The 72,089-nt window shown below is 28.6% G+C and overlaps 5 protein-coding genes across 5 annotated transcripts; all 5 read right to left on the bottom strand.

The window, feature by feature from the left end:
• Positions 1–9,785: 9,785 nt before the first annotated feature.
• On the bottom strand, positions 9,786–12,191 carry LOC114162874 (WUSCHEL-related homeobox 11-like). Its single transcript, XM_028046863.2, has 3 exons — positions 11,454–12,191; positions 10,235–10,434; positions 9,786–10,045 (listed from the first exon to the last, which is right to left on the bottom strand). Exons 1-3 carry the CDS (start codon positions 12,091–12,093, stop codon positions 10,028–10,030), a joined length of 858 nt encoding a protein of 285 aa, XP_027902664.1. The 5' UTR covers positions 12,094–12,191; the 3' UTR covers positions 9,786–10,027.
• Positions 12,192–32,185: 19,994 nt separating this feature from the next.
• Positions 32,186–33,553, bottom strand: LOC114176739 (peroxidase 44-like). Its single transcript, XM_028061876.2, has 2 exons — positions 33,180–33,553; positions 32,186–33,045 (listed from the first exon to the last, which is right to left on the bottom strand). The coding sequence occupies exons 1-2, from the start codon at positions 33,372–33,374 to the stop codon at positions 32,317–32,319; spliced, it is 924 nt and encodes a 307-aa protein (XP_027917677.1). The 5' UTR covers positions 33,375–33,553; the 3' UTR covers positions 32,186–32,316.
• Positions 33,554–39,223: 5,670 nt separating this feature from the next.
• On the bottom strand, positions 39,224–40,882 carry LOC146888854 (uncharacterized). The gene is made up of 4 exons (XM_085669973.1): positions 40,808–40,882; positions 40,613–40,714; positions 39,388–39,756; positions 39,224–39,292 (listed from the first exon to the last, which is right to left on the bottom strand). The coding sequence occupies exons 1-4, from the start codon at positions 40,835–40,837 to the stop codon at positions 39,224–39,226; spliced, it is 570 nt and encodes a 189-aa protein (XP_085526099.1). The 5' UTR covers positions 40,838–40,882.
• Positions 40,883–49,153: 8,271 nt separating this feature from the next.
• LOC114192739 (peroxidase 44-like) lies at positions 49,154–51,727 on the bottom strand. The gene is made up of 2 exons (XM_028082541.2): positions 51,448–51,727; positions 49,154–50,073 (listed from the first exon to the last, which is right to left on the bottom strand). The coding sequence occupies exons 1-2, from the start codon at positions 51,646–51,648 to the stop codon at positions 49,327–49,329; spliced, it is 948 nt and encodes a 315-aa protein (XP_027938342.1). The 5' UTR covers positions 51,649–51,727; the 3' UTR covers positions 49,154–49,326.
• Positions 51,728–67,281: 15,554 nt separating this feature from the next.
• LOC114192723 (cyclic dof factor 1-like) lies at positions 67,282–70,364 on the bottom strand. The gene is made up of 3 exons (XM_028082522.2): positions 70,212–70,364; positions 69,717–70,042; positions 67,282–68,787 (listed from the first exon to the last, which is right to left on the bottom strand). The coding sequence occupies exons 2-3, from the start codon at positions 69,807–69,809 to the stop codon at positions 67,447–67,449; spliced, it is 1,434 nt and encodes a 477-aa protein (XP_027938323.1). The 5' UTR covers positions 69,810–70,042; positions 70,212–70,364; the 3' UTR covers positions 67,282–67,446.
• Between the last annotated feature and the right edge of the window lie 1,725 nt (positions 70,365–72,089).

Here is a 72,089-nt window from a genome sequence, read left to right as displayed (position 1 = left end):
CTCTATAACCTTTCATTCAATCAATAATATTCTTTGCTTTCATTCAATCAAAATAAAAGTTATTTAAATAAAATTAAAATGATTCCATATTCACTTTAGGGTTTGAGCCACTTTTATTGATAACCTAGAATTTTCTCATAGTTAGTTTTCTTACTTATTGTCTCATTAAGTAACTATAGTTAATCCAACTAAACCTACTTGCACCTCCCAATTCCTCTCATTGCAAAGAACAATCACGAAAAGAATTTTTTTGAATAATAACTAACTTTAGTGACAAAAAGTAATTAGTTACTATAATGACTAATTTAGATATCAATTTATAAACTTAAAATTATTGATAACTAAAATAATTTCAAAAAATTATAATTGGTCTCTAAATCGAAAACTAAAATAATTTCTATCATGATTTGGTATCTAAATTGGTCACTAACATTAGCTATCAACGTTTTGGCTATCAAAGAAAGTGATTTCTAAATTGATCTCTAGTTAGAAAATTAATCTCTAAACATATTTTTGATAATTAAAATTCTTCATTATTAAAGAATCATTATAAGTGATTAGTTTTGTTCAAGAACTTAGAAATTTTTGTCAAAGATGATATTTAATTAAGAATACAGAAAATAATTATTAACTAATGTATACAGTAAAAAGGTGAAAAATTAAAAAGATCAAAAGAAAGTTTTTAATATAAAAACAAGAACTTTGAGAAAATAAGATGAGAAAGATAGTAAAAAATATAATAATAAAAAAAATGTTTTGTTATCATTTAGTTTGAATCGAAAATTTTATGTTTGTTAAAAATTGGAAATTTTCATGTTTCTCTTATTTGAAATTCGTCTAAAAGGATTTTAGAGAAAAAAAAAAGGAGTGATGAATATAAAGAACGTTAATATTTTCTATGAATTCCAATAATGATTTTATTTAAAATCATTTATTTCATATAAATAATAATTATAATTACATATATATATATATATATATATATATATCAATATTTATCCTGTAGATTAGACAAATTAAAATATTAGTGAAATCTAATTATTAATATTTGGTGTGAGAATGGACACACGTGATATAATCATAGCTATTTATATCGTGAAAATCGTGTTATGAGTTCATTATGACTGTGAGGATGAACTCAAACAAAATATGTATGGATGCAATGTATTCTTGTCATCTGAAATGGCCGTGTTTTCAAATTGAAAAGAAAAAGAAAAATTAAATATATAAACAATATAAAATTGTAATTTTTTTTTTTTGAAATTTTGATATATTTTTACTTTTAATTTTAAAATCTTCGGTATAATTTTTTAATCCATTTATATGTTAAATTTTTTTATCATATCAAATGTAAGATTGTAATTTATTTTTTTTGAAATTGATATATTTTTATTTTTAATTTTAAAATCTTCGGTATAGTTTTTTTAATCCATTTATATGTTAAATTTTTTTATCATATCAAATGTGTTTTGTTGTTTAATTTTTCAGAAGACAATAATATTTTGACTACTGAGTTTTGACAACTTTTTTTATAATATATGTGTCATCTTTTAAGTGATTTTTGATTACTGTAAATGAGAAAAAAAAAACCACTTAAAAAATGACACCTAAGATTATAAGAAAAAGTTTTATTAAAAATTAATAGTCAAAAAATTATTTTTCTTTTTTAGATACGTTCCATTCCGTTTTAGTATTAGCTAGACCATGTTTGTCACGTCAAAACAATCTAGTTAACTAAAAAAAATGCTATTATCATGCTTTTCAATTTATTTTTAATGCATTTCTAAAATTTATTGAACATTATATAATTTTGTGGTGAATTCGTTCATAATTTAATATTTTATCACTTAACATTCTTATTTTATGAATTTTAATTTTTCTGATGCGTTTCGTTATCATATTTTTAAATTTTACTGCTTCTTTATATGCATAACATCCTGATGATATATCTTTAAAAACCACGATTAATCGACAAAGTTTAAAAAATAGTGTCATTTTGTTATTAATATGTTAATAAGATGCATGAAAAATAAAGATTAAATATGTTTTTAATTTTTAAATTTTAACACAGATTTAAAATTTATTGTTGTCTAAAGTTTTGATACATTTTAAAAATTTTAAATATATTAAAATTATTGAATGATAGAGCGTATAATTTGGCATAATTTTAAAGTTTTTAATAAATTTTAATGTAGAAGAAAATGTATCAAATGATAAGATTTGCCAAAATGATTTGAACCATTCTTTGGGCCAATATTTGGACTTTGAAGGAGTCCAATTGCAAGGAAATCAGTGGGCATTTACTATATGTACCTCTACATTTTTCTCCTACATCGCCAATTCTTTATATATCCATTTTGCTTATTGTGAATTATTGTAATCATCTTTCACCCTTTGAGATAAACTAAAGGAAATAAACTTTCGAATTCAAGAATAACAAAATCTGAAATGTATTTTCGAATTTTATATAATTCAGGTGTTAGAAAAATTTAATTTAATACGGTGCAACTTAAAATGTATTTTTAAATTTTACAATGAGGAAATAAAAATAATAATTTTGTATTATATAATTAAAATATATTTTCGGATTATGCAATCTCAAAGAAAAAAAATTAATTTTAAATTATTTAATATAAAATTATTTATTTAACTTTAAGATGCAATCCAAAACTCACCCAGTTTTTTAACTTTTAAATTGCATGATATAAATATTTGTAAATCATCCAACCCAAAATCTTCTCGATGGAGCTCCATGAAAGAATATTCTTAATATTTGTCATTGTATATTGGAGGTATAAGAAGGAAACATAGAGGTGTACCTATTCTTGTTAAAGTTAAAAATTTGTTGTTGCAAGATGTTTTCAAGGAAATTAATTTACTTAAAATATGTATAAGTGAAAATAAGGAGCATACCTCTTAGTTGTTATATATATAATACAATTTTAGTCCTCATACTATTTTCGTTCTTTTGAAATGTTCCACTATCATTGTAATGGTTTGATCATACATTCACAATAGTATTTCACATTTCTCTTTATTGCTCACTAGTTTTTTTTTTTTGTCTTTAGTTTGACATATTCACTGTATTTTCAAGGTTGTTTCGACATGCTCCTTTGATTGGTTTTTATATTCTCATTCTTTGGGAGCTTCAACACAATTCTTACTTGCTATATATCAAATTATATATATAAAGTTGCAAAATAACACAATAAGCTAGTTAAATATGAATGTTGTATAACTTTCTAATGTTCATTATTAGATCTAAAAGTTCTTCGTAAGTGATCGAAACATATGTAATACTTTCTTAATTAAAGGTCGTGGGAAGGGAGGGAAGGAAAGGTCGTAAGTTTGATCATTCCTGCTAATAATTTAGAGAAGTAAAGTTGATTTGATGGGATGCAAAAAAAAAGTTGGGAGAGGTTGTGAGTTCAACTTTCTCGTTAACAAAATCTAACAGCTAACCATTGCCAATAAAAAAAACTTTTTTAATTGAAACAATTGTTCGACTTGAAAAGAGAAATCAAGTTACACCTATTAAGGACAACAGGTTAATAGTATTAAGGACAACAGGTTAATAGTTTGGAATATGATGTTGATAATAATAATGTATTGTGTGTTTAAAATTTTCACTGTATGCGTAAATGAACGTGAGTCTTTATGGTCTCTAAAATGTTTGTGAATGGTTTTAATTCAATAATAATCAAGATATCAAATAATTGATTATATTATTCATGCTTTGTTTCTAGAAAAGAAAAATTAAAACAATATATTATCTAGTCCAATAATGATTTATTTGTCTGACATAATTGATTAGCTTTTAACATAATCTATTATTTCATGTTAGATTTATTTTGTTTTCACTGGACGTCTGTAATAATTGATTAAAAATAAAAATGATCGATTACTTAGTGGTATGTATTTTTCATCAATTTAATTGATTAAATAGTAACACAGTTTATTAAAATAGCATAATTTACTAAAATATTATTTATTTTGATAATAATTGATTTAACAATATAATAAAATCATTTAATATATCAAAATTCGTTTTTTCTTAATTTTTGAAATATATTTTGAGTGTGTCTAGCCCTTTTATTTTCATCTGGTGTTTTGTTTGACTTCTTATAGTGCTTCTCCCATATTTGTCTATTGCTTACATATTTTCATCTAATCCTTAAATCACTCGTCTAGTGCTTGAATAATATAATGACCGGTCTTTGAAGCTTGTCTTACTTATGTCATATAGACTTATATTTGTGTGTTTTACACTAATTAGTTCGATAAAATAAACCAAAACACTAATATTATTGCCATGATCAAAATCATGGGTTGTCAAGACTCTTAGAATTAGGTTATCATCTATTCATGTGAAAACTCATATATAGGTTTTAACATTTTAAATAGTAAAGATTCATGGACAGATGGAAGGGATACCTCTCTTATTTATGTTTAAGTTAAACATAATGTGATAAGGATAAATGGAAAGAAAATGTTTTTATAAGGTTTTCAACTACCAATCATGTTTTGATATCTTGATGGAATTTTAGTTCATTTCCTTCCTTTGAAAATGTTATATATGATTGTACATATCATAACTATTTTATTGATTTTTTGTCATTCATAGAGCATTGTAACAACCGAAATCATGATAGGATGGTGAACAAAAAATAAATATTTAAAAAATAAAGTTTGAAGTCGTTACCATAATTTATTCTAAAAATTTATGGAAGCTATAAAAATAAAGTAAGGTCTACAAAAACCGAATTTTGGGTCTAAGAGTCGATTACGTGTAGGAAATGTGTTAGCACCCTACAACGTCCGTCTAAAGATAATACCTTTAATCAAATATGTAAAAAGATGTGTGGTTTTCAAAATATTTAATTTTTCCTAAAATTAATAAAAAAATAATATAGATAAGAAAAAAAAATATTTTTTAGCTTTTAGGGGATCCGACAAGGATGAATCTTCGCTCCTACGTATCTCTATTTATAATAGAGAATTAGGGTTACATATATCTTTCTTAAAAAGGATTTGAGTGATAATTTTTTTTTTTTGAAAATATTATATTGTTTTGAATATTTTTTTGAGAAAATAGAAGGTACTAGGCTGAATTTGCCCAACGACTTGAACGGGCCTGAAAACCTGAACTTGCCCAACGACCCAGATAAGCACGAAAACCCAGATGGGCCCGACGACCCAGATGGGTTAGATGACCCGAATAGGCCTGACGATATAGACGGGCCTGACGGCCCAAACGGGTTCAAGACCAGAATGGGCTCGATGACACGAACGGGCCCGAAGAATCAAACCCGTTGACACGGACGGGTTTGACGACCCGGACAAGCTCGACTTTACGGACGGGCCCCTGTAGGTCATTTAGCCCGTCAAGGTCGTAGGGCCCGTCCGAATTGTCGGGACTGTCCTGATCGTTGGGCTCGTCTGACTCGTCAGTTCCGTTCTGGTCATTGAACTCGTCTGATTCGCCGGATCCGTCTGGGTTGTCGGTCACATTCGAGTTGTCACACTTGTTCGGATCGTTGGACCCGTCCAAATCATTGTCTAAGTACTTAGCATAGTCTATTGATGACCAAGTCTATTCAAGTCTTTTATGACTATATTTTACTTATTTCATGGGTTAAATTAGGACTTAAGTACTTGAATCATTCAAACTGATGTCTTTTATTTCATTATGAATTTTATTTTTATCAACATTAGCATCTAAGGAGGTTTGTAGCATCTAGTATAATAGTTTCTTCATAAATCTAGATAGAAGACAAAAAGTTAAAGAAAAAGTATTTTAGAGAGATAATGGTTATTTTGTAATGAAGTTTGAATATTAACCATTCTTATTTATAAGCTTTTTAACAAATATTTAATAAATATTTATACTTCATCTCAGATATATCACTTCTGCTCTTAAACAATTTTCTAAATCCTTACAATACCTCATTTAAGAATCACTATTAGCTCCTAACACTTATCATACCTAACAACAACTAGTTGTGCTTGAGACACTGTGCCAAGAAATTAAGCATGCAGTTGAAAGAGCTAATGGGACAACTACATGGTTACTTAAAGTGAATCAAATGTATACATTATTAATGGAAAGAATTTAGTCGATGTTGTAGAAATTACAAATCTCATAATAAGAATATTTACCGTGTATGTATAAAAAAAATCTACAAATTGTTTTTTTTTTTTTTAATAACTAGTGAAACTAGTAATGAGGTAATTCTTTTAAGATGGGATAGATAATGAGTAGACATTACTTGTGATTAATTAAGTTGAAAAAGTTAACTGAATTTCGTGGCTTGAATATCCGTTTCATTGACTCTATTTATCGGGTTCCACTGACTCTATTTATTGTTAACTTTCACAAATTAATGCAATAAATTTGCATTTATGAACGTATGGTTCATATATTATTTAGCGTATACATTACGTATATACGACGAAAACTTAGTTTATATATTATTTAACGTATATATGATGTATATACGACGAATATTTAGTTTATGTATTGTTTAACGTATATATGATGCATATATACGACGAAAATCTAATCTAGACTTAAGGAAAAATAGTAATTCCATTCAAAACAAGAAAAATATACAATAAAAGAAATTAGAAATAAAACAATTCAATATATATATATATATATATATATATATATATATATATATATATATATATATATATATATATCATGACTGAAAAAATATTTATATTTTCTGTCAATTCTTTTTTTGAATTTTTTTAAGAAACACTTACAGATTTTAAGAATAATGATTTGCAAAAATTTATTTCTATTTTTTTTAAATATTTTATACAAAATATTTTATTTAAAAAATTTTGTAAAACATATTTACGAATTTTTTATTAAAAAATATTTATAAGAAGAATAACAAAAAAAATCTTCCAAAATTTTATAATAAATTTACAAAAAAAATTTATAAAATATAAAAAATTCTAGTAATATATATATATAATATATATATATATATATATATATATATATATTAACTTGAGTATTTTAAATTGAAAATTCAAAGTATAATAATAAAAATTTTGCTTAAAATTAAAATTCTATTAAAATTAAGCTTAATATTTTTATTTTATAATGAGAAGTATTTTTATTAATAATTAATTTTAATTACAAAAATAATTAGTTATTATAATAAGTAATTTAGATATTAATGTATAAAATAAAGTTGTATATACAATTTTTTCGGATTCTAAATATCTTGTACATGGATATTTTTATACCATAAAGAAAGAAATATTTGCTTTTTAAAAGAATAAAAAAACATTTGCTTTAAATATTGGAAATTATTAATTATTAACAATTGTCCGTTTCGAGAACGTGAAATATGGAAAACGTTTTAAATGGTTGGCAATTCTTTTGTCAACAATTATAAAATTATTTTTAAATAAATATGCAAAATATTTTAAATATTAACGGATTTTTTTTTTCCCAATTAGGATAATTTTTCAGTGATTGTAAATTTTTCATAAAACATACAATAATGATACTAACTCTTGAAAAGATCAAATAGGCCAGCCTGGTTAAATATGTTGGGTTAACGGAATTTTTTTTTCTTAATAAACAATTGTTACAAAATATTACAACAAAATTATAAGAAACAATATTTTTAAGCATTTATATTTTTCTTACCTCTATAGCAGCAAATAAAATGTCTTTACCAATTTATTTTCATAACTTACGAATAAATCCCAACTGATTTTAACGATGATTTTACAGCTACATAAAACATATATAATATTTTTGGACCACAATTTTTAAGTGCTAAAATGTTCATCTGAATTATTTAATACATTTGAAAAAAAAAAGTATAATTGTATTTATAATAAAATAATTTTGAGAGTAAAAACAATAAAAATATTAAAATATTCATATTTTGTTATAGTTTATAGCACATTTTACTAATGAGAATATTTATTGAAATGTTTAATGCATTATTTGGTACACTAATTATAGTGGTATACAATGAAATAGATGTCTAATAATGAGATTAATGCACAACTAATTTGACTATACAACATGGTTTAAGCAGAACTAATAAACTCATTTTAAATAACTATAATAGGAAATATTTAAGAAATGTTTTTCTACTACCATGACAAAAGTCATAAATTGGTGCATAAGTTACAAATCTGGTTATTTGACACTATGGCCTAAAATGGAAAGAGACACCTATATACAATAGGTAATGACTACCTAAACATGTCTATTTTTAACAACCATTTTTTTAACTAGTATTAACCCTAAGTGGAAACCATCGAAGTAATATATATAAACATTGCAAAATCTACTTTTTATACCTATGAAAGTCTCTGTAAATGATAAATAAGATTATTTACATGGACATTCTATATTAATAATTGTTTTATTTTTTTCATTAAACAAAATGCTAAATTATTGGAGGCAATATCATAAGATAGACTATTTTTTAACTTGATATAAAATATGAAAAATTGAAAAAATTCTAGCAATACATTCTTCATTAGTTCTTTTGAATTATTTTGAATGTAGCATATGATAAAAGAAGCCTTTACACGCTTGGAATGGCCTTAAAATGTTGTTAGAATATTCTCTCTTAATAAATTAGTGCCTTTTAATTTTCAATGTCACGTGCACACCAAAAGCAATAGCAATTCTCTTGAAAGACAGTTCAGAATAATAAAATCATTCTCTTAATAAACTATTTAAAGATTTATCTCTTTAAGCAACAAACAAAATTTAAAATTAACCATGTTAATTCTGATAAACTTTCTCATCTAATAATTCTAGTATGTCTTCTCGAAAAAATCCATCAAAATTTTGTAACATAAAATTTGTGAAGCGAGCCAAGTTTTATGAATTGTTTTGAAGATGAAACGAACATGGAGCAGCACCATGTCTCGTCACTTTCCACTAGAAAGTGTAGAGTGTTGATGTTTGCATGAAAAGAAAAGAATATTGTAAACTGAAGCTGAATGAAATTCAATGAACATAGACTTTGTTGCTGTCTATGTGATCGTCAACAAACAATTATCTGAATTCCCCTCTTTTGCTCCTCAAGAAAGGAATAGATGGGAAAAAGATAGACAACACAAGTCAAACAAAGTTAGATATGTTTCCAACCGAGTACTAATGTTTCACTTTGGTTTGTTAATTCCCCACCGCCACTTCCCTGTCTCTGTTTCTATCACCATTTTAAGGATCAAAAGTAACATTCCATGTGCTCTTCATTATTTCTTCTTCCATTATTTTTCAATATATTTATCACACCGCCTCAGAAAATCCATTTTTATTTCAATCAACTTCTGATTAATTTCAACCTTGTTATTTTATATCACAAAAACGTACTCAGATGCATGCCAAAGAACTTTTTTTGAGAAATTCATGGAAGATGCATTAATGACATATGTGTTTCAGTCCAATCTGAAACGTAAGTATATATGGCGTCATATCCCTTCAACGGCAAAAACTTTTTTTTTTTATTTTCTGAGAAAATCATGTATGAAACGCAACTCTCGAATAAAACAAAAAGATAATGATACTATGATTTTTATTATTTATTTTTTAATATAATTTAATATGAATCATCGATTAATATATCACTATTTTTTTTTTTTAAAAGAATTAATAACCCACACTAAGTTATATAAAAAATAAAGCGTAAAGTCAAAGAATGAAATTTAAAATATAATTTTCCTAAACCAAATATGCGTTACATATATATAAAGTTTCTAAACGCATGTTTGTACTAAAACCAAGAAGGTACAGTATATATAAATATATAATATATGTTTATATGTTTTCTAAGGTACATATATAGATATATATAGATATATAGATATTGAATCCTATAATCACACAATAAATTATGTCTATTATTTGAGGAACATATATAAAATTACGACATTAACAAAAGTTTAAAGGAAACAAGAGGAGCAGTCCAGGCCAATCTGATAAACTCTAAAAGGAAGCTTCTGTTGCTGCTATGGCTGATGTTTTTCATACTTATGTTGACTTTGATACCTGTAGAAAATAAAAGTTTATGAATTAATAATTTGCATAATAAATAAAAGAAAAACAGGAAAAGGGTTTTTCAGATATATAAGAAAATCGAAAAATTAGTTTATCTGAGGTAAAAGAAAAAAACAAAAAATTAATTAAAAGTGAAAAATGATTTGGAAAAGAAGCAATTGATTTGAATATTCTGCCTACCAGAAAGTAGCTTTCTCCATGCTGAAGGTTGTGCATTAAGAATCCAAATTCATTGGTGAGAATTGGCACTCCAGAGGAATGAACCAGAATAACATCTTCTCCAAACACTGTCTTCATGTCTATTGGTCCCTTTGGAAGTTCTGTTGCCATCCCATTGATGAAAACTGTGATGAATGCTGAGATATTGGTGCCTCCATATCCTAGTCCACAAAATAAAACAAGGGTTATTAATATTTGAACCTCAACCATTAATTGATCACGTAAAATAAGGATATTTTAATTTTCAGATGGTAAAACAAAGCAAGATGATCCTACGAATGTTTCAGCAAACGCTTTGAACCTGAATACATTCCTCAAAATTTTAGGCGAATTATGAAAATTGAGGTGAAAAAAAGTCATTAAAACACAATATTATAAACTATATAAAAGATTACGCTTTGTCGGTAGTAATAGAAAAAGATAAAAAAAAAATATTTGTGTGTAATGATTTTGATAATTGATGCACACGGGAAATAGGGGAGAAATAAATGAGATGATATAAATGATGTAAATGAAAAAGATAAAGAAGAGTGAATATGATGAACATATTAGATTCCTTTGAACTAGTAACATGGCGTGAGAGATGCATATACAGGGAAGAAGAAACCAAATTAGCGAAAGGGGGAAAAGAAAGAGAGAAGATGAAAATGAGGGTAAAAAACAACAATCTAGGGTTTGGAAATCTTGGTACAGAAGTTTTGAAGAAACCAGAAAAAGAAGTGAGAGAATAAAAAGGAAGGAGCAGAAACTGCAACCGGAAAGTAGCCTCATGTTTTTCCGGAAAGTACAACTTTCATGCAATTCAAACACAGAACTGTCAAATCAGGGAAAAGGTTGCTACTTTATTCTGTAGCCCACCCCAAACCCAGTCAGCCGAAAAATAAGAACTTTTACAAACAAAACTCATTAAAATATACTGTTAAGGTAATAAACACTTCAATTAATTATAACTCCCATTTCACAGCACCCATTTTAAGCCTCCTGTTACACTTCAAAAAAAAAAAAAAGGGTTAATTTCTGGAAGCAAATCCCTGAAGGAAAATTTAAAATGCTCCCAAAAAAAAAAAACTTTAAATCTAAAAAATCCAGGAGTCGCAAACACCCACAGGGATGAGAATTAATCCAAACAAACAAAAAAAAATCTTAATAATGATATAAAAAAAGCATGCAATTTAATTACCAGTGTGGAAGCTCAAATTGGGATCAAAAGGAGGGAACAAAACCGATGGTGCAGGTGAGGTGTGATCAATCATTTCAGGAAAACACATTTGAGGAGAAGAACCAGAAAAGAAACAACCCATGCCTTGTTGTCCACCACCACTACAAGATGAAGAGGAACCACCTAGGAGATCATAAGAAACACAAGAACCAAGACCCATGTTTGGAGTAGCACTTTCACTTGCAACAAGGTTAACCTGATTATGATGATGATCATGCTGAATTGCACCAGAACCAACAAGACCATGATGCTGAACCTGAGGCTGAGGCTGAGGCTGCGGCTGCGGCTGAGGCAGAGGCTGGTTAACCGCAGCGGCGGTGGCAGCCGCCTGCTGCATCAACTGACGCTGGCGGCGGCGGGATCTGGAGCGGCGGTTCTGGAACCAGTAGAAGACGTTGGCGTCACCCACAGCACCGAATTTCTCAAGCAGCTTCCTTATTCTGACGGTTTCATCTTTGGGAGGGTTCACCATGCCACTGTTGAAGATGGATTCGAGTATGAGAATTTGTTCCGGCTTGGGAGTCCACCTTGACCGAACCGCTTCACTCTTCTCGGGGCCATGCCTTGGACTCTTTCCCTCTTTCTGCCTCTCATCTTCCATTCCAATGCACAACACACCAACAAATATCAAAATGATTCACGAACCTGAAACCTAGGTAAAATAATAATACTATTACACATATCCTCTCTCTGAGTCTGAGTGTGTGTGTGTATATATATATATATATATATATATATATATATATATATATATATATATATATATATAAATAAACCACACTCAACACAGTGAACTCCTTTAATGCACTCATATTTCTTTTTTGTTTTTTTACGTGGAAAAATAATTCTACAAATAATATTTATTCCTTTTGTTTTAATGTTTGATTGCTTAGAGTTAATTTTGACTGGTTGAACTAGCGTTTATTTGGACTTGGGACACGCGTTTGTAACGCAAGAAGATGTATTAAATTGGTCAAAAAATAAATACAGAAGCTATATGCAATTAATGAGCTTTGTTTATATGCAGAAATTCACGTCAAACATGCGTTTAGCCTCGTAACCAAACATGCTGGTGATGGGAATGTGTGTCCAATTGTAATATGTTGTGGGATTAGAATGTGTGTGAAAATGATTCCCAGTATAAAACAAACAGGGTCATAGTTTATGTAAGAGTTGAGGTGGTGAATGTTAAGGAGTGAAATTACCGTTATAGGATCCTTCAATCTATTTATTATAGTTCTACATAAACACCCTGCTTATAATAATGGCAAGTTAGCAAGACATTTTGAAGATGTGGATACTATTTTCATGATGCATATGAATCACACTCAAATGACTGCTGGTTAAACCATGAACTCCTTCTAGCAAAGTCATTAATACTTGGACATACTTTTTTTTTTTTTTACAAATAGAAATACAAAATGTTCACTTTTTTTTTTCATTATTTTACCCCTACCATCAATGTTAACCGAATGTTTTTCACAAGAGAGGAGTTAATCTTTACAAGTAAGAATTAATCCATTTAAAACAAAAATTTGAACTTCAACAAAATTAAGTATAATGCATTTTGAGTTAATTAGCAATTAAAAAATATATATTATATGACTTTTCAAGGTTTTTCATTGTTAGACGGTTCTATATTTACAATATAAGTAGGTTAAAATTAGGAAAATAAATATATTGTTTAATTGTAATTTGCACAATTGAATTTTATGTCTTCTAAAAGAAATTTTCAAATTTCTTTGGGACGCATGTAATGATAGTAATGATAGAGTGATGGTAGTCACCACTGTGATGGTTAATCTTAGATATAAATTTAGTGACTAATTCATAAATTAATTATAATTTGTTACTTATTATAAAAACTATTTTAGATACCAATAATATTTAATTTACAAATTTGTATCTAAATTGATTACTACGAAGACAAAATACTTTTTATCTTTAAGATTGATTGTTATTTATACATTTTTTTGTAGTATTCATATAAGTGAATAATCAATTAACTAAATTTTATTAAGTTTATTTGAAATTTCAAACGTGTTTCAAGACAGTTTCTTAGTTAACATTGAAACGAAAATGTGTCAAACAGTATAAGTAACTCAAATGCTATCATGAAACATTTTCAAAACATTAAATAAACTTAACAAAATTTGGTTAAAAATGACTAAATCCAAATATTTCTAGAGTTGGAGAATTAAATTGGGCCAAAGGTTCAAGTAAGAAGTAATTTCAATTTTAATTGAAAGTTAAAGGATAAAAACATATTTAAAAAAAATTCAAACGGTAAAGTTGATAAATAGTTACTTACAAATAAAGGTAAAATAAATAAAATAATATACACCAAACAACTTGATCTTCTATGTATAATAATTAGTGAAAGCACATGCGTATGTGTGTTTACTTTTTGTTACAATAGTAAAAAATAATAAAATTATTATTTTAATTATAAAATTAAATATAAATATTTTTTATAATTTTGTTATAAATAGTTTTTATTTATTTTATAGGTAATTTTATAATCAAAAATTGGTTAAGTCCAAAAAATGGTTAAATGGAAAAAACATTTAAATTTTAAAAAATATTAGTTAAAGGATAAATTTGTAAAATAATTATTTTAATTTTAAAAAATATTTAAAGGAAATTTTTTTATTTAAATGATTAAATTGAAAAATAAATATAGACAAAAAAGAGAAATTACATTCATATATACTGATGAAAATACATGCGTGTAAGCAAGTGTATTCACTTTTTGATTTTATTATAATAAAAAGTAATAAAATCATTATTAGTATTACTTTTGTTATTGTAAATTATTGAATGCAAATAATTTTTTTAAATTTTTATTTATTTTGACAGTAGTTTTATACTAAAAAAATAAATTGTTTAATTTTAAAAAACTGTTCAATTAAAAATAACTGTTAAATTTAAAGAATTTGTCTCTTAAAGAATAGAATTGACAAATAATAATTTTAATTAAATGTTTTTTTCATGGGTAAAAATGGTGAACAAATGTGGACTAATAAAGAGGATCTCTTTGTTTATAATACGTAAACATATGTGTTATCGTGGCCATGTATACATATTTTATAAATATGAATGATATTATGTTAGTAGATAATGATATTGTAATGTTATTAAGTTAATATATAAAATACATTTATATTTATCAAAACAAATTAAAATGAAGGGAGAAAAGATGAAAAATAACTGTTAATGAATAAGAAAAAAAATAAAAGATTGACATTTTTATAAAGATTATATAAAAGTATCGGTTAATTTTTAAAAATTTAGTAAATAATTATATTTTAAAAGATAAAATTAGAATTATAAAATATAAAACCAAATCAGAGAATTTCTTTATATATGTTATAAATATAAATATAATATAATATAGTGTGTTAAATTGTTTATATATAAATATAGTATAGTATGTGTGTTATATTTTTTAATGATAATAAAATTATTATTATTATTATTATATTGTTATTGTTATAATTATAAAATTAAATATAAATAACTTTTTTATTTTATTGTAAATAGTTTTTATTTATTTTGTAAGAAGTTTTATAATTTAAAAATGGTTAAATTTAGAAAAACAGTTAAATAGAAAACAATTAAATTTAAAAATAAAACGGTTACTTAAAAGTAATATTGATGAAATAATTCTCTTAATTTAAAAGAATATATATATATATATATATATATATATATATATATATATATATATATATATATATATATATATATATATATATATATATATATATATATATATCGGTTTAGCATGCATCCCAAAAAAAATTCTTTTAGAAGACATATAATTTAATTGTGCAAATTACACTTTTAGAAATTCTCGTATTACATGAAATATTTTTTTGTAAATTTATTAAAAAATTTTACAAGAAAAAATTTCTTTTTGCTATTTCTTCTAAGAATCTTAATTAACAGATATTTCTTTTTATTTTCCTAATTTTTATTAACCTAGCTATAAGATACTAATTAATTAATTATATATAATAATAATAATAATAATAATAATAATAATAATAATATGAAAACATTCTAAAAAAAGATAAACAATTTAATATTACTACATATTTTATTAATAAATGTTTATTTTATTTTTTTAATCACTACAAAAAAAAATCTCATTTAACAACTAATTTTAGTGACAAAAAGTTGTTAATCACTATAGATATCAATCAATAAAGAAAAAATTATTTGTAACTAAAATAGTCACTACTAAAATTATAATTTTTCTCTAAATTAATTTTTAAAATTTAACTATTAAGAATTTACCTACTAAAAGAAATTAACCATTAAAATTAACGATCAAGATGGCTTTTTTTACAAAAGAAAATAATTTCTATATTAATTTCTAATTGATAATTACCAATTTGACGATCAATTATAATTTTCTATTTTTTAATATTAATTATTTTAGTAATTAATAATTTTTTATTTTATAAATTAGGTACTTTTTTGTAGTAAATAATTATATTTACCTTTATTCATGTTTCCATATTCTTTATTAGTTTTGTGGCTCAATATTGGTTCTTTTTTAATTTATTTTCCAATTCCGTGAAAATGTTAAGGACATTCTCTCACAATATTTGAGATGATAAACCATCCATTAAAATGAAGTTTTTTTTTCCTTCTAGCTAGCTTGAATTTCACTCGTTGAATATCAGTTTTCCTCTTGTAGGAGTAATAAATAAAAATGATAATTTTAAAGATGGTAACGCAGAATTCCAGAAATTCCGTATTCAAAGCGAATTTCCGTAACATCATTAAGACAGTCTTCATAACAGGTCATAGACTCATTACTTTTGAGAAGGTCGAAACTTTCCCTTTTCATATGGAAGTCCTTCAAGGTACACTCTTTTTTATATGTTACACATTTTCTCACATAAAATATTTCAATATACTATTCCTTATTATTTAGGTATATGGTAAGAGAACTGCTTAGTTTAGGACAAAAAAACAAAAATGGACATTCATTTTAAGGTCATAGGAAAGTTTTCATAAATATGTTTTTATCTGTGAAATGTAACTTCTTATTAGTATTTCGTTTTACTCTTAAAAATAATAACTTTAAGATGAAAACAATTATATACGACGATATCTGATGGATATAGATGAACATATAACTCTTTTTCCTCAATTTGAGGGGTATATCCTAATATAAAGTATACTTGAAATTTAGGATGTGAATGGGCTGGTAGGATATGATAGTAGTTCTCCCGTACCTTATCCGTTACATAAATATTTGTCTCGGATCCGTATTCATATCCGTGTGGATATTTGTTATGTGGGTACCTGCATATATTTTTTATATTCACGGAGTATTTGCGAGTATTTATAAAAAAAAAATTTAATATTTAATAAAAAAAATTAACTCTAAATTCAAATAAAAATACAATGTATAACCTTTATAAATTTCAAACAAAATGAAAATAACTCATTTAAATAGTATTGAATAACAGTTTACAAATAAATAAAGATTTTTTAAAACAAATTGATAAAATAACTCATTTAAATAGTGTTGAATAACAGTTTACAAATAATAGAGATTTTTTAAAATAAATTGATAGAAAATAACCCATTCAAAATCAATGTGTTAATATTTTAGTAATTTATTTAATTTAAATGAGAGTATAGCGAGTACGAGTGTCCACGGGTATGGATACTATATAATTCCCGTACCCATGCCGATAACATGCGGGTATAAAAATACTCGTACATTTTACCCGCGAGTATCCATTTTCAATATCCATTTCTTATCCGTTACAGATTTTATCTACAGATGCTCGCAGATATGGATTTTTTTTAATTCACAATCACTTTAATTTTTTATTCATAATTGAGACTATTTTAAATACTAATAATTTTTAATTTAAAAGATTATGTCTAACTTAGTCAATATATATAGTGACTAATTATTTTGGTCTCTAAAATTGGTTGTTATTTAATAATTTTCTAGTAATAGTGTATTATGTTGCAGGTAACATCAATTGTCTCATGTCAGAGACTAAGTAGACTGGGTCACAGTTGAATCGTGACGCTTAGACGGTTACGCTCTTAAATAAAAAGAGTTGCGTCCTGACTAAAAGCTATAGTTTTTTGTCTAGTGATAAGTACTAACAATTGGTATCAAAGTTGTCCCGTGGGAGAGATCCAGTTTTACCAACATATTATAATATTATATTTCATTTTTGTGTTTATTTTCAGTCATACACTTTTACTCGTAATTTTAAATAGGTAATAATTACTATAAAACTAAGTGCTAAATCCATGTTTTATTTTTATTTTCTTTTATTACTTTTTAAGAAAATACAGTTCTCTTCCCCAAACACACATAAAAAATAACATTTGTACGGTTTTCATTTTTTTCCAAAGTTTTTTACAGTAAAGGAATAAGAAAAAAGATATAGAGAAAATCATATGAAACAGTTATTGTGATAGAAAGAGATAACCATATAATAGTAAAATATTATGCGTTACAAAAGCTGTAAAGAGAAATAAGGTGAAAAATGGTATAAAAGGTATTAGCTTCTATATGAACTAAAATATATACTGAAGAGTTATATGATAAGTTACTATAAATTAACTTGTGTTTTATAAGTTAATTTAAAATTTAGGAAACAAATAATTTTAATCTTCTATAATAACGTTTTAATGGTTTGTTTCTTATTTTCATGCATAATTCACTCTGTGTGAAAGATGTATAATTCTTATTACGAACGATCTTATATATTCTATAGGTCGTCAACAAACATAACTTCTACGTTTAATGGTAGTGCGTGTTTTTTTATCACACGTGAAGTTCATATGATATAATGTGAAGAAGTTCACTATTAATATAATTGTGGTAAAAACATAAACATGATTTGATACGAAACATAAATTTCCAACACTCGTTCCTCACAAGACAAACCCATTTAAATTTGAATGTTTGAATCTGGTTTAAATTGCATGCAACTTTATAAGATAAAACACAAATCCGGGAGTTATTTATGTATGAGAATGAACATGAATGTTTTGTCTAATAATATTCTTGTGAGACGGTAGATTTTTGGAAACTTGGCTTCTCATTATTCAGCATGATTGATGAAGATGCTTTATATGTGGGCTACGTGATAATTGATAATTGAAAAATGAAAAACAGAGTGCTTGTTTTCAGGAACACTATAATTAGGGAAGAAGAGAAAAAGGTGCATTTGACCATGTAACTCTTATTATTCTCCTCACCATCTTATAATGTTACTTCTGATCCAGACATACTTACCGTGTGCAAGTGTGGATCCTAGAAACATATATTCCGACCATGTTACTTCTTTTCTGACCATTTTTGATTCACCCAAATAATATAACCACTTCTTTTCTTATCTGCCACATGCATGCCCTAGCTACCTATAAATTTTCTTTACTCATCTTTGGTGGGTGGAACTTTGGTAAACTTTAATAATGTCAAATAGTAAAAGATGGGGTCATTTTGAATTACAATTTTACTGTAGGATTAGTTGAATTAAATACTTCAATCATTTTTAACCCCGCATGTTAAAAACTAATCTTTCTAAGTCCTTATTTTATTTCTAATAATGTGATTAGAATTGCTTTTTATCAACAACATTCAAATATTAAAACATTACAAAATACTATTGAAATTATAGATTGTTCTTCTAGGGTCTATACATAACAAAGATAAAACCGTAAAGTACATTGAACATTTTATGAATAGCCTGAGCAAGTATGCCCTAAAACTACAAATTAAAAAAAAAAGAAAAAAAGAAAATGGTAATGATCATAAAAGGGTGTGAATGCAACAAAATAAAGAAGCATGTGAAGGGGAAGCTAGGGTTTGTTTGTTTGGTAAGGAAGTGCATGTGATGATATGCATGGAAAGCTGGGTCGCAGTAAAGGATGAAGCAAAAATGATGTTAGAAAGTAATAAAAAAAGAGGGAACAATCCAAAGGGTAGGTGCAATAATTTATTAGTGGTGAACCTAAGCAAACACTTTCTCTGCAACCTTTTTATAATAAACGAAACGAGGGCAATGTTTCTCTCAGCCTTCCACCATTCTGCACTGTGCAACTTTTTTTCATCGTCTTCTGTGAACTCACACACAAACACAAAACACCATTTTCACCTCATCTTTTTCTTCACACACCCTCTTCGTAAAAATATATAACTTAGGGGTAAACATTTTTGTTCAAAATTAACATATTTCCATGTTTTAGTAAACCAGTTATAGAATGTTAAATTTATTTTACTTTTTGTTTACAAAAGGGTAGAAATTAATTGAATTGCCTGTATTTTTTATATATACATTGTTCAATAATACTTGCTTTAAGTATGGTTATATGTGTAATTATATTATATTAAGAAATAATTAAAGCTGAAGCTTATACGCTATAGGAAAATTATACACTACGAGCTTAAAAAAGAAAATCTAAGTAGAGTGAATTAAACGTATTTAATAAAATTGATGAATACACTAGTTGATAAATATAAATAATATAAAATAACATATTGTAGCTTTCTGAAACAAATTAAGTGTCAGATAAATTATAGTGAGGATAAAAAACGAAAAAAAAAACCAACTAGTAGTTTCTAAATTAGCTAGTTTTAGTAATTTAAGAAAATAAACAGAAAGTTACTTGAAACACAGCGCCTATAAGAAACAAACTTATTTCAGCAAAACTCATAGTCAAAGGATCTTACATGGTAAATTTTTTAAAAGATAAAAAAAAAAAGTTTTTGAAAAAGTAATCTGTCAATTATTTTAGTCTAAAATCCAAAAAGTCGTGTAACTTAAGTATGCATATTAACATGTGTTTGAAAAATAAAGTGATAAATAAATAAGCTTAGAGACTGATTATGTGATATTTTAGTGACTTCTTTTGAATTCTTTTAGATTTAAGGATTATGAAAAAAATTTATATTTTCGACGACCAACACATTGTTTTACCTTTTAAAATGTGGTTGACCAATCTAACTGCTGATTAAAGACGTAACTCCGCTTAATTAACCCGCTGGTTTATGTTGAAAGTAACTATAATAATATTAAAATATAATTAATTTACCAAAGTACATAAACTAAAATATTACAAAAGAATTCCTAAACAGTAATTAATTCAGTAACAATATAATTAGTCAATATAATGACTAATTTAGATACCAATTTATAAACTAAAATTTATTGGTGAGTAAACTAGTTTCTAAATTGGTATCTAAATTGATCATTATAATGAATTGATCCTTAAACTGGTCACTATTAAAGACCAATTCCTTTCATAGCCAAAACATTGGTAGCTAATGTTATTTAGAGACCAATTTTCTACAGTGACCAATTTATAAACTATTTTAATTACCAATAACTTTTAGTTTACAAATTGATATCTACATTAGTCACTATATTGATTTTTTTTTTGTCACTAAAATTGGTAATTCTTTAAAATTTTTCATGTAGTGAAATTATACTTGGAATGATAGAAAAATAATATACTTGGAATGATAGAAAAATAATAACTTTTCATATTGAATGAATTCCTTACTTTAGTTTGAACTAGATATGACATTAATAAATGTTTCTTTAGTGAGCTTATTTCTTTATTAAAATTATGTTAAGGGTCATTATAAACCTCAACATATGAGTTAGACTAGGCAGTAGCTCTCCTATACCCTATCTGCTAGATAAATATCTGTCCCGTACTCGTACCCATATCCGTGCAGGTATTCGTTATGCGGGTACCCGCATATTTTTTTAATATCCACGGATATCCACGGGTACTCGCAGGTATTTACAAAAAAAAAAATTAATATTTAAAAAAAAATTTAACCATAAATTTAAATAAAAATACAATGCATAACATTCATAAATTTCAAACAAAGTGAAAATAACTCATTCAAATGATGTTGAATGACAGTTTACAAATAGATAGAGATTTTTTAAAATCAATTGATAAAAAATAACTCATTCAAAATCAATGTGTTAATGTTTTAATATTTTTTTAATTTAAATTAGAGTATACCGGGTACGGATACTATGATACTCGTACTGCCCATTAACATGCAGGTATAAAATATATCCGTAGTCGTTACCGGCGAGTATCCATTTTTAATATTCATTTCCTACCCGTTGCGAGTTTTATTTGCGGATATCCGCAAATACAGATTTTTTTTACATCCCTAAGTTAGACTGATACTTCAAAATTCATTATTCATTTACTATTAAAAAAATAAAATACATGAGAGACAAACCAAAATTCATACTAGAAAAAATACAAAAACAAATTCCATCCAAATAGATTAAACAAAAATGAAAAGTTTGAAAATTGATATTTATTTTAAAAAAATAACGGTTAAATATGTTTTTGGTCCCTTAACTTTCATTGAATTTTGGAATTAGTCTATTTTGAAACTTTGGACCAATTTAGTCTTTCATCTTTCGAAATACATAGATTTAGTCATTTTAATCAAATTTTGTAAAATTTAGGTATAATTACTGATTTGGTATCCTAATTTTTTGGTAAAGTTCAATTTGGTCCCCAAACTTTTGGTTTGTTCAATTTAGTACCCCAATTATCTAAAAAGATTCAATTTGATCATCTCCGTTAAGTTGGAGTTAACATCGTGTCCGTACAGGACATGTGTCAAGCCATGAAATTTTTAATTTTTTTTTAATTTAAAAAAAATTGATTTAAAATTTTTTAATTTTTTCAAAAAAATTAAAAACTGCCACGTGTCAATTTATCATCGTGCCACGTGGCAGCTTAATCATGACACGTGACAGTGGTAATAGTTGTTTTCAATTTAGTACTCTATTTAAATTTTTTGTTCAATTTAGTACTCCAATTTTTTAAAATGATCTAGTTTCGTCTTGTTCAATTTGAAACCAAATTAGTAACTAAGTTTTATTATAACTTATATATACATGTTAAAATAATTGTTTTGAATTTATGTATCAAATCACTACACCTAAATATTCAAATTATTTTATTTTTTACAAGTGTAAAAAATTACAAAGGTAAAAAATGTAAAAAATAAAATAATTTAAGTATATACGTGAAATGATTTGATGTATATATTAGAAAAAGTTATTGTAACATGTATATACTTATAAACTTTATGTAATTGAGATATTACTTAATATGGGAGAGTTTCTTATACTAAAGAAAATTGACCTTTCAATTCTTAAACCATTGATAAACATATGGTTATACTTTTTGAGCTTAAAAATCCGTTTCAAGTGTTTTTGTTCTTCTTTTGTTATCAATGAAACAAGTACATAAAAGACGTACAAGAGGAGTTTTAAGTTTGGATGAGAAAGTTGATAAAATTTAAAAATATTTTAAGAAAATTATAAAAATAAAAAAATATTAAAAATATTTTAGATGTCTTTTTACTTTCATTATTTAAACTTTAATGAAATCTTTTTCTTTATACACTAATAAAAATTATAATACATCACTTGAATGAAACCACACAAAAAAGAATATTAAACTAATATTAATTGAAAGAAGATTCATGACAATGACACTAAATTATTATATTATAGTAAATGAAATTTTTTAATATAATTGTAGTGATAAAATTACTCTAATTATGAAAATAAGTCAGAAAATAAAGATAATTATATAAAAAATATCAAACAATATTCTACATGATAAAAATAAACAACAAATAAGACTATTAAAAGAAGTAAAAATAATCAAATATGTGTTATGGAAACAATTTGATGTACCATTGAATGAAATCAATGAATAATCAAGAATATGATAATATTAAAAATATCCTTAACACTACTAAAAATTATTATATTACATAGGATTTTTCTTGCAAATTTGTTAAAAAAAAATTGTCAGAAAATTCTTTTTCCTGCTATTTTTTCTAATAATCTTAATTGGCAGGTAATTCCTTTGTGGGTAATTATTTCCTACAAAATTATAAAATTCGTCAGTATTTCTTACAAAATTTGTTGTGAAAAGTGTTTTATACAAAATATTTTGCAAAAATTGACACCAATTTCCTATTTTTTTTTCATAAAAAAATTTATAAGTATTTTCTAGCAAAAAAATTCAAAACAAAGTTGACAGGAAATATGAGTCTTTTATAACCTATAAAAAAGCATTTTAGATATCAAACTAATGGAATAAAAAAAAGAGTTCTTTAAATGAAAAAAAAAAGAGAATAAAAAAGATAATTTTTTATATTACCTAGTTAATGACGAATTTATACTATTGAACACTTAAATTGAGAGTTAAACATTTTCATGTGAAAAAAATAGGAAAAAAATACGTTTTTCTTCCCTAAAGTATTACGTCAAATTGTAAATAGTACTTGGTCGAAACTTATATACCGTTTGGTTCCTATACTTTTCAAAGTATTGGTTTTGCTCCATATTTTCTCAACGACATTAAAGTTTATCCTACATGGCTAACGACATGGCACATGTTAGTTGATTTTGGTATGATTACTAATTTAGTCTCTAATTGTTTGGTTTGGTTCAATTTGGTCCCCTTATTATTTGTTGGTTCAATTTAACCATCCAATTATTTAAAAAAAAGGTTCAATTTGGTTATTTATGTTAAATTGGGGTTAACATCGTATTCTTACATGACACGTGTCAAGCCCTTAAATTTTCAATTTTTTTAAATTTTTTTTTAATTTTCTAATTTTTTTCTAAAAATATATAAACTGTCATGTTTCAGGTTACCGTTGTGTCACATGGCAGTTTACAGTCGTGACATGTGATAGTAGTAGTTGTTTTCAATTTAGTCCTCTATTTAAAATGATCAAATTTTGTCTTCTCCAATTTGAGACCAAATTAGTAAATAAACTTAATTATAACTTATATATACATATTATTTTTTTTTTAATTTATACATCAAATCACTACACCTAAATATTAAAATTATTTTATTTTTTACACCTGTACGAGATGGATCTTTACTTGTACGAGCCCATGGCGCCCCCCAAAATTTATAAGTTTATTTAAAATATATGTAGTATATATTATATATTAAATTAGATAGATTTTTTATTTTTTTATAAAGCATAATATTTAATGTTAATAAATAATAAATAATAAAATATAAAATTAAATATAATAAAAAATAAAAATATTTATTGAGATATACTTTTTGTTCTTGTTCATTCTCTTTTAAGTTTCTCATAATATTCATATTTCACTTTTGTATGTTTTTTTTTTCTTTCTGAAAAAAAAAATAGAAAGTTAGACACAAATTTATTCTGTTCTCATTTTGCATTAATTCTGTTCTATTTTTTAAGATAAAAAAGTAACTCTCATCTATTGATAGTGAAACAATAATTTAATATTTAATATTTTTTCATCTCATGAGTATTTTGTATATTTATTTTTTTATGAATATAGAAGGAAACATTATGTATTATTGTTTCTTCATAATCATTATTTAATTGTGACTTGGTTATCATATATTTTTCTTTTATTAATTACTCTCTTAATTTTTTATTAGATTTTGATAAATTTATTGTTTAGTCTTAATTTTTTAAAAAACTAGGTATATTGATGATGAATAAAATAATATATATTTTCAAATGATAAAAGGAAAGATGCCCCTACAAACGTACAAGTGAAAACAATACAAATTTAGCTCTTCATATGTAAAATGAGTTTCATATCAAATACAACTTCAAAACTATCATTCTTTCTAACGAGAAACATACAAGGATATTTCAATACTACAATATACATATTTTTGTTATATTAATAACAATGATTAAATATAAAAAATTTGAGTATATTATTTTGGCCCCTTCAAAATTTTTGGTCAAGATCCGCCATTGTTTGATGTACAAATTAAAAAAAAAAAATTTAACATGTATATATAAGTTGTAATTAAGCTTACTTACTAATTTAGTCTCAAATTGGTGAGGAAAAAAACGAATCCTTTTAAAAATAGGAGTACTAAATTGAACCAAAAATTTAAATATAGAACTAAATTGAAAACAACTACTACCACTGTCACGTGTCACGACTGTAAACTGCACGTGACACGATGGTAACCTGACACGTGACCGTTTATATATATATATATATATATATATATATATATATATATATATATATATATATATATATATATATATATATATATATATATATATATATATATATATATATATATAATTTCACGGCTTGGCACGTGACATGTATGAACGTAGTGTTAACTTCAACTTAACGGAGAAGACCAAGTTGAATCTTTTTAAATAATTAGAGTACTAAATTAAACCAACCAACAAATAATAGAAGGATCAAATTGAACCAAACTAAAAAATTAGGAAACTATATCAATAATTATACTTTTTATTTTTATCAAATAATATCCTTGTGTCGACCTAGCCCACATTTTTCAGAATTAATTAAAAAATGAATAAAAAAGAAGTCAAAAGACCCAATATATGAATGTGCATATAGCAAATATGAAAATACAAGAAAATAATGAGCTCGGTCCAACTGCAACGTTTCTATTATTATTATTATTATTATTACTATTATATATATATATATATATATATATATTACAATTACTATTATTAATATTATTATTAGTATTATTATCATATAATAATATTACTATTCTATTATTAACAATAATAATATTATTATATACTATTATTATTATTATTATATATCATTATTAATATTACTATTACCTTTTTATTATTATTATTATTATATTAATACATTTATTATTATATTCTATTATTAATATAACAATTATAATAATAATATTATTATTAATAACATAATAGTAAGATTATATAATAATAATAATATCAAAAGAAAAATATTATATATTAATAATAATATATAAGAATAGTCATAATAATAGTATAGTAGAAAAGTTGTAGTTGAGTTGAGTCCATTCTCTTTTCTCCACCTTCATTTGTTGGATCTTTTAACTTTTTATTTTTTTAGTTAATCATGAAAAACGTGGGTTGGACTGACGCAGGAATTTTATTTTATAAGAAAATTAAATAACATGTAGCATGTTGTTTGTCATGTAGGATAAACTTTAACATGAGTCATTGAGAAAATAGAGACAAAAACTAATGCTTTTAAAAGTAAATGAACCAAATGGTATACAAGTTTTAATCAAGGTCAATTTTCAATCTTACATAATATTTCATTTAGGGACAAAAACATATTTTTTCTCAAAATAATAAACAACAAATAAAAATACTAAAAAGAAATAGAAATATTCAAATGAGACACAACAAATATTTACATTACAAACATCATTTGAACATAACTAGACTAAGTTTTGGTAAGAGAGAAGGTACTTGAAGATGTAAATTATGTCATGGTAAGTGAAACCATTAGAAAAGAGAAAAACAACGTGGAGCTAAAAAAGATAGAATATACATATATATATATATATATATATATATGTATAACATACCTAATAAATTACGAATATTTTAGTAATTTAAACGGGAAAGGATGATAAGGGCGAGGATGTGTATTAGACAGGTACGGGGACATAGGAAACATGTACATATTTATCCCTGTCTCCATGCCTAATTGAAAAAAAAATGAATTTTACTAATACTCATATCCATACCTAGTCAATGTGAGAATTCTTGTCAAAATGGAGATTAGTTCCGATAATATCCATGGAGGCGAATTTATTTACCATCACTAGTATAAGGTTGACTTAATAGTAAATTTGGAAGGGAGGGTGAGAGAGATTTTGGGTTCAACTCGCCCACTAATACTTTGGAGTTATAAAGTTGACTTGGTGTGTTTCGAAGGAAGAGTGAGATAGTTAGTGAGTTTTCAACTTTTCTCGCTAAAAAGTATAGGAAAAAATATGTTTTTGGTTTCTGAAATTTTATGTAAAATTGGAAATAGTCCTTTGTCGAAACTTGTATACCATTTGGTTCCTATACTTTTAAAAGTATTGGTTTTGGTTCCTATATTTTTAATGGCATAAAAGTTTATCTTATAAGGCAAATGGTATGCCACGTATTATTTAATTTTTTATAAAATAAAATACTAGTGTGGTCTAACCCATGCTTTTAATGATTAATTAAAAAAAGAAGTTAAGAAACCCAACACATGGAGGTACAAATAGTGAATATCGGGTGGAGAAAAAAGAATGGACTAACCCTACCATAACCTTTCTACTATCTTCATCATTGTATATTATTATTGTTATATATTCATTATAAAAATTAATAATAATAATAAAAATAATAGTAATAATAATAATAATAATAATAATAAGGTTGCGGTTAGGTTAGTCCATTTATTTTTTTTTTCATCCTATATTCACTATTTACTCTTCTACATGTTGGACTTTTAACTGTTTTTATTTTCTTTATAAATTAATTGTGAAAAGTTGTGAGCTAAGTAGACACTAGTATTTTATTTCATAGAGAAATTAAATAATATGTGAAGGCCGTTTGTCATGTAAGATAAATTTTGATATTATTAAAACAAAAAATAGAGACTAAAACAAATATTTAAAAAAATACAAAGATCAAACAGTACAGGAGTTCACGATACATTTTGTTATCATCAAAAGTTATTCATTCTCAAACTCATCCAATGAGGTTTCCAACATCCAATGCTAACAATTAGTGTTGACAGGTACATGTACTTTCATCATAATGAATAAGAACTATAAATTACTTTTAATTCAAAAACTCATCTTTAAAGATGATAAATCTCCTCATTTACAGTTTTTCTCTTTCACATTTTATATAAATCTCTTTACACTCATTTCTTTCATTTAGAGTCGTCTCATCATCCTTTATAATTATTTTCTATTTCTTTATTTTGTTGAAAACAAAGATCTTTTGTATGATAAGCTTCCTTTTAAAATTGTTGTCGTTAAAGCTTCTCAAACCAATATAAGTTAAGTTAATATTAAAAATAGACTTTATTTAGTGTCGACAACTTTCTTGTATACATTATAAAATTTATTAAATTTAAACTTGACCTAAGGTAAATTAATCAAAATTAAATTAAATTTAAAAATTAGTGAATGAATTAGTGTTGGTTTAGCTGACACCGCTTAGAGTCAACTTTCAAAAGTTGATATAAATGAATTATTGTATATTATTTTAGAGTTGTATGCATACGAGTGACACAAAATTAATGTTATTGACTAACTATAATAAGTTTTTATTTGATGCTATTGTAAAAAAATCTTTGCTAAACATCTATTTTCTTGTAATGTAAGTTATAAATTAAAATAAAATCTTTTATTTTTATAAGATTTAATATATAATATTTTTAGTATTAATTGTTTTTATACTAAAACTTAATTAAAAAAATTATAATGATAAAACAGAGATAAGATTATTGATAAAAAATAACTAAATTTAGGATAATTTATTACTACGTACTAAATTAATGTTTTTTCCGAAACACAGTAAGTTAGATAATTGAATTTTATAAATAAAAAAACAGAGTGTCTCTCTTAAGTATACGAATGGTTAGAGGTTTGATAGGTTGGTTTGTTTCTGGAGTACACATGCTCAGAAAAATGAAACTTTAAAAAGAATTTCATTATCACAAGATTAAGACTTTACCATGAGATATATCCGGTAAAGTAAAAAAAAATGTTTATTAAAAATATATTTTAATTATTTATAAAACTATCGTTTCGAGTAAAAGGAACAAACACCTATCTCTAATCCTCAAATTATTCTTAAGTCCTTTTGTCAAACACTTTATACCGTGTGCTGTTTCGTTCTTTCTCCCGTTAGATTTCTTCTAGTTTCCACTCGTTCGGTGGTTAGCCTAAGTCAGTTCAAGTCCGATCGGAAGAGTGCAATTAATGCTGTAATAAATGCGAAGTAAAAGTTTTCACCAACTTATCTTGGACTTCTATTTATAGTTTTTGGCATGGGCCCGTGATTACATTTTTCTTAATCATGGCCCAATTGTTTTTTAATCTTGATTACTGACTTGTATTACTTTAATTTACTTCTAACTTACTAATTCAGTTTTGGTTCGGCCGCTCGACCGGAGAACCGTGCGTCTTGGCGGTTGTCTCCATAAATGTGGAGACAAAGTTCAATTGGAATGAACGTGAAGGTCGTTCGGTCGCGAGTAGAGATGACAAATAAACCCGTGCCCGTGGGTATCACCCGAACCCGTCCCCGTTTTGACGGGGAATCCCCGCTTTGACTGGGTATGGGTATGGGTATGGGTAATACCCGAAATTTTCAACTGGGGATGGGGATGGGGATGGGGATATATATATACCCGCCCAAATACCCGTCCCCGCTTAAATTACTAAACTATTTATAATTTATTAAATAATCTAAAAAATATATATAAATAAATAATATATTTACACATAAAATATAATATAATATAATATAATATAATATAGTATATATACATATAAATAAAATATACTTATATATATATATATATATATATATATTTACACATAATATATATACATAATAATATAATATAATATATATAATATATACGTATAAAACAAATTAATCATTTAACTAGTGAGATCTTTTATAAACAAATTTATAACATGACAAATTTATAAAAATTTAAAAGAAATATATATATATATATATATATATATATATATATATATATATATATATATATATATAAAAGCATAAAATATCTACGCATATACATATAATATATATACATAATAATATAATATATATTATTATATTTATATTATTATATAATATAATATAATATATACTTAAAATAAATATATATCTATAAAATATATATATATATATATATATATATATATATATATATATATATATATATATAAACATAAGATATCCACACATATAATATATATATACATAGTAATAATAATATAATATATAATATAATATAATATATATAAATAATTATATATATATATATATATATATATATATATATAAACATAAGATATCCACACATATAATATATATATACATAGTAATATAATATATAATATAATATAATATAATATATATATATATATATATATATATATATATATATATATATATATATATATATATATATAACATATTTCTCATTCTCTTTGTTTTTTGTTATACACTTTGTTTACTCTCTCAATTGTCTGGTTTGTTTTTCAAGATTTAATTTTGAAGGTAATTTTTCTTCTTCTTATTACATAATTTTTACTCTCTGTACATGGTTATGTTCAAATAGGTGTTCCTCAATTTCATTCTATGAAATAATTTTTAGGTTACACATTTGATTATCTTTATTTATTTATTTATTTTCATGAAAATGTTTGACTCTTATTTTGTAGCTCTTCTTTTTGTTACTTTGGTTATACACTTTTTTACTCTCTTTTAATTGTTTGGCTTGTTCTTTAAGGTTTAAGCAGATCTTCAAGGTACTTTTCCTTTTATCATAATCTTAATTATACATTTTTTTTTCCGTTATGTTATGTTCAAATGGATATTCTCAAATTTGGGTCACACATTTAATTATCTTTACTCCTTTATGATAATTTTATTTATTATTTATTTTTTGTTTCATGATAATGTTTAATTATTTACTATAGAGGCTTTGATGTGTACAAGAAGTTGGATATGGAACTCAAACCATCTAGGTAAGTTACTCAAATTTATTAATATTTTTTGTTTGTATTTTTTGTGAATTCTCATCTAATATTCTACATTTGGTGTTTGTAGGTGTTAAAAAATTAAAAGGAAAAGATGTTCTCATGAGTGAAAATGAATCTGATGAAGAAGGTACATTATATTCTAGTAATTAAAATTTTCAATTTCAATTATTATATCATATCTAATTTTTCATTTTTTTTCTATGTGTAGGTGGATCGAATGCAAATGAAACCACTGATCATTTGTAAAATTAATAAATATTTTGGTTATTATAAAATTTTAGTAATGTGTAATTTTTTAGCTTTTATATAATTATTTGAATTTTATTTAGTTGTTATTTGATACTTTAATTTGAGATTTATACTATTATAATATTTTTCTTAATATTTGACATCATGAAAATCAAAAAGAGTATGTTATTTTAATATTGAATATTTTGATAGTATCATGATTCCGTTGGTGTGATTTTTAAATTTTTTTTATAAAAAATATTTAATTGATATATGGAACAATAAAAAAATGGGTATGGGTATGGGTATAAGAAAATACCCGTTACCCGGTGGGGATGGGGATGGGTCAAAAGTTGTATACCCGTTGGGTTTGGGGATGGGGATAGGGATGAATTTTTATTATGGAGATATGGGGATGGGATCATGATACCCGTACCCGCCCCGCCCCGTTGCCATCCCTAGTCGCGAGCTCCCTTAAAGCACTCCGAAGAGATTGTCACATTAATAACCCAAGAAATCATCTACCTGTAACGGCGGCCTGCGGCCGCTTATCCTTAGGCCGCCTGACCAATGGTCGGGCTATTGATGGCGATATAGGCCATACAGTACAAGTATAAAATAACTGTGAAATACAAAGGTAAAAGTGTGTAATATACTTAAATTTGCATTTGGTAAATAGAATAATTATATAATCTATAAAATATTTAGATCTACTAAAGAGTTCTTCTAGTTTAATAAATACTATTGACTTCAAGGTGCAAATATATATTAAACATTTGAAAAAAGAAAAAAAATGTTACTCATGGTGGTGACCAATCTTATTAATTCAAACATATGTATTAATCCTCTACCAAAATGAAGAAGTTACAATAATGCATTATACTGCAATGAAATCGTTACTGAACCAATGAATTGAAACACAATTAATGAGAAAGAGAGGCACAAATTCTCATTTGTTAAAAACCCTACAATTTTTCCTAATTTCTCCATCAGTCCCCACCAAAACCTTAATGTTCCCCATCTTCACAATAGCATTAACGAAACTCCTTGCAAAAGCAGCACTATTCCCAGCAAAATCCGACACCAACTTACTCGACAAAGGGTCCAAAGCCAATTGCTGATCAATAAAAAGCAAACCCTTTTTCAAAATAATTTGATTGTAGAATTCATTGTCAAAAACCATCGACGTGTTTTGGTCCAGAAAAGCTGTAGGATCTCCGTTGGGCCTGCAAACCCGGCCCAACTTGGCCCGCAAACCAGCCTCCATATTGGGGTCGTTGAGCCTGTTACGAAAGAAACTACAGTGCGCCACACCGATAGTGTGCGCTCCCAACAGCGTCACCATTTCATCCAACGACAAGCCGTTTGCGGCGAACGCTCGCTGCGCACCCGCCACAGTGGAACCTGGCCCAGGAAGCGCCACGTCAGAGGCTCTCGACACGAGGCCGTCACGCCTTCCCGTTGCGACGTCGTATCGGGGCCCACCTGCCATGGCCACGGAATCACGTGTGGCCAGGGTTATTATATCCGCGCATGAAACCGTTGAAGGGCACGTTGTCTCCAACTCCTTTTTTATTTCGTCTATCAGCTCGAACCCCCGAACGGTGCCGTTTGCCCCTGAGGCTTTCTCAGATTGGTTGCCCTTGGTTGAATCTATTAATATAGACGCGTCACACCCCTGAAACACACAAAAAAAAAAGCACTACATTTGTAAAATCTTACGTTGTTTATGTTGTAAAAGCTAAAGCAATATGATGTTTGAAGTAGTTGTAAATGTGAAGATGAAAGTGGTTGGGTTTAGTTTGGTCTTACTCTGACAAAGCAATCATGGAAGTGCATGCGAAGCAAGGCTGCAGTAATGGATCGGTCACGGTTGAATCTTCTTTGAACAATTTGTCGAACGTTTTCCTCTGCTTTGGGGCAGCTAGACCCATAGAACCCAACTCTCAGATCACCAAATGCAAAGGGAAACACAAACAACATCACAATGGTTATGAGGTACTTCATTTTTGTGTTAGTTGTTGTTAGTGTTCGTGCTGAGTCATAGAAACTGAAAACGCTTATGTGTGTATATATATAGTTTGGGCACTGGAAAAGGTTCACGAGTCGATGTTGTGATAATAGCTTTTTGTTCTTTTGTTTTGTGACAAAGGGCACATGGATTTGGGAATGAATCTTTGAAAAACCGTGCCGGTACTGTAAAAAGATGAGCTTAGTTACGTGGTACTTGTTTAGATGAAAATAAAGTTAGAAAAGAACAAAACTTTTTAAAGGTTTCATGGTTCTGCCAACTGGGATATAGACGCGGTTTTGAATATTGCACTTAGAAATGTTATTTAAATTTATGCTCAACAACATGTGCAATTTGTGATGCATATATGTTATGAACCACACATTTGTTTTTTCAATTTTCATAGTTTTCACATCATCGTTTTTTCTCAATCACCATTTTATACTAAAACTAAGTCATTTTTTTAGTAAGGGATTGCGTCTTTTCAAAATCAAATTTCATTATCCTACATTTATTAAAATGTAAATAGTTGGTAAATAATCACTTCAAAATAATGAATATTAACATATTTTATATTTAGTATCATAAAAGTAATTATATATATATATATATATATATATATATATATATATATATATATATATATATATATATATTACTGTTTTGAAGTACGTGCATAATGAAAGACAAGAGATATGCCAATGTACTTTTTTATGAGTCATTAGTGGTTTAAATTGAAATGGTTTATGGATGTGGTTCTCAAATTTTACTGGAGGAATGTCTCTCATAAGGAGAATAAGAATCTTCAACGTTACACAAAAGAACTTTGTCTATATCTGTAGAAGAAAACTTTTCTTAATTGATGACTAACTTACAGCTATTTAAATCAATATTTAATTAATGAAATAAAACAACAATTAGATCAGAAGTTTAACTATCATTACAAGAAAATGTCTTATTAGTAACCAATTTTAGTGACTAAAAGTTGTTAGTCACTATATTGACCAATTTAGATACCAATTTACAAAATTAAAATTTATTGGTTACTAAAATAGTCACTAATATAAATAAAAAATTATAATTGGTCACTAAATTTGTCACTAATTAATTAGAGAGCAATTTAGTAACTAAGTTATTTTGGTAGCCAAAACTTAGATAGCTAATTTTTAGTGACCAGTTTTCTTTGGTAGCCAAAACTATGGTAGCTAATTTTAAAAACCAATTTAATGACCAATTATAATTTTTTATTCATAATAGTAACTATTTTAGTAACCAATAATTTTTTTACTTTGTAAACTTATATATAAATTAGTAATTATAGTAACTAACAACTTTTGGTCACTAAAATTGGTTACTAATGAAGCATTTTCTTGTAGTGTATGTTGAAGTAAATATATTGTAGAGAAACTACCACTACAACAAAAATCACTTTAGACAAAATTATGATATAAATTATAAAAACCGTGGTCTAAAGATTAGACCACAATTTTTTAGGCGTGGTATAGGTGAGTGTAGCTATAGGTAATAGACAACGGTTTTTAGTATGACAATATTTTTAAAATCATTACTTAAAATTCTCAGAATAAACAACAATTTTACATGTTGATTTTATACCTTACCTATGTTTTTAGACCACATTTTTTACTAGTTTTGCCCACATAGTTTAAAGCAACAATTATGTAATCATGGACTTTCATGATATTTATACATCATTTATAAAAATGTTGTTTATTATATGTTTAGGCTACATTTATTTAGCCGTTGTCTATTTTAGTGAGGTCTAAACTATAAATTGTTGTAGTGTACTGAATAATGAATAAAGAAGAAATAAATAAAAGAATGTAGCTAATCCGTGGAATGAACTTTGATCATTTTTATTGGTGTTGATTCTAATGTATTGACGCTATTTTTTATGCTTGTTATCGGGGTCCAACCTTGGGGTAATTATAAACAATAAAGAAAGAGTCAAAATTATATGTTTGATATTCTATCTTTATTGTAGTGTGTTTTTCGTTGATCTGCCAGGTTGATGAAAAAAAAGATAATTAACACAAATATATTGATTAGAAAAGTCGTTGTTATAAGAAAAGAAAAATACAAATAGATGTCCTTGCAACTCTCAGAAAAAGTTTAAGAAAAAAGAATTCGAAAAATCATGATCTTGAAATTCATAAAAGGCAAGAGAAAAAAAAAAGACTATTAAAGACTAATTTCAATTAGGTCAACAATAAGTTTAAAATATTAGCAGTATTAACTATGATCAATTTAAACAAAAATTATTCTTTAAAAAGAATATAAAACACGTTACTATTACTTAGGAATCTCTCAGACAAGCCAATAACCAACTTAAACTAAAACATGGCAGTCTTGTACTGTCACATAATGTTAACGACAAACTAAACAATGTTCAAAGCAGTGTGATTGTTTTATAAGCTGCATAATGTGATATTTAAAGTTCGTGGCTAAGTGAGATCCACAATTCACTAACAAAAAACAAGATCAAGAATTTAACTAATCGAACCCGTGAATAAAAAAAGAATATAATGCTAAACCACATGGTTTAATTAGAATGATAACATTTTAATAAGGCTTTTAATTATAAATATATTGATAAAAAAGGTGGTGCAAAATCATTTTAAGTTATCATCTATATATATAGTAGATTTTAACAATTTTTAAAGATAAACTCTTCTTTAACTAATAAACAAGTAAGACTTTGGATTAGTTCACGGATGTTAACACAAATTGCAAAGTAGATAATATATATATATATATATATATAGCTATATATATATATCTGTCAGATACTAATGAGGGTAATATTCTGCATACAATATTGGGTCCAGCTGCACATATGGTATGATGAATTTGCTTTGCATGTGAAAGATATATATATATATATATATATATATATATATATATATATATATATATATATATTCTTAGTGTTGTGGTCAAATATAGAAAATCATGCATAAACGATTATGTTTCATCCTCTACAAACTCTCTCAGATTATGCAGACACGTTTTCTTTATAATACAGACGAAACCCATTTTTTTTGTATCGTTGTGCCACTAGGAAATATTAAAATGCTGCGTGCACACACACGGATGTATATGTTTGCAGATACATAGTTCAAAATTGAAGGCTATAGTTTCTTGCCAAATTAAGCATAGTACGTGAAATTGTTTATTTGGTGGAAGAAGAGTGATGATTTTGTGGACCACGCGTTTTGACCAACAAAAAAGGCCCCTAACATTCCAAATACATGCATGGATATGGCTGAAACGTGTATGAATGAAAAAAAGCATCCAATGGAACTAATCTATAATTTAACCCTTTGTAGATATTGGTTACAATTATGTTATATAAAATTTGTGAAGGGAAGAACTTGGTATGAAACATGGTGAATCCGTGATTCTTTGTCGTTGATTATTAGCCAAAAAATTGTGGCAAGTAGTGGTAAGGGCCACATGCCCACATGCCCACATGTTTTCATTCTCTTGTACACTTCCTCATCCGTAATTAATTTATTATTTTGTGAGATTTCACTCGATAAGGTGCTGGAAACCAAAAGTTAAAAAAAATGAAATGGTACAAGATTTGGTAAAACTGGTGTAAAATTGGAAATTTCAATATGACAACTTGGCTGTAAATATATACATCCATTAGCAAGTAGTAAATATAGTTCAAAATATCAAAGCATGCATTTTTTTCACTGTGTCTTCCACTTGTCCAACTTTTATTAGGAAGCAGATTTCTTATATATAACCTAAAAATAATTTCTTTTTATAGATTTTTTTTATCAATAATAAAAAATATATTAATAATAAAGAGGGATAATATATGACTACTCTAACTTTTTACAGAAAATAGAAAAAAATTATTAAGTGTACTTTAAGTTTAACTCTATCCTATAAACATTACTAAAGTTTCTCATATTACATGGAAATTTTCTTGCAAATTTGTTAAAAGAATTTGAAAGAAAAGATTTTTTCTTACTATTTTTTCTAAGAATTTTAATTGGCAGGTAATTCCTTCGTGGATAATTATTTCCTACAAAATTATAAAATTCGCAAGTATTTCCTACAAAATTTGTTGCGAAAAGTGTTTTATACAAAATATTTTGCAAAAAAATTGGCAGCAATTTCCTGCAAATTTTTTTTTCATAACAAAATTTATAAGTATTTCTTACAAAAAAAAATTCAAAACAAAATTGGCAGGAAATATAAGTTTTTTTAGTAATGAAACTGTTTTCTAAGTTGAGGTTTACATCCAATTATATACTGTAAACTTGCCTTATCGTCAATGTGGGAGTTCCAACAATCCCCTCACGCTGAAGCATATATATCTCGAGCGTGAGACTAGACATTAATGGGTGGTCTGATAGCAGATGGAATATAAGCTCAACAAACAACAAAATTCCTAATATAGCAAGTTGCACAATAGGTCGAACGAAGAACAAATCTTGTTAGGATAAGCTTTAACCATGATTCTAATTCTATATCAATTAATAAACTTCATTTTTGAACAAGAGGAAGAAAATGAGAAAGAGGACTTGTGAGGTCATCTAGAGTGGGTTGCCACGGGGAAACATTGAGAGAGAGATTACTAAAGATAGTGATGTGCAAACGGAAAATAAAAGTGGCCCAGAGCTCCTATAGCTTTGATACCATGTTAAGAGGTAGACTTTAAGTGTAATTCAACCCTACAAAACTGACTTGTAAGGTGAGGTTTTCACCTACTATAAATATTGTAAATTGGCATTATCACTAATTACTGTCGGACTTCCAATGGGAAACAAAGAATATAAAAAAAACTAAAAGTGAAGTGTGTATAGGAGATGTGACGCCCCGACTATACTATATTAAATAATTATTATTTGATAAAAAGATATGAAATTAATTTTTTTTACCATAAGATTTTCCTTGAGAGAACATTAATAATAATATAACTTCATATTCATATTCATATATATATATATATATATATATATATATATATATATATATATAGTTTACATCTTTGTAATTGTTCATGAAATATTACAAAAATATATATTTGTATAATATTAAGAGTCTTACATCAGAATAGAAGATTATCTATATTTTTAATATCTCCTAAAGATATCACTACAAAAAATCATGTAAGTTGTGGCGTTTATTTTTGTATATCACAACGTTTTCAAACGTCATTATTTACGCGCGCGACGCTTTTTGAAAATGTCGTAATTTCTGCCGCCACAAAATATAATATGGCGTTTTCATGTCAAATGCCGCTACAAATGTCACTTTATACATTGTATAAAGTGGCATTTTAAAGAGGTAAATAACGACAATTAAAAATGATGTTATTCACTTCCAGGAAAATAAATTCAATGAAAATAGCGACACTTGAAAATGTCATAATTCAAATTATATTACGACATTTATAAATGTCACTATAATAAATTATAAAAAAAATTAATAAAATATTTTATTATTTATTATTATCCACTATATTTATAATTTCATAATTCAGTAATATTGTATTATTATTATTATTCATTTATATTTATATTTTCATATTTCAATAATGTTTTATTATTATTATTATCCACCTATATTTATAATTTTATAATTCAACATATTTTTTCTTTAATAATGACAAGTTAAATTATGAAAAAAAAATTATAAAACTCTATAAAAAAATATGTTAGAATACAAATAAAATGAACAAAAGAAGAAATTTCATTGATCATGAAACAATTTCAAAGTGTTGAAGAGTTAAAAGATCCAAACATAAAATAGACAATACTAAAAGTCATTTTGAAATCGGAATACAATTATACTTTTAAACCTAATCCTAATTTGTTTCGCTTCCACCACTTGATCGTACTACATCATTTGGAGACGGTGCACCACTTTGAACATCCTGTGCATTCAATGAATAAGAAATATAAGTAATTGAATAATTTTAAAATAGAAATACAATAAAATTAATTAATTTTCTTAAGTAAATTATAATACCTCGTTACTAGACGGATGTACCAAAGCAGCAACCATTGCAGCAAGAGGTTCAAGAATATATTCTCTGGAAGCAACGTAGGCAAGCACTTTTTGCATTTGCTTCATTTGATTCTTAACAGTTGCAAGCTCACTTTCCATCTTTACAAACTTGTCATCCATATTTGATGAAGTTCCACTAGAGGAAGCAAAGTTGATTCCATTTAATCTTGCAGTTGGGCATTGCTTGAAAGCAAGTGTAGGACAAGCTCCAAAAGAAAGACCTCTAACCCGGCCTGGATATTCTTTTCCAAATATAACACCAACCGGATCATTTGGAGATATATCTGATGCAATTTCTGGATTTTTCAACATCAAATCATCAATTTTTTCCTGCATAAAAAAGACAAACATCACCATTTCATAAATTTCCTACTTATTAAGAAAATAAGATTTTTCTTCATATATGTCAAGTTTTGTTAAAGTCGTGACCCATATTCTGACGTGGTTAATAGAAATACTCTTACCATTCTAAGTTTTTCATATAGATAAATTTAAAATTGCATGCTGATTTCTAAAAATTCTGATAAATATGCAGATCTACAAGTGTATCTAGATCTATATTATACAAGTTAACATTAAGCATTAATTGATTTGAGACATTACAACTACAACATAATTATGTTGAGAGCGCTGTTTTAAAAAATTAAATTGTGTGATCAACCTAGACCGTAAAGAACTAGTGGTCCATTCTACCACCAATGTAGTTGCCTAATAAATTAAAGATTCTAGTAGTGAACAATATTCCAACAATTAATTGATTGTGGTGGAATGTAGTGATTAAGATTCCAGCAGAAAAAACAGAGTATATATAAAGTAGTGAAAAATTCCAGCAGCACAGCAGACCTTATATAGTGTAGTTAACAAGATTCCAGCAGTGAACAAAGCATATATAATGCATTGAACAAAATTCAGCAATAGAACAAACCATATATAATGCATGAATACTACGAAGTCATGAATACTCACTTCGTTAGGAGGCAGCCAAGTCATGTTTATATTCCCTGCTGTACTTTAACTCTTTTACTACGAAGTATTCATGGTTTCAAAACAATGTAATTTATATGGTTTCAAAACCATATATGCAGTGAACCAATTTTTAAAATAGACCAAACAACACCTTTTATATATAAGACATAAAAAACTTATACACAAAAATTGCATAACTCAATTCACTGAATAAACTTACCCCAATCTCCATAGCCTCGTCATTCACGTATGTGCCATTTTTTCTCTTATGAGTTATCTTCCACATTTCAGCTCTACCAATACTTCTACCGGTCTCTATTTTCTATGTATTCCAAGAAAAAAATTATAAGCTAAAGAAATCATTGCATAACCAATATGAATATCATTATTAAGAATTGAATAAGTAAAAAATTACCAAATGATCCCTTCTTCTTGACAAAGACATAGCACCTCCAGTATGAGGAATAATTTGTTTTTTCCTAATATATTTATTTCTATAGGCAAACCAACTCTCGTGTATTCAATTATGTGTTGTTGAATGTTTACCAAATCAAATTCGTTATTATCAATCTTTTATAGCCTGTATTAAACGATGTGGAAATTATATTCACATAAATACAAAAGTAAGTTAATGAAACATATATCTTCTAATTCTACTTCCGTGAGATACCAAACGCTGTTAGATTTACTTCCGAAAGACAGTCCAATTAACGTAACATTCAATTTCATCAATGCAGAACTATAATTATCATATAATTAATTAAATAATATTAAAAAATATGAGGAAGATTCATCTAAAGTAAAAGTCATAAAACCCTAAACTTTGTCCATAATAGAGAACTAAAATACAGAGCATAATGGTTTTTGACCTTCAAAACCCTAAAACCCTAACACAATACATTACCTTGAATGAACCAATGAAGTTGAAGAAATGAAGAAAATCGAACAAGAACGAAAACCCTAAAACCCTAACACAATACATTACCTTGAATGAACCAATGAAGTTGAAGAAATGAAGAAAATCGAACAAGAACGAAAGTATCGGGTCGACTGCGAACAATAACAGACGCTTGCGGAAGAGGATTCGAACAACTACGAATAGTTGGGAGGGAGTGTTTGTGAATAGTGATGGCGAGCAATACGAACGGCTTTGAAAATGAAAATATTGCTTTTGGGAATGGAGGGAATTCATTTAAGAAAAAAAAAGGTCTAACATTAAAAACCGGGAAAACATTTTAGAGTAAAAAAAAATATTTATTAAAAATTGACATTTTTAAATGACATAATTTTCAGTAGTAGTATGACATTTGATAATACGATAGTTAAAAACGCCATATTTTACATGTAAAATATGGCAGTTTTAAAAATGTTATATTATACTGCAAAAAGCGACATTTTCAAAGAAACGCCATATTAAAAACGTCGTTATATACACGATTTTTTGTAGTGTATTAATAGAAATTATCCATGAGTCAATTTTCAAAAGATCCACCAATAATATCCCGAACAACTCTCACTGAGCAAGTTCCTCTTCTGCTCATGCAACAGGTATATTGAAAGACAAAATATGAAAAGAGTGAGGTCTTTATAAGCCTTAAATATCAATCTTAATAAACTCAACAAACAATACAGACACTGGGGGCTTAGAATTGGACCGACAACCACAAAATTTGATCTCGTTTTACCAGACATATGGATCTATATTCCACTTCTGATGATCCATTATGAACATCAAAAGTTACTTTGAGAAGTGATTAGGTAATTGAGTATTCTCATTATGAACATCAAAAGTCACTACCTAACCTTGGCGATGCCGAGCAGGTATCAAATAGTCCTAAGTTTGGCCTATAAATATCCTAGTCCAGTACGTTATTCTGAACTATCCAGATATTCACCTACTTGATAAAACTTCCTTAGACCCTACCATGGTCCCTGTTTTTCATCCCGCAGTATACCAAACAGTGACTTCCCAAACACAAACACTCTAACATTGGTTTAATCTCAACTTATTGAAACCAAACTTAATTGGCATACTCTTCGACATTTTTAAAGATCATAAAATTGATGACTATCAAATCATGTCATTGTATAAACTATACATAAAAAATATAAAATAACAATAAAATGTACATGTAATTTTCTTCTATCCAAGACCACTGAATAATATAATATTTACTTTTACATTATTATTATTATTATTTTTTTAATAAAATAATGATAAAATAAGAATCAAAGCAAGAACTTTAAATAAATAACTAGATAAGAATTAGAATGTTATAAATAAATATAATAACAAAAATATAAATTAAACACGACCAGTGCGTAATTAGGGATATATTAATTGAAATAAATTAACAAGACCAATACATAATTGGACACTAAATAAAATAAATAAATAAGACTAGTGCATAACTAGAGATAAAATAAATAGGATGAGTGCATAACTAGAGATAAATAAAATAAAATAAATAAATAGGACTAGTACATAACTGAAGATTAAATAAAATAGATAATTAGGACCAGTGCATAACTGGAGATAAGTTAAATAAAATAAATAAATAGGACCGGTACATAACTGGAGATTAAATAAAACAAATTAAATAAACAGGATCAGTACATAACTAGAGATAAATAAAATAAAATAAATAAATAGGACTAATGCATAACTGAAGATTAAATAAAATAAATAAACAGGACCAATACATAACTAGAGATAAATTAAATAAAATAAATAAACAAGACCAGTGCATAACTGTATATTAAATAAAATAAATATAAGAAGATAATAAATGAAAATAAGTTAAATGAAAGTAAATAAAATAATATATGAGTTAAAATAAATAAATAAAAGATTAATATAAAACCAATGAGTTTATCAAGATTAATATAAAAAGAGTTTAACCTCACTCCCCCTTACCTTATTGATTGAAGAGCACACTAATAATAGTTGTAGAGGATTACGATCTATTTGAATCTTTGCTCTAAACTTTTTCTCTCTATTTTCTATATCTCTCTTTTTTTTTCTCTTTCTCTTTCTCTCTCTCCTTTTCTTTGTCCATCTTCCTCCTTTCTTTCTCTCTCTCTCATTTCTTTCTTTCCTTCTCAGTTTTTCTCAGGTAACCTTCATTTCAAATCATCATTGCTTTCATTAATGTTTATCTCTTTAGTTATTTTTTCTTTTTTTTTTCCTTCTTATCTTTTCTCATGATCTTGTCTTATTCTTTTTTTTCTTTTATATATATATATATATATATATATATATATATATATATATAATCTCTTTTAGAAGATTCTTCAATTTTTTTACACACACCTATTTTATAATATTTTAATTAATATATTTTTACCTAATATTAATATATATATATATATATATTATTTGTTTTATTTTGTTCTTATTGTTATTTTCAATAAGTAAAAACTATATCATGATGTTATATACATTTTAAATTATATCATAATAAAATACAAAATAGTAGTAAAAATAGAATATTTTCTAAATGTTTTATTTAAAATAAATAATACAATTTATTAAAAATAGATGTTATAAGAGAGAGTTTAGATTGATAGAGAACTATAAAGCATACACACTAACCAAACACATTTGTTGTATTTTAATACAATCCTATTCACTCCCATATAAGTTATTTGGTGCTCTACAATTGAAAGATAAAAAGGTTTTAACTATCACATACAATCCTATCTTTATCCTTTTCGAGCGAGCTTGTCCTTCAATTAGTTTTACACATATTACTCTTTGGGTATATATTAGTCTTTTCAAAGAGTTGAACCAATAATAAAAGCGAGAGAAAACCTTGACTCGATGTCAACATTGCCTCCTAAGAAAAGATCAAGAAAAAGATGATACTAACTTCTTTTCTATTGGCACCAACATATATATATATATATATATATATATATATATATATATATATATATATATATATATATATATATATATATATATATATATATATATATATATATATATATATATATATATATATATATATATATAAAGCATGAGCTGCAAATGATTGACTAACTTCATTTTTGGGAAATGAAAGAAACTACTAAGGGAATACCTCAACAAAACCTATCATCATAAGACACGTCACAATAATATCCTTTCCCAAGGTTCTTTATTGGGAGGTTTTCTTTAGTGTAAATAATCCTTGGTAAGAAGGTGTTGTACCCACTCTCTTGGGCAACATGGTATTGGGCTCTCCCTCATTTTCAACCCTAGTCTCTTGCTCCATTTCGTTACTTGGTGGGCCAAAATTGCTATCATTACTCTCCCTCGTTCTTAAAAATACTATTAATTTTTTTTTTATTTATTTTCTAAAATATTTTTAACAAATATTTTTGATGGTGTTGGTTGATTAAATTTGAATATAAAAATACACTAAATGGGGAGAATTTCATACACATTAGTTGGATTTAGTATTGTTAAATCAATAACCAATTATCAAGATTTGGATTTTGTTTATTTGCAATTGAAGTACTTTAATAAATGAAAGAATTATAGGAAAATAGTAAATGAACGACTACTAATTTAATAGATTGGACACTTAGATACATAGTCATGATTTTTGGTCACGTGAAGTGAATAACTTTTATTAAGTTGTCTTTTCACTTTGATGCATGACCATCGCTATCTTTTAAACAAAATTTTGTTTTTGAATCTTTGAATATAATCTTTTGTCATTATTGGATTTTGCTAGACTTTTTTAGTTCATTGTTTTTTAAAGTTTGAAGTTTGTTCTAAATTGAATTCGGCTATTTTTACAGCTAATATTCCATTTTTATTTGGTGCAGTTTAATAAAAATGTAGAATAGATTATTTCACTTAAGATTAAAATTTGGGCTTGCAAGTATTTCAACAAGTAAGAAAATTGTTCTTTGTAGATTGCAATGGGTGATGTTATGACTTTTGTAGTTAATATTTTTTTTTCAAAAGTAAATAATAGAGTAAAAGTTGTTGATAATTACAATTGGTGATGCTATGACTTTTATAGTCATGATTTTTGGTCATGTGAAGTGAATAAATTTTCATTAAGTTGTATTTTCACTTTGATTACACATGATCATTGGTATCTTTGAAAAAAAATGTTTTTGAATCTTTGAATCAAATCTTTTTTCAGTATTGGGTTTTGATGTATATATTTGAAGTTACTGTTTAAGGTTATTTGAAAACCAGATCTTTTTTTACAAAGTTTCTCACTTATGTTTTAGTTTCTCTTCGTAGCTTGTGAAATGAGATCTTCAAAATGTTATAAGTTCTAGAATTCCATCTCCTTGCTGACTTATTCCAATGTGAGGAAATTATACCTCGCTCTTAGATTTTTGTTTCCTTGTATTTATTGATTGAAGTCCATTTTAACTTTGTGAATTGTTTTTGAGATTTTTTTTACAAGACTTTCTTTATTTTGAAGAAGGGTTTTTTATTGAAAGGGGGAATTCATTACTTATGGGGAGGAACTTCTTCTCTGATCCCAAAGACAATGTACTAAACATCAAGTTTTAAGAGTCATTGATTTACTATCAAAAATTTCGTGGTTCCCATCAAATATTAAACTTTATAATTTGAAGGAAATAAATTATGCATGTATCGTGACATTGGCCATTGTGCTAATACAAAGAAAATACATTAGTCATCAACAAAATGTAATGATGAATAAAAGTTAAAAAGAATAACACCTAATGCAGGCTTGATCCTGGTCTGAGTCAAAATTATAGCACAATAGTCTTCATCATTTCCCTTCCAATGACTAACAAATTTTTGAAATAGGAATCCCACAAAGTGATGGAAATAGTTGAATCACTACATGATGATTACTTAAGATAAAAAAAAAATTAGTAATTTATAGACTTAAATAAAGACTTAAAGAACACAAATGAAAAAATTCAAAAACCTCAAGTCCTGAAAGGTGACATTATTGTTCTGCACCTTCACATTGTATGCAACACCAATTACATCTACACAATTTACAAATAACATCTTCACAAAGTCAAAACAAATATCTAATCTAAAAATTTAGAAATCATAGTTTCACAGAGACAAAACAAATATTTAAAATTGAAATAGAGGTAGCAATTGAAAAAGGCAAGTTAGTATATATAAACCAATCAACAAATCAGCAGAGTAATTCCCCTCAATAATTTATTTGATACTTGAAAACCTTCATAGGTACATTTGCAATGGGTTGTGGCCGTATAGAGGTGACTCCAATGAACAATAACTTAAACAGTAGTCAAACTCTAAATTGATATATTTTTTTCTTCATGATCTTGAAATTATGCATTATATAAGTGCTCCCCTCCGTGAGCTTGTCCTGCCATATTTCAATATCTTCCTTCTTAGTTATTACAAGTGTGACATCACCCTGAGCTTAAAAACACATAAAAATCATTATCATACTATGTCCTGGTATAAAAAAAAGAACTTTGACCAAATAAGTTACCTTTTGATCATAAGAATCATCTCCATGTGCCCTATTGATCTAGAAGAATCCTTGTTTCTCATAACCCAGAGATCGATAATTTTGATGGTTAGTTTCAATATTTCTCTATTTTCATCAATATCTTTGATCATATTAAGTTTCCTAGCCATATGCAAAAGCAATATATAGACATGAGATACATTATATAACTAATAAAAGAACAAACTTCGAAAAAAAAATCATCAAAGGTTGAAGCTTCAACATAGAACCAAAAAAAAATCAAGAAAGGTTGAAACTTCAAAATAACAATATACAAAGAAAAACAAAGCAACCCTAAATATAAGGTTGCAGCTTAGAACAACAAAAAAAATCAAGAAACATTGATTGCAGTAACATTGAACCAAAAGAAAGAATCCAGAAATGTAAGAAAAATACTATGATAAAAGGAAGGAAGTAATTTTAAACCAAGAAAATATAAGAAACCTTGCAAGTTCAAAATAAATATATACAAAGAAGATCAAATCAACAACAAACATAAGGTTGAAGCTTTCAACAAAACAAAATTAAGAAAGGTTGAAACTTTAAAGTAGGTTGAAGAAAAAAATAAAAGAATATCAAAACATCAACAAAAGGAACCATTCAACCAAGAAAGGAATGAACTAACTTCCAAACAAGAAGGAAGAAGATGAATATGGAAGAAGGAGCACTAGTGCAGATTTGATAATTTACCTCGCCTTATAGGCCTCGGTTATTGCGGAACCGAAACCTATAAGGAGGCGGTGACAATTTTGCAATTTCAGCAACCTATATTGCTTCGGTTCTACAAACAACCGTTGCCGTAAGCAGCTTTAGGCCTCGATTCCTTAAGAACTGAAGCCTATTAGGCAGTCCAGAAATGAAAATTTTAAAATTGGCGTCAGCGAGAACACATTTGGCCTCAGTTGCTTTTCGACCGAGGCAATATTGGGCAGTTTTAGGCCTCGGTTGAAATAGAACCGAAGCCTATAACCCTGCCATGGTGGTCGCGAATCTGGTTCAATGTGCAAAGGTGGAGCTCGCGCCGGCGTTGCAGTGGAAATGATGGTTCAATGGTGGTTTGCTCATGGTGGTTTGATGGGGCATGGTGCTGTGGTGGCTGTGCGTTGCAGAGAAGATGGAGAAGCGGTGGTTGCCGACAATGGTGGAACCTGAACTGCCATGGTTGGTGCACGAGGAAGTTTCGTGGAGGCTGCGAATTTTTTTTTTTTTTAAATATTGAATCTATGGCTTCGGTCTTTCTGCACCCGAGGCAGAAAAGAGATCTATGGTTTCGGGTAATGACCGAGGCCAAAAGGGGGTGTCTTTTGGCCTCGCTTTAATATGCCTCGGTTCTTAAACCGAGGCAGAATCTCGAAAATAATCGGGACCAAAAGGGGGTACTGCACTAGTGGAGGTGAAAAGAAGGATGAAGTGAATATATAGAGTATAAAAAGGAATTGATACTAGTTGGTTGGATAATTGATGTGCAAAATCATGTAGAATGACAAGAAAAACAAAAAAATAAATGAACACTTGTCAAGAAAATAAGTTGGGATATTGAAATAATTTCATTAGGTTTAAATTTTCTTAGTTATATAGTAGAAATCTCAACAAGTAGAAAGATAGAGATTCAAGAACAGGAGAAAGTTTGATTATAAAGACCAAAATGAGTGCAAGAGAAGATTATGTGATACAACTAGTTAAGTCACTTTAGTTCTGAATGTTCAGAGCCTGAAAAGATAAAGAAAAAACATTTATTCAAGAAGAGGTCTCCTACTTTTTCACACACAGTATATCCTTATTCTGATATATAATGAATAAAATATTTCCTAAGATCTCACTCTAACTTAAATTTTAGCCGCTACAATAATGCATATATGCATAATAAAAAACTTGTACACAAGCTAACTACAGAAATTAATGGGCTAATATAAAATAAACCTTTTACATCAATCGTATCAACCAAATTTCTAATTAATAACAAATTAAAATTATTTGTATGTGTGTAAGGTATTGTGTAAAGTCTTTCGCATTAATGGAGATGTAATGTAAAATATTAAAGTTCGGGTATTAACTCTTTGATATTTAATTAAAAATTATTTGTCCATAAAAAAAAATCCCGAACAACTATTTGATATGTCAAAGAGTACTTAATAGCTTCCTTCATTAATAGAATAATAATAAACATATAAAAGTAGATACAAAAGTTTAAATATTTTATTATTATTATTATTATTATATTAATAAAAGTGTTTATTAGTGGTTGTATTTGGGGAAAAGTATGAAAATATATTTTTTGTATTTGGAAAGTGAAAGTTTGTGACAGTTTGGAAACCGATAATTTCAATGCTACTTATTCATTGTTCATATGATAATAAACTAGGTGGAACACAGTTGACTTATACCTTTCATTTTAGCATGAGTGATCATAAAAGAAAAGAACAAAAACAAAGATAATGAATGAGTCACGAATCTAGCTGCGAGAATTGAAAACCGAGCATTTCTTGCGAATTTCTCCTTGACTCCCAACAAGAACATCAACACTCCCCATCTTCACCATCGCATTTGCGAAACTCTTTTGGAACTTAGCCTCATCAGAAGCCAAATCTGCGACAAACCCTTTCGTACTTTTATCCAAGGCAAGCTGCTGATCAATCTGCAGCACCCCTTTGTTGGCAAGAATCTGGTGGTAGAACTCGTTATCAACAACCAGAGAAGTGTTCTGATCCAACGGAGTAGAAGGGTCACGATCCCTAGCACTGCACAGCTTCACCAACTTAGCTTTCAACGCAGGGTCCATTGTAGGGTCAGGACCCGAGAGTCTATCGGCAAAAAAACCGCAGCTTGCAACACCAACAGTGTGTGCACCAAAAAGGGTCACCATTTCCTGCGTTGTGAGGCCCAAATTCTTGTTGAAAAATTGAGAGATTATTGAAACGGGGCTGGAGGGTCCTGGAATTTTGACATCGTTGATGTTGGAGACCAATCCATCGCGTCTTCCGGTGGGAACTTGGTATTTGGGTCCTCCAGATAAGGACACTGCGGTTCGTGTAGCTAGGGTTATGATGTCTGCACATGACACTGTTGAAGGACATGCAGATTCCAGGTTTTCCTTCACTTCATCGATTAGGTCAAAGCCCCGAACGTCGACGTTTGCGCCTGCTTCTTTCTCTGCTGTGTTAGACGTTGTGGAGTTTATGAGTATGGATGCATCACAACCCTGTTCATTCAAATTAACAAAACTGTTTGTTGATTACTTTAGTTGTGAATTGTTGTTGGTTCAAATAGTTTGGTTATGCAGAAAATAACACCACATAAACATATAATTTACATGGAAGAAAATAAAAGAAAGTGTTAAAAAGAAAAAAAAAATAGTGTTAAAAAATATGTTATATGTTGAGAGAGTGACATAAAAATGAGTTAAAGTTATCATATTACAAAAACAAATTAATTAATTAATTATATAAATCTGTATACTTATACAATTTCTTTAGATAGAAAAAATTACAAATTTAAGAAAACTGAAATATATTTAATTTAAATTGGTTAACTTGTTAAATTTGCAAGCGAATTTAAATTTATTGATTATTTTACTTTTTTATTGTGATAAAAAATATAAATTACTATCAAACACAAAATGATTACTTTAGTTCTATACATGGATAAAAAATAACTACTTGCTACCCAAAAAGAAATAGCCTAACTAAAATCGCTTAAGAAAACTTAGATAAACATTAATCGAAAAATATTTATAATTATTGACAAAATGTCAAATGAATAATTTTAATAATATCCACTTCAAAATAATTGATATTAATATAAACCGAAATTAGAAATGAAAAAATAATGTTTTTATTGGTGTTTATAAAAAGTTGTAGTTAACACTAAAAAGAAAAATAATCGTATAAATGTAAGTAAAAAAAATAAACTTTGAGAAATCAAAATATTCTTATAAATTTCTATATTTTTAATTTTTTCTAAATTTTTTTATTCAAACAACTTATTCTATTTAAAAGCATTTCCAGTTTTTCATAAAAATAAATTATTTCTTTAAAATTTTGCTTTTCATACACAGCCCTGTATTTGGTTTTTCACGTATTGTTTATATTACCATCTTTTTCTGTTCTTTTCTTTTCCCCACGCATTCCAAAAATCAAGTTTCCATTCATTACTTTTCAGATCTACAATAGGGAAAAATTCATCTAAATCTTATACTACCCAAACATATTCTCAATTTTGTTTAAGAACAATGTATTTAGTATGAAAAATACTTATAAAAAGTACATATAAAACTAGTATTTTTTTTTTTCTTTGTCGTCCTTAAGTCTCTATTTTCTATAAAACTGTGTTTGAGAATCAATCTTACTTAACAAAATCATACACATTAATGTAGATATAAATTTGTTATATGTACTGTAAAACATGGAAAGTTACTTTTCATAGTAATGAAAACTTGAAATTTTAAAATAGAAAGTAAAACGAACAATCAGCTTGGATATATAAAAACGACATGACCATAAAGTATAAAAATCAGACACAGAAATTAAAAATGAACAGATAAAAGGGATTGAATCGATTCTGCACAAAATCTTACTCTGACAGCACAGTCATGGAAATGCAAGCGAAGCAAAGCTGCAGTAATGGTGTTGTCACGATTGAATCGATTCTGCACAACTTTCTTCACAATGGACTCTGCTTTTGGGCACGAAGAATCATAGAATCCAACCTTCAACTCCCCAAATGCTAAGGGAACTATGATGCAAAACAAGACCAGTATTATATTCATCTTCATCATTTTCGATGCTTCAAATTTCAACACTCAAGTTTTGTGACGACTTCATATATATGTAGAAACAGAAGAAACTGTAACTGCGAATTAATTGCCGCCTTATGACTTTTTATTACCCATTGCATGCAGCTAATACACTCAAACACTGAATTTGTCGTTTAGAATGATTCAATTAAGATAAGGCTCATATCATATTGATATTATTTCTTTAAATGTTACTATGCAACATCAAGAAGAAAATTACTATATTATTTTAGGTTAGGTAAAAACAGTAATAACGTAAAAACTTAAAACTAAAATCAAATCTGAGAATAAGTACAAATCAATAATATTATAGTTTCATTAAAGAAAAGCAAATTATGATACCTATATATCTTTCTAATTCTAAAGAGAAAACAAAACACTTTCTTAAAAATAAGAAGCAACTAGGATAGTCTTAAAACTAAAGTAGTATAAAAGAAAAGAAAATAATTTTGACATTTTCTATACTCCTTCTGTAATAAGGAAAGAAGTCAAAGTAAATTTTTCAATATGTGACACTCTTAATTGTCTTAAATACTTCATGACCCAATATTCACAAAAATAATAATAATAAAAAGAGTATTTATTGGAAACTGCATATGCTTAGTGTCCCCTGAGAATGTAGCTTATTACAATTTATTTTTTATTACGAGGGGTTTAGTATGCTTCCAATAAGATAACTACAGGAAAATAAAAACAAAATATGCATTAACAGAGAGTGAAACTACCACACAAGAATACACTCATGAAACTTCAATGGTGTTGTGTTGTAGTTTGCCAGCTGTTGTTGCATGTTGGAACAATGAAATGTTTATTAGTTTAGTTAGTTTAAACTATATTGTTAATTATAATATCGTATCTTATTAACAACTATACCTGAATCTTCGAACAATCCGCTTGATTAAATCCAACGACAAAGACATCTAACGTGTCTGTTAGTTTCTGCTTTTTAGTTACAATTTTACTTTCTTTCCTTCTGTTTTGCAATGCTGATGAAAGTGTTTTATTATATATACCGAATTAAATTCAATATAACTTTTTGTAAAATGTATTTTCCATATACAATTATGGAGAGTAATATAATCTTGATTGACATATTTGAAAATTAAAGCATATTGAAAAACCTTAAATAATATTAAATTTAGTGACAAAAAATAATTAGTCAGATATTAATTTATAAACTAAAAGTTATTGGTAACTAAACTTGTTTTAAAAATTTATAATTGATTTCAAAATTGGTAACTAAAATAGTTTCTATTATAAATTGATCTCTAAATTGGTTACTAATATTAGTTACGTAGGTTTTGGTTATCAAATAAATTATTCACTAAATTAGTTTTTAATTAATTATTTAAATATCAATCTAGAAATCAATTCATTTAGTAACCAAAACCTAAGTACTTAATGTTAATGATTAATTTAGAGATTAATTCATAATAAAAAATATTTTAATTACCAGTTTAAAGACTAATTGTAAGTTTTTGAAACTAGTTTAGTTACTAATAATTTTTAGTTTATAAATTATAATCTAAATTGATCGTAACTAATTATTTTTTATCACTAAATTTAATCATTATATATTTAGGTTTTTTCTTGTAATGAAAGTTATCCGAAATTAATCACAAAATTAGAGACCAATTTACTTTTTATCTCTGATATTATTTTGTTGCTATTTTTTTCAACGTGAATAATTTGATATTATTGATTTTTTTTTATACATATTTTAGACTCTCCAAGTGTAAAATCAAATACCAAAATATTATAGCTTAAAGTGCTCTAACTGAATAAACAGAAAGGCTTTTGGCTGTTGACGATGATATAAAAAATATTTATGCGAGTTCAAAAACAATATAATTAAATATTTTATTAAAAATGTCTTTAGTATATCAAATAAATTATATTTTAGCTCATGCATTTAATCGTGACGTTTATTGGACTAAAATAATAAAATATTAAAGTGGCTCGTACGGCCAATATTTCAAAATGTAACATAGACTTTCGTACGATAATAATTAAGTAGTGGCAGCAGGGTGCTTAATAAATACGACGGACTTAATTAAATAATTAATAACGAGCGAGAAATAGACTTATAAAAGAAAGAGGCCTTAAAAGCTTATAAAAAAAAATTGGTTATGTTCTTATAGAGCCAAGCTGTAATCCACAAATCTGCTGAGGTACTCAGATATCTGATCTCTAGCTGTCTTCTCTTATTTCAGTTGGATATAGGGAGCGGCGCAGGAGACCTGCAAAAGACACTCCGATGCTTAAGTTAGCACTGGTGATGTCAGAACTTTCAGAGAATATATTAATGTGTAATCAATGCATGGGATAATGTGCTATATATACTATTTTACCTGTGGATCCTACCTGTAGTGGGCTTTAGATGCCCAAATACCTATTTACCTTTCTTGGGGTTCACTGGTATGGGGTGAAAATACCAACGAGCCCCTGAGGGTTGTTATGCAATGAGTGTTGGTTATGAGTATGGGTGATAAGTTCCTTCTTAGTAAGGGGGATTCGGTATTTGGCCATGTGGATCTGAGGGGTTGGTTACTTGGGGCTAGCTTGGCTAGCTTAGGTTGCCGCTGGCTGGGGGCCGTCTAGTTTGTGATCTGGGAGGTCCTAGGCGTCTTGGTGTGCGGGGATTAGTACTCGGCCTAGGGAGTTTGACAGAGGCCGTGTACCGCGGACGTCCTTGTCCTTGGGGATGCTCTTAGTACGAGGCTCGGCCCTCGGCCTAGGGAGTTTGGTTGGTGGTCGTGCACCGCTAACATCTTTGCCCTTGGAGGTGCTCTTAGTGCGCGGGGCTCGGCTCTCGGTCCTAGGGAGTTTGGTGGCCGTGTACCGCTAACATCCTTGGGGAAATAACCTTGGTTAGGTTGTGTGTCGTGTGTCACGTGCGTCTGAGGTGTGATTGGGACAGGTTAAATTATTCTTTTGTTCTTATAGAACTCAAGTATTGTCAAATTGGTCCGCTAGTTATTTTTTATCTTAATTTGGTTTTTTTTATTTAAAAAAAATGATTCAATTTTATTATTGTCGTTAATTTGACCAAATAATGTTAAAATCAATGGCACGTGTCAATTTGTGATCTTTTTGAATTTTTTTATTTTTTACACAAGTCACTTCAGAGTTGTGTTACATGTCAAAATGATTTAATTTGGTTCCTATATTTGTTTTTTGTTTCAATTTAGTTCCAATTTTTGTAAAAATATAGCAATATTGTATGTCCTTACATTGATACTCAATTTACATTTTGTATAGATCTTATGGTGATATTCTTACTAAAATTAACATTTTTATTAAATATTTCTAGAAATATTTTTAAATTAAATTTAAATTTTATACAAAACTTTAAACTTTGGTTTTATTTTGAACTTGAAATTTAGTTCTTAAACCTATGTGTGACAAGTTATTTGATTTTTAATCTTCACTAAGTTTGTATATTATGGTACACTTGATGCCTTTATATGTGATGACAAAATGGTTAATTATTGAAATTATGTTTGGGGTTGGACTTTGATTAACAATAAAACTAAAACCAAAAATTTTGTTAAAAAATATTTCTACAAATATTTAATAAAAATGTCAACTTTAGTGAGGGTGGGCAAAAAGTCCAATTTTTATGATCCAATCCATTTAATATCCATTATATTAAAAATCCAATCCATTTAAAATCCATTTTATTAGATCTGGATATCAATCTAATCTACATTTTATATATTTTATGGATTGAATATCCATTCTCGAAATCTAGATTTTCAAAATGGATAATCCAAAATATCCAATCCAAATTTTCACTTTATATTTTTTGTTAGGTTAGGCTAAAGGTTGAGACGGACTAGACCAAATTTGGCCGAATTAGGCTAAATTCTGTCAAGTCGGTCCCGATCGAGATTTGATCCAGTTGGTCCTGGACAAAATTTGGAAGTATTCGGCCAAATTTGTCAAATTCTTTGGTGTCAGCCCTATGGACACAAATTTGGATCCACATCCATTATTTGGATCCAAAATAGATGTGAATTAGATTTTTGATAGGGCTGACACCATAGAATTTGACAGATTTTTTGTCGAGGCCAACGAGGCCAAATTTCAACTTGGGATGAACTTAGATGACTTTTGAACGAATTTAGATCGGGGACGACGTGACTTAGATGGCCAAATTTCGTTCGGAACTTACTCGACCGAATACGGCTAAATTTTGGTAATGAACAACTCGACTGAATTTGGCCAAATTTAGGTTAAGATCGACTCGCCTAAATATGACCAAATTCTGGTCGCAATCGACTTTGCCAAATACGGCCAAATTCATATCAAGACCAACTCGGTCAAATTTTGGTCGAGGCCAAAACGACCGAATTTTGACCGGAGCCGACTCGACTGAATTCGGTCGAATTTCGGTCGTGGCTGACTCATTTAAATACGGACAAATTTCACCCTAGGCCATCTCAACCAAATACAACCAAATTGGAGTCAGAGCCGACACGGCCAAATCTCAATCAGGGCCAACTCGATTGAATTTGACCACATTTTGACTGGAGCCAACTAGGTTTAATACAACCAAATTTTGGTCGCAGTTGTCTCGGCCGAATACGGTCAAATTTTGTCTAAGTCGACTTAGCCCAATGTAGTCAAATTTGGGTCGGGGTGAACTCAACCAAATACTTCCAAATCTTGTCTAGGACCAGTTGGGCCAAATTTCAATCGAGACCGACTTGACAGAATTCGGCCAAATTTTGTATATAGGGTCACGCCAACTCAATCAAATACGATTAAATTTAAACTAGTCGGTCTCAACTTTTAGCCTAACCTAACCAAAAATATAAACTGAAAATTTGGATTGGATATTTTGGATTATCCATTTTGAAAATCTAGATTTAGAAAATGAATATCTAATTATAAAATATATATATCAGATTGATATCCATATCCAATAAAATGGATTTTAAATGGATTGAATTTTTAATAAAATAGATATATTAAATGGATTAGATCATAGAAAAAATAGAATTGATTATAAAAAATGGACTGTTTGCCCACTCTTGATTAGAATTTTGTGACACATCTCTTCGCATATTTAATGTCAGAACAGAAAACCAATAAAAAAATATTGCCTATCAACATCTAAACACTTTTCTAAAATCATCCATGTAATGATAGCAGACATATGCAAAAACTTCAAATTATTGTTGTTGCATAAGGTTAGCTTTCCTATTTCTGGTAAAATAATGTCATTTCTCTTCCTTCTTTCGTTCGATCAATAAGAAACTATTATCTAGAGAAGGATAAACAACAAAGAAGAACCTTAGCTGTACTGCAACAGTAAACCAAAGCACCATTATTTTATGAAAGAATCAAGTATTTCAGTGTAATCATTTGAGACGTGCGACATGGAACGTGGAAGGTGAGACGTGAGCGTGATAAGTGGGACGTGGGACGTGAGACGTGAAACGTGGGACGCGGGACATGAGACGTGAGACGTAGGACGTGGAACGTGAGACGTGAAACAACATGAGACATAAGACGTGAGATCTAAGACGTGAGACGTGGGACGTGAGACGTGGGACGTGGGACGTGGGATGTGGGACGTGAGACGTAGGACGTGAAATGTGGGACGTGGGACGTAGGACGTGAGATGTGAAACATAGGACGTGGGACATGAAACGTGGGACGTGAGACGTAGGACATGAAACGTGTGACGTGAGACATAGGACGTGGGACGTGGAACATGAGACGTGATACGTGAGACGTGAGACGTGGAATATGGGACATGATACATGGGTGGTGAGACGTGAAACGTGGGACGTGGGACGTGAGACGTGGGACATGAGACGTGAGACGTGAGACGTGCGACGTGAAATGACGTGAGACGTGAGACGTGAGACGTTAGACGTTAGACGTAAGACGTGCGACGTGCGACGTGAGACGTGGGACATGAGACGTGAGATGTGGGATGAGAGACGTGAGAAACGTGAGAAATATGGAACGTGGAACGTGGGACGTGGAACGTGAGACGTAAGACGTGGGACGTGGGACATGGGACGTGAGACGTAAGACGTGGGACATGGGACGTGAGACGTAAGACGTGAGACATGGGACGTGAGCCGTGGGATGTGGAACATGAGACATGCAACGAGAGACATTCAACGAGAGACGTGAGATGAGAGAGAGACGGGAGACGTGAGACATGATAAGTGATAAGTGGGACGTGAGACGTGTGACGCGCGACGTGGGAGGCGCGATGTGAGACGTGCGACGTGAGACGTGAGACATGAGACGTGAGACGTCCGTAAACACTAAACCTTGAAATTTATATTCATAGACTTTAAACCTTACAATTTAATTAAAAAATTTAGAAGTTTAATAAAAAAATTGTTAATGTATCTATAAATTTGTACTAATAAATTTAAATTATACTCTTGTAAAATAATGTATTAATAAAAAGAGATTAAATACATATAAAAGTGAAAGAATAAAAATATGAGAGTAAAAATAATAATTAATGTTTATTTAACACATAAAAATCAAACTTATGAGGATAACAACAATAATTTATATTTATTGAACTCTTAAATGAGCGGAAGGAAGCAGAGGATGATCTGAAAAGTTAAACTAAGAATGGAGACAAAATTTAATTTTCATGATCCAATCCATTTTTGCTATGATCCAATCCATTAAATATTCATTTTATTAAAAATCCAATCTATTTTATTAGATTTGGATATCAATCTGATCTACAGTTTATATATTTTATGGATTGTATATTCATACTCTAAATCTAGATTTTCGAAATGGATAATCCAAAATATCCAATCCAAATTTTTAGTTTATATTTTTGGTTAGGTTAGGCTAAAGATTGAGACGAACTAGCCAAAATTTAGTCGTATTTGATTGAGTTGGCGTGACCCCATACAAAATTTGGCTGAATTAGGCCAAATTCTGTCAAGTCGGTCCCGATCGAATTTTGTTCCAGCTGGTTCTGGACAAAATTTGGAAGTATTCGGTTGAGTTCACCCCGATCCAAATTTGACTACATTGGGCTGAGTTGACCTAGACAAAATTTGACTGTATTCGGTCGAGACAAACGCGACCAAAATTTGGCTGTATTTAGCCTAGTTGTTCCAATCAAAATTTTGTAAAATTCAATCGAGTCGGCCCTGATTGAGATTTGGCCGAGTCGACCCTGGTCCAAATTTGGTCGTATTCGGCTGAGACGGCCTAGGATGAAATTTGGTCGTATTCAAATGAGTCGGTCACGATCGAAATTTGGCCGTATTCAACTGAGTCGACCACGACCGAAATTCGACCAAATTCAGTCGAGTTGGCTTCGGTCAAAATTCGGTCGTGTTGGCCTAAATTAAAATTTGACTGAGTTGGTCTTGGCCTGAATTTGGTCATATTCGACAGGGACGATCGCGACTGAAATTTGGTAATATTTAGGCGAGTCGGTCCAGACCTAAATTTGGCCAAATTCAGTCGAGTTGGTCATGACCAAAATTTGGTCGAGTCAGCACTAGCCCAAATTTAGCCGTATTCGGTCGAGTAGATTCCGAACAAAATTTGACTATATTCAACTTAGTCGGCTGTGATCGAAAATTGACCATGTTCAGTGAAGTCAGTCCCGACCGACGAATTTAATGGAGTCAATCCTGACCGAAATTTGACTGATCAGGCCCTGACCCAAATGTGACCATATTTGGCCAAGTCGACTCTGGCCAAAATTTGGTCGTATTAGGCAAAATCGACCTTGACCGAAATTCAATCGAATCCAATCAAGTCGATCTCGATTAAAATTTCGTCATGTCGACCTTGGCCCAAATTTGGTCACGTTGTCCCCGACCGAAATTCGTTCGAAAGTCATCCAAGTTCATCCCATGCTGAAATTTGGCATCGTTGGCCGCAACAAAAAATCTGCCAAATTCTATGGTGTCAGCCCTATGGACACAAGTTTTAAAAAATTGAATTTAAATTTATTTTATGAAAAATGGATTTTGGATTTTGAACTTGATCCAAATATTTAGATTTGGATTGAAACTTGATCTAAATATTTGGATATGGATTTTTAAAAAATCCAACCTATTTTTTTTTAAAAAAATAGATTTGGATCGAAAATCTAATCCAATTATTTGGATCCAAAATGGATGTGGATTGGATCACTAAAAATCCAATCCATGATCACCCGTAAATTTTAGTAAGTATATCATCATAAGATTTATACAAAAAATAAATTGATTCTCAATTTAAGGAGGGACAATATTGCTTCATTTTTGCAAAAAATTGGACTAAATTGAAACTAAAAACAAATATAGGGACTAAATTGAATCATTTTGACATGTGACAACATTCTAAAGTGACATGTGCGAAAACAAATAAAAAAATTCGAAAAGAAAATTCAAGAAAATCCAAAAAATAAAAAAAAAATCACAAATTGACAAGTGGCGTTGACTTTAACACCATTTGGTCAAAAATGATGGCAATAACCAAATTGAATCATTTTTAAAAAAACAAGTACCAAATTGAGATAAAAAAAATTGGAGAATCAATTTGATACTACTTGACAAATAGAATGACCAAAAAAGTAATTTAAAAAAAAAATGTTTAGTAAGCATAAAATGTTAGTTTTGAAATGGTGAGTTTAGCCAAGAAGGGGGGGGGGGTTGAATTGGCTTTATAAAACTTTTCAATTGAATCTAATGGACTGGAAAGTTTGGATGTAAATGCAACAAACCATTACACTTTCAGTCGATTAAAATATAAAATAGCAGACTAAATTGTTCTTGATGCTATGAAACAATCGATTAAAAAGACAAATCAGTCGGCTAAAATACTGGAGAATTATGCAGAATGCAGAATTTGCGAATTCAACTCAAACAACAATCTTTTACATACAAGACTTGTTCCAATTAGTATTTATAACAAGTATAAAGCCTTAGATTACACAAGAACGCATTAAATCACACCAAAGATCAAATTGCTTGGTTTTCTTGAGTTTTTAAAGAGTTTCAAAGAGAGTGAGATGAGGGAAAGAGAAATGCACAGTTATTTTTATATTGGTTTACTCAATCATAGAGCTACATCCAGTTTACCAGGACAACCTGAGCCTGGTTTCCACTATATTCAAAAGTTTTACAAATCACAAACCAAGATTACACTTTTAAACAACAAAACACACAAGATTTTTGACTCACGCAAAAATCTAGACACACAACCTACAAGAATCACACTTGCAGACCTGAAATCACATCAGGCAAACCATTCAGAGGCACAAGAACATCCAAACCTGATGGTGGCTGTCCCTAGCCAACCATACATGTGTTCTTCAAGCTACTCACAAGTCAAAATACCTCCAAGATCAACCAAGATCTTCAAAACATGACTTCCAACTGTGTATTATAGAGAGAGAACGTTTCCCAAAGATGAATGACAAAATTTTATGCTCAAAAACTCAGATTCGCACCTCTGCTCGCAAAAACACAACTTATATAGTCTGATTTAAGTGAAAATAGTCGATTGAATTTTCTGTACAGTCAGCTGATTTCACCTGACTTAAGTGAAATTAGTCGATTAAAAAATAATTCAACTGACTGAATGCATTCATACCAGAAACTATATACAGCAAGCCTTTTAACCTGTTAAAACCCATTTTAACAGATTAAAAGAGACACACTAAGGCACACAAGACATCTAACCTATGTCATATAGCCTATCAACAAGATATAACACTAACACATTACATTTAACATGTTATTTACATATTTAACACACTAAAACCTAATCTTCAAGAGAATCTTCATCAATATTCATCAAACACTTAAGATGTTCATGCACATGGTTTTATCAATTATTTGCTTCAAGCTTGCTTGTGCCAACATAAAACACTTTAAGTCCAATAAAAATATGCATCTTGTACGGTCTCACATTTCTTACAATAAGCAAGAGAGTGAATATTGGTGATTATATAATGAACTCTAAGTTCATTAAATTTTTATTCTACTCAAATACACTTTAAGTTTGTATTTTACTTTTTTTATACTTTTAAGTGTTGTGAGGTTTGGGTTTAATTATTATTTTGAAGATGGTAGGTATATGTGGGGTCAAAGGACATGGGAGGGTAGTCTATGTGTTGTACAAATTTTTACATATATAGTGTTATTCTCGGGTTTTCATTAGCCAACGATTGTGGTTTTTCTCTAGTTTTAGGGTTTCCATGTTTTGTTCTTATTTGTGATTTGCGGTTTGCAGTTTGTGGTTTGCATGGAGGAAGGGCTCTGCAGTTTACATATCTTATTCGTGTGGTATAGCTTACAAATTTGGGCTTGCAAATATGGGTTTGCATGGAATGCACTTGGAGGTTTTGTGGTTGTTGTTGTGGTAGGGCACGATCTGGTTCGGTGAGTGGTGCAATGGCTCATGTGCAGTGCGGTGGAGGTTCGATGTAGTGGCAACATTCTGTGGCTTGTGCAACGGTGCTACGTGGTTGGCGAGTGTTGTGTCGTGGTACTATGGTAGACCTGTGATGGTTGGTTCTTCGACAAAGGCTACTGGAGTAGGGTCTGGTGTTGTTCCTGTAGTGGTTGTGCGGTGAAAAATGTTGGTTGTGTTGTAGATCTACTTAAGGAAGAAAGAGATGACGTGACAACTCCTGGTTACTCAATTTGATAATGGAGGATTGTGAAATGTGACATCTCCTGGTTGGTCCGATTTCAAAGTGGAAGACTGTGACACGTGGCAGCTCTTGGTTGGGCAAACTATGAGTGCTAGGATTACCTTTTCTAGCGGTAATTTTATACACGAGCATTGACTAATATTGATGCAAGGTGTGTGGAGATTATGCACGAGCATTGGTTGGCATTAATGCATGGCGTATGGTGTTTTATACACGGACATTGGCTAATATTGATGCAAGGTGTGTAGTCATTATACACAAACATTGGTTAGCATTGAAGCATGATGTATGGTGTTTATGCAAGGGCATTGACTAATATTGATACAAGGTGTGTGGTAATATTATACACCGGCATTGGTTAACATTGATGCAGAATGCATGAAAATTCTTGGATGGTTTAATTTCAAGAGAATATACTCTTTTATAGTGGAGTATGATTGTTGGTATAGACAAGGAAGATGTGTATCTTAATCATGGTGGAGTTTGTTAAGTATGATGAAAATATGCATCTTGTAAAGTCACACATTTCCTAGGATAAGCAAGGGAGTGGGTATTGATGACTATATTATAGACTTTAAGTCCATGATATTTCTTGTTCCAGTCAAACACACTTTAAGTTTGTATTTAACTTTTCTTATACTCTTGTATAGAGTATTATGAGGTTTGAGTTTAATTCTTGCTTTGGAGAGTGTGAATGTACGTGAGAAGATAGTTTGTGTTGTACAAATTTTTACATAGTGTTATTTTCTGGTTGTCATTAAACAAAGGTCGTGATTTTTCTTCAATTTTGGAGTTTTCACGTTGTGTTCCTTGTGTTAATATTATTTCTCTATTAGTAGGGTGATTCTTGGAAGTAAAGACGATAATTGATAGTGATTTTTTCCAACAAAACCTTATACTAAACATATATCCTATGATTATGAATTTTAAATTTCTAGAAAATAAAACTATTATTTTTTTTATAAAAAAAAAATTCAAATTGAATATTTTTTTTTTACAAGTTCTATGAATGCTTTTAACTCAGCAAGTGAAAATAGATTAAACTTTATGCTTAAATGAAATATAAAAGAGCTGAGAATGATACGGAATGTAGCTCGATTAAATGAATTTATTTCTCACTTAAAGTGTGTGATTGAAAATATGGAAGCAGAGATGAAGAAACATTGGAAAGATCAAGTGAGTTTATTGCTTGCTTAAGCAAGTCCATATAATAAGGAAACATCATGTTATTACCTCACGGAGATGTTATTGGAAAACCAATTTAAAGTTCATTTTTTTTCTTATTTAAGTGTGATGGAGTTTTTCTTATCATAAATAACTCTAAAAAAAAGTATTTGTTATAATCTGACTTGGTATGGAAAATGATTTAGAAAACTTTTTTTTTTTTGGATAGAAAATTTCATAATTTTTAAAACGTTCAGTTGTTTTGAAATTTGAATTAATTTCATTTTAAATTGTTTTATTTTAAATATTTTATTTAGATTTGACAATTCAAATTTAATGAATTTAAATGTTTTTATTTAAAAAATATTTCAATTATCATCATATTCAAAAAGTTATTTAAATATTAAATAATTGTTAAAAATTAAAAATACCAATATTAATTATCTTTTGTCAATCTTAATTGATATTATCTTTTGGTCAAAATTCTTTAAGACTTTTTTGAACAAATTTTTCTTAATTTATAGTAAATGAGATTATTTTCAAGTCATGAATATTAGAGCAACCCAAACTCAAGGATTTCAACCTGATCCGGACTTATTTAAGCTCAGGTTGAGTCTTACTTGATCAGGGTCAAGTCAAATGGATCTGAGTCAAGGTTGATTCGAGTTGATATAGACCTAACTTAAGTTAAGTAGGTCCGAGTCCTAATCAAGGCCAATTGGGCTACGCCCAGGTCATCCTAGATTGATCAAGATCAGGTTAGTCCTAGTCCAACCAATACGAGGTCAAGTTGTGTCAAGCTAAGTTTTCTCTGGCCTAAGTCAAGTCGAATCAACCCTAATCTCATCTAGTCTAGTCGGTCGAGTCGAGTCAAGTTGGTTAGGATTTAGGTCAAGTTAGTGAGCCCAAGTCAAACCAAGTTAGGGTGGGTCAATATTCATTTAAGTCACATTGACCCACGTTAAATCGAGTTTGGTTAGGCTTAGTGGAGTTCTAGTCTAATAAAGACCAAATCAGCCCTAACCAGATTAAGACCAGGTTAAGTTGAGTATAGGTCAAGTTGAGCCAGCATAGTCAAGCTAAGTCTACCCATCCAGGTCGAGTTGAATTGGCTTAGGTTAAAGTCAAAGTGATTTGGTCTAAACTCAATCAAGTTAAGCCCAAGCCAATCAAAATAAGTTAACCCAGGTTTAAGTCAAGCCAACTCAAGATGAGATCATGTTCAACTAAGTTACTTTGAGTCAATTCTGATCAAGTCAAACTTGGATTCAGTCTAGGTTAACTTGGGCCCAAGTGTGACTAAGTGCAATTAAGTCAGGTTTGGTTAAGTCGAGTTAGACCAGAATATTGGGTCAAAGCTAATTGCAGGCTTTTCGAGAATATATATATATATATATATATATATATATATATATATATATAGACCACCTAAAAAATTTTCTAGACTAGTACCCAAGTTTAATGGGATGGATGAGTATAATCATCAACATTTCACACAAAAGAATAATACATCATCTTCTTTCTTTCTTAAGTATGTTGATCAAACTCACATTTAAAAGCTAATAATTATAATTATTTATTCAATCCAAATCGGACTATTTCCTTTCATCATATATTCATACAAAAGGTAACAACCGAGCTAATTGACTTTCTAACCAAAATCACTTTATATTAAAAATTTCGACTAATTATCCTTTTTGAGCTCTAGTATATTTTATCACTTTAAGAAAACTATCATTAATAATCAATTTTAGTAAAAGTTGTTAATCACTATAGTAACCAATTTAGATACCAATCTACAAAATAAAAATTATTGATTGCTAAAATAGTTTCTATATGAATAAAAAATTATAATTAGTCGCTAAATTAATTTCTAAAATTTAGCTACCAAAGAAAATTAATCAGTAAACATTAGCTATCAAGATTTTTACTATCAAAGAAATTGATTTCTAAATTTGTCTAATTAATTAGTGAATAATTTAACAATCAATTATAATTTTTTATTCATAATAATGACTATTTTAATAATCAAAATTTTTTATTTTATAAATTAATATTTAAATCGATGACTAATAATGTTTGGAAAGAAGTTCCATCAAATATTAACATATTTTATTAATTTAAATCAAGGAATGAAAACAAGAGAAATCCATTTTTTCGGAATAGATTCTAAACTGTTGTGGGAAATTCAATATAAATGATAAATGTTTATCATATACGGATTGCTTCAAAGTGAATAATTCAAAATAATTAAAAAAAAAAAACTAATTTCGCATTATACATTTGGGAATGGAAGAGCATGAATTATAGAATTCTTATCCTGAAATATTTTTCGATTACAATTCAGACGGTTTAATTTGAAAACTTTTTAATACCAATCAATTTGTATTTCTTTAAAGTAAAATTATTTATGTAAACTTCTCAAATTTCTTACCTTTATTCAACACTTAATAAAAACTATTTTTTTAAATATTTTTAATTTAACTCTTCTTGAACTATTTTATATTTTAAAATAATTATACAGTTCTATTGGTGTTAGAATAGGTGCAGAATGAAAACTTAAATTTCTATAAATCATCACCCTTCTCGAAAAGTGTAAAAGATTTTAAAAGTTTATTTTTCCTCATTCGTATGTAAACGGGAGGTGCAAGGAAAAACTACCAAAGTGTGTAACAACAATCAATTACATAAAAAAGAACATGTTTACTTTACTTGGGCCATGTATGTTCACCCGTACTTTTTACTTTGAAAATAGAAAAATTATACTATAATTCTCATTTTTTTTTTCATTCTTTACTTTTTAACGTCATTTAATATGTATTATTAATTCTTTTAAAAGAAAAGATAATAATATATTAATCGATAATCCACACTAAATCACGTCAATAAATAAAAGATGAAAATAAAAAAATAGGAGTCATAATACTATTATCTTTAAAAATATTATGAAAAAGAAAAGTTAAATGTGTTACCTTTACACTCAGTATTTCATAGAAAGGTAAAATACATTTGACTTCTCTTGTAAGTAAAAATCAGTTAATTAGTACACAACTTAAAAAAAGAAAAAAAAAGTCTAAATTAAATTTAAGTAAAAATATAATTTGGTTTACCTTCTATTTTCTTGTAGGCAATGCAGGCCTAATAAAAGTTTGTGATCACAAAAGAAGACCCATCATGATTGATGATGAACAAAAAATGGTGTTGCAAATGATTACTTACAATCAAAGACGCTGGAGAATTGATATATAATTTTGATTCTTTATTTTTCCTTGAATAAGTGAAAAGAATGTGTTGTGTGAAATGAAGTGTTTGAGCATTCTTTTGACATGAGTCAAAAAAGCATATATTCCATTGGTTGTGTTACCTAAAAGAAGATACCTCTATTGGTTTGGTAAAGGGATCTTTTCATGTAAAAAGTAGGGCCTTAAAACAAGGCTTTTGAGACAGATACAAACTTTGGTTAAGTAAACAAGATAAATGGCACCAAGAAAGATGGGAAAAAGTGATAAAGTAAAAGCACTTGCAAAAAAGGACTTTCAGTCTTTGCCTGCTTACAACTGCACTTCAAACCATTTCCAATTATGACTTCACCAAATAAAATTCAAAGGTAGTGTCCCCCAAAAGAAAAAGGATAATGACTTCACTAGCGTAAAAGATCTCAAATCTCACATACTATAATACAATTTCATCACTTCTGTAACTTCCTTATACACTGCCTTAAATGAGAAATGTTGCAGGAAGTAATCACTATCAATTTTCTGTTTATTGTGGCAAAGGCAAAACCATCATTTTCAGTGAACATACTTCAATATAGATTAAGTACACCATTGAAAGTTACACAATAATGCTATCTGCAAATTAGATTTCTGCAAGTGAAACAAAAGCCAGCAATATGCACTAGCTTATTTGACCAAAAAAATGGCAATGGGAACAAACTTGAAGCTAGAAAATCACTATATGCTCTCCTGAAATGCATGAGCACGAGAAATAGCTGCTGGATTGGCTTCCAAGATTTGAGAGGCACCCAACACGCGATCTTTGCCTTCTTTTGGATCAATCTTCTTCAAAACATCACCATTTGACAGAGAATTATGTTGATCAGGCTTGATGGTTAATGCAGCCCTCATAGGACTTTTTGAGGCTTCGTTAGAGGCATCAGTTCTGATGGTCTTTGGAACCAAAACACACTTGTCTGATTTCTCTTCATCAGCAAAAACAGTGTCTCTACAATGTTTTCCAAGGGTTGGGGAGCCATTGCCTGAGCAGCAACTGTTACTCGTGGAGGACGACGGCGAAAGACAAGCATTGGATCCTATGGACATAGCCCCAGTTCCAGCATTCCAGAGTGTTGTTCCACTCCAGCACGATGGTGGAACAAGCTGCAAAGGAATGCTGGATGGGCACATGCCAGGAATTGCCACCATTGCTGTTGGACCCCATTGCATTGGTGCAGGACCAGTGTTGTATGGACTACACATTGGTGCTGAAGACTGATGAACTGCCTCCATGGAACTCACATTGTTCCAACCAGGATAAGTTAACACCCATGGAGGAACAGGGTAACATTGTAACCAATTTGATGTCTTGTGTTCTGATAATTCATTTCCATTGTTCGTCACAGAAGATCCACATAACGATGGTTCCCCAGCATACTCTACACGGTTTATAGAACTTGCATCAACACATCTTCTCTCGTCTCTAAGATTAAGCATTGAATCCATTGATTCACAGAGAGGGGTATCTGGCCCAAACTTCAAAACAGTGCTGCTATCTGCTGAAGACCTGAAAGGAACCGAGGATTCAAGACTTGTGACATGTTGGAAACCAGATGTGTCCTCAGATTCTAGTCTGGACGCAGGAATTCCATTCGAGGATACTATAATGTGTCGGTATTGCGACGCTAGGTGTTTGTTCTTCCGTCTCCCAGCACCTATGGGAACATTTCTCATTGTTCCACCGGCAGTCCAATACCTTTGACAGTTCTTGCAGAAATGCCTGGGTTGGTTAACGTTGTAGTTGTTAAAATAACAAAACTTGGTGTCCAAACTGTTACATCGTGGACACTGAAGAATCTTGTCTGGTTTCTTTAAGACTTTATCTTGGTCTGAGCCACCATTCTCCGTGTTATCTTCCACTGGTTTGGGGTTTACTACTGCCTCATTTTCCTGCACTTTATGCTGGAACTCTTGTTTGCTATCCCTTGAATCAGAAGAGTTTTCTTGTTTTTCAGAGTTTTCTCCACATTCACTAGGTATTTCCAGTTCCGCCGCCTTTTTTATGCTGCTGCAAGCATCCTAAAAATTTAAACCAGTCAGATAAATCAAGCAAAAAGAAACAAAATGATCATGTTACACTCATTTTCCATCAAACACTACAAAAGACAACATAGCAGACAATCAACATAACGATAATCTTCTTTGATACCTCAGCTCATGATCTTTTAGTTCATTAAGATAAGCATAGCCTGTCGTATGTATTAACTCTGTCGCAAATTCAGTTTATTCCATGCAATATGAGCATAAGCATTCAACTGAATTCATGTACTTGAAAAGCTAGACGAAAGACGAAAGGCTTTCACTATTTAAGAATAAAGTCTCCAAAGCAATTACTGTACATAAATGCCAAAAGAAACCGCCAAAGAACACCTAGAAAATTAGTGTAGAAAATGACTTCAATAATAAGAAGAGAACCAAATTCTTTGTTACAAATCAAGCTAAGAGATATATAAGATGCCACAAGATCCAATCTAGTGAAAATAATCAGTTACAAAATGCTTTTGTTTTTCAGATGAAGCGGACATCCTCTTCGCACCAACAACAACGAAACCAGAAGCTAAAGATGCTCCAATTCAAAATGAAACAAGTTCAAAGCTGCATTTCATAGGAATAATAACTTGCTTCCTCTTAACACCGCCTTAATTTGTGTAAACAAATCAAATCTCTGAACCTTAAACACATATATAACTAATTCTGAATTAAGCCAAACAAAAGCTTTCATTTGTTAAGATACAACCCTTCAAATTCCACAAGGTTGAGAAGCTTGAAATGAACTCTCATGACAGACCAGGAACTACGAAGACACGAGAAACATTAAAAAAGAGAAACAAAATCCAATTTTACGACCAACCCATTTATACAGACAAGGAATAAAAACAGAAAAATACAAGATTCATGAAGAAACGAACTCAAACAGTTATCTTGGGCTACAGTAAAGAAGTATGTACCGTGGGTCCAGAGTTGGTCGGAATCTGACATTCCGGCACCGGAATCTTCCTGCCAAATAGCCTGATACCCGGATCCTTCTCTGTCTGAGACATGTTGTTGATGGTGATTGTGTTGCACACTTTGAAACTAAGCTCCTCCAACACCCATTACATAGAAGGGAAGCAGAGGAAAAAAGAAAATCAAATATTTTACACAGAGAAAAAGAAAAATAAACAAAAAAGTGGCTTTCTTTCTCTTTCTGAATTTGTTTCCACACAAGACAACTTTTCAAGTGTAGACAGACATCACACTTGCACTAAAATCCCTCTGGAGAAAAAGTCCCACCCTGCAAAAAGCACAAACAACGTGAGGCATCAAAGACACACTATACTACAGTACCATCTCTTATGTTTTCTTTCATTAAAAATTAAAAAAAAAAAGAAAAAAAATCATCTTTCTCTCTTCCCTTTCCCTTTTTTTCTACTACAAAGTCTTTTCCTTTTAAAAAAGATTACCTTTTTTAAATTTTGAAAAAAGTGTCGCCTTTTCTCTTTGCTTCTCATTTGGGTTCAAACATGTGACCCTACTCCACACAATATAAAATGCTTCTGGTATCACTTGGTTTCTTGTTTTCCTCATTGTAACAATTTAGTATGCTTATTTTATTTTACTTTCAATATAATATTCCTTTTCAATTATTATTTATTCCTTGATATTTGAATACATAAATAACAATCAATGCTAACCGACTACACCCATTATCATCTCCTAAATGATCTTGAACCTTGATAAATACAATAATCGTTTCATTTTTAAAATTTAAATAAAAAAAAGTGTACAGAGGGTGTCTTCAATACCCAGTAAATATTTAAGAGTCTAAAAGGCATTTACTAAATTAACATCATAAAAAGTTAATGTCTTTTTAAGTTTGGTAGGTTGAAATGGTTAGTTATATGATTATAAAATGTGTGTTTTTTGGTTCCATGGATGAAAAATGAATGCATTGAGGAGTAGATTAATAAAAATGGGTGGAAGAAGAGGGGAAAGGGGGTGGAGACAGGTGGCAGATGAGTAAGGAGAAGGGTGGAATGATGGCGAAGAATGGAGTGGGAAAAGGTGTGGATGACGTGAGAAAGAGAAAGAGAAAAGGAAAAGAGAAAAGTGATGGCTTTCATTTGGGTTCGATCTTTTCACGCCGCCTTCAACGTTTATGGCTTTTTCCCACCTCTCACTGCTACTACTACCATACCATGCCAATACATCGTATTCTCATCATTTATACTTATTATTATTATTATTATTATTATACTGTCTTTTCTTCACACCTTCTTATACAATTTTAATAACTATTGTTGTGCTGGAAATTAATAGGATTAAAGTAAGAGTATTTAAATATATAGGGATTTGAATGTGAGTCAAGTTGCTTCTTCATGCACACATTCGATGTATAAAAAGTTATTAAAATAAATGGTTTGTATGTATAAGAAGTGTGGATCAATATTTTTAATTTATTTGTAATTGTGAGGTTGGGATGTGGACTCAGTTACATAAAATCAAAATTTAGATTTAAAAAGAATAATAAATTAGTTTATAATTTTTTAATTTTAAATTTGAGTATTTTATAGTAATTAAAAGAAAAATTTATGGATTAATTATTTATTATAAATATAAATAATTAAAGAAATATATAATATATTGCGAAAAATTAGTTATATTTATATAAAGGAGCAAAAAGACAGACAAGATGGCTTAGGGCGGGGACTTATGGATGCTAGTTCATTTAAATGACTAATCTCGGATTATCATCTATATTTAAATGAGTAATTAATATCTAATTAGAAATCAAATTTTCGTGATAATCAGTAAGGAAATTGAAGGAAGGTTTGGATATATAAAAAAAATAAGAAAAGAGATAAAAGAGTAGAGTTAATGAAAGAAAAAGAAAATCTAGAGAGAAAAAGAAGAAATTAGAGGTTCCATATATCCATCATAATATTTGAAATATTTGTGGTGTTTTTCTAATTTTATTTTTTATATCATAATTAGAGTATATTATGATTACTTTATATTTTTTTTCTATATCATTTTGTATCTTTGATTGGATGATCTTGTTCCTTTATTATAATTTCTCTAGTGTGTTCATCTTGACTAAAGCTGTCATGGGTGTTTGTGATAGAATTCACGAGTGGTGGTAAAAGATTTTATTTTCTTGAGGAGTTTATGTAAAACTTGAAAATATAGTAGATTCATCTAATCAAAATGATTATACAACTAGATATAACTCTTGTAATGAAGTGAATCAATATGAATCTTATCTCTCTCTTTTCTTTGCAAGATATATTCCTTACTTTCTTGGTATACTGCCTAAATATTATATGTAATTCAATTTAAAT

Source organism: Vigna unguiculata, chromosome 1 (assembly GCF_037176805.1).
Source record: "Vigna unguiculata cultivar grain cowpea cultivar isolate G323 ecotype 2 chromosome 1, ASM3717680v1, whole genome shotgun sequence".
In the NCBI taxonomy this organism is placed as follows: Eukaryota; Viridiplantae; Streptophyta; class Magnoliopsida; order Fabales; family Fabaceae; genus Vigna; species Vigna unguiculata.
This window is presented reverse-complemented; position numbering and strand designations above follow the sequence as displayed.

Bases quoted from the DNA above. Each gene is read 5' to 3' on its own strand.
- LOC114162874 (XM_028046863.2), bottom strand. From the start codon at position 12,093: ATGGAAGATGAGAGGCAGAAAGAGGGAAAGAGTCCAAGGCATGGCCCC. The intron at 10,435-11,453 runs GTAATTAAATTG...TTTGTGGACTAG, and splicing joins CAATTTGAGCTTCCACACTG to GATATGGAGGCACCAATATC.
- LOC114176739 (XM_028061876.2), bottom strand. From the start codon at position 33,374: ATGAAGTACCTCATAACCATTGTGATGTTGTTTGTGTTTCCCTTTGCA. The intron at 33,046-33,179 runs GTAAGACCAAAC...TGTGTGTTTCAG, and splicing joins TCCATGATTGCTTTGTCAGA to GGGTGTGACGCGTCTATATT.
- LOC146888854 (XM_085669973.1), bottom strand. From the start codon at position 40,837: ATGTCTTTGTCAAGAAGAAGGGATCATTTG. The intron at 40,715-40,807 runs GTAATTTTTTAC...TGGAATACATAG, and splicing joins CAAGAAGAAGGGATCATTTG to AAAATAGAGACCGGTAGAAG. The intron at 39,293-39,387 runs GTATTATAATTT...TTGAATGCACAG, and splicing joins TACATCCGTCTAGTAACGAG to GATGTTCAAAGTGGTGCACC.
- LOC114192739 (XM_028082541.2), bottom strand. From the start codon at position 51,648: ATGATGAAGATGAATATAATACTGGTCTTGTTTTGCATCATAGTTCCC. The intron at 50,074-51,447 runs GTAAGATTTTGT...TTGAATGAACAG, and splicing joins TCCATGACTGTGCTGTCAGA to GGTTGTGATGCATCCATACT.
- LOC114192723 (XM_028082522.2), bottom strand. From the start codon at position 69,809: ATGTCTCAGACAGAGAAGGATCCGGGTATCAGGCTATTTGGCAGGAAG. The intron at 68,788-69,716 runs GTACATACTTCT...TTAAATTTTTAG, and splicing joins CGACCAACTCTGGACCCACG to GATGCTTGCAGCAGCATAAA.